We start from the raw sequence: 72,089 nt of genomic DNA on the forward strand, positions 1-72,089 counted from the left end.
ATTCTGTGTATCGGTTTTTGATTTCGACGAACAGTGTTGGCATTGTTACTAAAAATAGAAATGTCTGTAAAATTCATTCCAAATGCTACTCCTCCTACAGTTTTGATCTGATTTCAATATAACTTGGCATATAAGTAGACTACACTAAGATACATAATTCTATATATCGGTTTTTGATTTCGACGAACGGTGTTGGCGTTGTTACTAAAAATAGAAATTTCTGTAAAATTCTTTCAAAATGCTAGTCGTTCTACAGTTTTGGTTTGATTTCAATATAACTTGGCACACAAGCATACTACACTAAGATACATAATTCTGTATATGGGTTTTTGATTTCGACGAACGGTGTTGGCGTTGTTACTAAAAATAGAAATTTCTGTGAAATTCATTCAAAATGCTACTCCTCCTACAGTTTTGGTCTGATTTCAATATAACTTGGCACACAAGTAGACTACACTAAGATACATAATTCTGTGTATCGGTTTTTGATTTCGACGAACGGTGTTGGCGTTGTTATTAAAAATAAAATTTTTGTAAATTCTTTCAAATGCTAGTCCTCCTACAGTTTTGGTTTGATTTCAATATAACTTGGCACACTAAGATACATAATTCTGTGTATGGGATTTTGACTTCAATGAACATTATTACCTTGGTTAATAAAGATATCAATTTCTGTTACTCTCAAAATGCTACTTCAAATACAGTATTAGTCTGATTATAATATAATGTGGCATGCAAGAAGACTAAACAAGAACATAAAGGGACTTATTCAAGGATCATTATTCCCCTTTTTGCTAGTGTAAATTTTCAATTCCCAACTGCTTAAGTACTTTTCTCTTCCTTTGCTATAAGTACAAACCAGAAGAGCTTCAGTCTCGACAGAGAATTCTGGTTATTCCACTATTCATAGTACAGGTCATATCTCAGCTGTGCGTGGTTCAATTCGAACGATTTTTTCAGGGATGGTGCATCATCTTAATATCTCCAGGGGTGTCCCTCACTTTTTCGAAATTTACTTCCGTTTGCGTTTTTGCGATATCATTGTAGCTTTTAAAATTCTTTTATGAAATCCTACTGAGCATATTAAAAAAAATTGAAAAGAAATTGGCACAAAAAGGGAGTTGGGGAGCGTTTGGGGAACATCTGTAACGGTCCCCGTTACAATTAGAACTAGTTAATATCTGTAATTATAACAACATTTTTATTCAATCTTTTATTCCTTTCTTGTGACAAAATAAATGTATTGTTTATCAGTCAATAAAATAATCATATTGTACAACTATCTGCAAATTTCTCAATTTTTTCAAATAACTCTGTGATTGTCATTTTTAATTTCCCAGTGCATTTTTTGCCTTTGGGGAAGTATTTGTCAAGATAAAACAATATATTTACATTTTTCAACTTTCTTTGTCTGTTATAACATTACGAATCAATGTTGAAGCCTATAGGCCATAATTTCATAAATTATGAGTGACACTAAATGGGCATGTCTTATAGCATAACTGAAAAACGGTATTGGCTACGCTGCTTAGTAATACATAGCATGTGCTACATGAAAAACTAGTGGTTTTAAAATGTTGTGTTAAATGCAAAATAAACAATAGTAATAAGGAGTCATTTTTTGAATATTATGAGGTGATAATTTTGGTCGAAGCGTGGTCAAATCTATCATAAAACACTTTGGGCTTTATTGGTATTGACTACGCTCCAACCAATATAATCAACTCATGGTACTCAAAGAATGATTCCTTATTAGGGCCCCGCTTTGCTGGCGCCCTTTAGTGATTAGTCCGTCCTGCCATCCTTCTGTCTGTCCATCCGACATCTCTTGTCTAGACCATATCTTCTCTCCCCTTAGCCCAATCTGGCTCATACTTCACCCACAGAGTGCCTTAGGGTAAAGGGTGTGCAGTGACCTTGAACCATGTTTTTACATGTAAGGTTAAGGTCATAGCAAAATTATATGAAAAATCCTTGTTCGGAGCATATCTTCTCTCCCCTGGTCCGAAGTGGCTCAAACTTCACTCACAGAGTGCCACCAGTCAAACGATTTGCAGTGACATTGAATCATGTTTCCAGGTCAAAGGATAAGGTCTTGTCCAGATCATAACTTCTCTCCCCTTGGCCCAATCTGACTCATACTTCTCTGACAGAGTGACTCTCTATTTGATATCTTTATTTGGTGCATAATTTCTTTCCCTTAAGTCCAGTCAGCCCCAAAATTTACCAGCGGGGTGCCCTATAGTGACCACTCTGTCTGTCCGTTTGTCCATTTTTTCGGACGGACAGGTTCGTCTGTCAATCCGAGATCTCTTGCCAGAACAATATCCTCTCTCCCCTTGGCCAAATCTAACTCATACTTCTAAAAGCGGGGCCCTTTGAGATGGCCACCATCTCGATGATATTTAGTTCCTTAAATAGTATCGGAGGTCACCAAGCTTAAAATATTACAATTCCTAATAACGTTCCTTGTTCTTATCTTTTTATCTTGTTTGATGTCTTTAAACCGTGATACATAATTTTATACAAAGTCTTTTTCTAATAGATCAGTCCACAAAGGCATTTCAGTAAGATACATGTAGTACAAACACAAAGAAAGTAACTGCTTTTGTGATATTGCATTTTGTTGTAAGTGCACATTAACCATGTTAATCTCTGTGACATCAAGATGATCCAGTTTTGGAATAGCAACTCAAACAAGAGGCCCATGGGCCACATCGCTCACCTGAGAAGCTTTGAACATTCCTTTTTTTTTTTTTACCAGATTTCCCCCTTGTAATACATATTGTGACCCCACCTTACCCCACTGATCATAATTTAAAAAATTTGAAATCTATACTACAATAGGATGCTTTGATTCAACATTGTAAATCTTTGATTCCCCATTGTGGTCCACGTCATACCCCAGGGGGTCATGTTTAGAACAATTTAGAATCTACACTACCCCAGGATGCTTCCAAATAAGTTTCAGCTTTTCTGCCCAGTGGTTCTTGAGTAGAAGATTTTCAAAATACAAAAAAAAGAAAATGTAAAACTTTGATTCCCCATTGTGGCCCCGCCCAACCCCCGGGGGGCATGATTTGATTAATTTAGAATCTACACTACCCCAGGATGCTTCCATGTAAGTTTCAGCTTTTTTGGCCAAGTGGTTCTTGAGAAGAAGATTGTTAAAGATTTTTTCTATATATTTCTATGTAAAATTTTGATTCCCCATTGTGGCCCCGCCCTATCCCCGGGGGTCATGATTTTAACAATTTAGAATCTACACTACCCCAGGATGCTTCCACATAAGTTTCAGCTCTAAGGGCCCAGTGGTTCTTGAGAAGAAGATTTTTAATGACCCCACCCTATTTTTGTCTTTTCTTGATTATCTCCCCTTGTGAGGGGACTTGGCCCTTTATTTTCACAATTTAAATTCCCCTTCACCCAAGGATGCTTTGTACCAAGGTTGGTCAAAATTGGCCCTGTGGTTCTTGAAAAGAAGTCGAAAATGTGAAAAGTTTACAGACGGACAGACAGACAGACGGACGGACGACGGACAAAATGTGATCAGAAAAACTCACTTGAGCCTTCGGCTCAGGTGAGCTAAAAACTTTGAATAGCAAAGAAATTTTCCATAAAGGACAAATGTGAGTATTTTGATTATTTGCATTGCAAATAGCAGCTGTACAACACATAAGCATTTTAAGATGATCCGCTTCTGAAGTATTCACATTCAATAATATGAATATTCTTAAAAGGTTCAAGGGCATTTCATGATATCTTATTTCGATTACAATGAATAACGTCAGCCTACCGTAACATCTCTTTTATAATGGGAATTTAAAACGGTCACCTACTTGTGGTGTACCACTACCACTGTATAAATATAGTTAAGGTACACGTACCGTCTCTAGTTTAAAAGATCTAGAACCTAGTGTACATGAAGTTAGCGAAAGATATCAACACCGATGTGTCGATTGTCATTCGTTTTGACATAAGTGCATGTTTTGAAGCAGTATCGACCTTCTACAGTGTAATTTCAGTACTATGTTTTGAAGCAGTATCGATGTTCTACAGTGTAATTTCTGTATATAATATTATAGAATTGAATCTTTATTTCTTGAAAGATATACTTTCATAACTGCAGCGGTGTTGCGCGTTATGAAAATTCGTATGCACACACCGCTGCAGTTTTGAGACTGTATCTTTCAAAAAATCATGATTTATTGCTTATATTAAATTTTTTTAAACTTCTTGCCTCGTCTTCAAATGAATGTACGTGATTTATACCATAAAATTCCTATATCTTATCCTAAGGGTAAGTTCTTATAAATGAAAGAGCCACTGTAACAGCCACAAGCGTGAACTTTGATTTTCGCTCGTGACGTTGCTATTTGTAGCGTTCAACGTTTGTGACGTCATGATAAAACCTTTGAGTAGCCTGTGTGCATTACAGTGTTATATTTGCATATCCATTGTTCTTTTCCACTGTAAGTCCATACGGAGGAACTGCAATTATTTTTCTATAATCGCAATTGCTCTGTCTGCATAATATGACGCCATAAAGGTGTGACGTCGTATACTTTTCCATGACGTTGACTGAAATGTACAATTTTTTTCATTCACATAGATTTGTTAACAGAATCAATGATGTGTTATAACAGTAATTTCTAAAAAAAAATGTTATTATAAGACATGTTTCAATTAAATACGTCAATCTTATGAAGTGTTTGGGCCGTGGGTATCGTCCTGGATAGCTCAGTCGGAAGACATCTGTCTAGTGATGCAGGGATCCAGGGTTCGATTCCCGGTTAAGCCATACATTTTCTCCTTTAATGTTACATATATCATTCTATATAAAAGAAAATGTCAGCTCGACGCCTTTGTGGCCGTTCCGGCCTTTGATTTAATAATACACAATATCCGGATTCAACAAGTTTCAACATTTACATTATTTTTTTTATTGAAATAAGGCTTAATTGACCGGGAAAACTACTGCAACGTATATCATTACACACATACTTTGCATAACCATCGGTTAAAAGCGTACAATTATTTTATTAAAAATCTGACCAGTTTTAACTGTGTAATACACTTTATTTGTCATGTGCATGATCCTGTGCATTAATTATTTTCAGTACTTGTTTATTTCTCCGGAATGATCTCCAATTCCATTGGCAACTGTTGTCATTCAAAATTCTGTGAGGTAAACAAAATTTCAAATTTTGAGTCGATCTCAACTTTTCTGTATCCAAGGAATCTATTGATTTTATCATAAGTTACATAATGAGGTTATTAGATTTTTAGGGGTCAAACGTCCAAAATTTTGATCACCCATATATCATTTGATATTTGACCTTTCATTTGATATCAAGAAAAGGGGGCTTTCCTCTCAAATTAAGGGACTAGAGGGCTCTAAAGTGTATTATCTATAGCTGTTTACTGAGAGATATTTTGTGAAAGGTCATAAAAGCAGATATGTTATCTTACAGTTACGTATCCAAGCAATGTAATGATTTTATCATGTGTTACGTAATAAGAGGTTTTCAGAGGTCAAATGTCCAACTCTTAAACTCCTATATATCAGAAATTAAATATCTTTGGAAATGCAGTATAGTTAAAAAGATGCTCAAAATGATGTACTAAACAATATTCAACCTTCAAAATGTCATTAAACGGCCCCTATAAGGAGATAATGGATTGGTCCATAAAACTTTCTTTCCCATGTATCTCAGAAACGGTAACAAATCCTAGATGTTTTGTGAACTCCTTGTAGAGTGATCCGTTGAACGGAGGTCCATTGTCGGTTTTCACTGTTTTGCTGTTAATTTTGAAAGAATTTCGACTACAGGGTACCTCGAGTAATCATCGACAACGACCATTAGGTAGGATCCGGACGGAAATGGTCCACAGAAATCCATGCTGACCTCAGACCACGGTCGGTTGGGTAGGGGTGACATCTTCAAAGGTGTGTACTTTTGTCCTGGTACTGATGCTTGGCAGGGAACGCATCCTTTACAGAATTCTTCTATTTGCTAATCTATGTTGACAAACCATACCTTTTCTCTGAGTAGCTGTTTAGTTCGGACTATCCCCTGATGACCTTCATGTGCTAATTTGATCACTGTTTGTTGTAATGATCTCGGAATGACCAACCTGTTTTCGATGAGTAAAACGCTGTGGTTTCCGTCACGGTGCAAAGTTAGTTCATTTTGCCTTCGTCTAAAAGATCGAGGTCTTTAGATTCTGGAATTTTTTTCTCGGAAATGATTGCTTCAATTACTTGTTGAAGGATAGGGTCTTTTTGAGTTTCATCACTGATTTCAGCTAAGGTCAATGTTTTTGGTACGGCATTCTCTGTTACGTAATTAACGTATTCCTCGGCGACGTCTGACAGACTGTTGATCTTTGTTGACTTAGACGGATGCCTGGACATGTAATCTGCCGCGATTGTTTTCCCTGGACGGTACTGTAGCCTAAAATGATATGGTTGCAGTTTATGACTTTGTCGTCTTGGGTTAATAATGCACCAAGTCCTACGGGACTTGCATCAACAATCATTGTTGTTTCTTTTGACGGATCAAAATATGCCATAACTTTGTCACTTGTAAGTTCATGTTTCAACATGTCAAATGCTTTTTGTTGATTAGGCTGCCACTCAAACTTCACATTTTGCTTGGCTAGCTCTCGTAAAGGTACAGTAATTGTTGAGTAGTTGGGGATAAATCTTCCTACATAGTTTGTCATCCCTAAGAAACTTCGGACTTCACTTGCATTTGACGGTATTTCAGAGTTCTTTATCGCATTCACTTTTCTCGGGTCTGCGGAAATTCCCTCTGAACTGAATACATATCCATAGAATTCAATTTGCGTTTTGTTGAATTCACATTTTTCTTTGTTTAATGTGAGTTGTTTTTCTTCTAGTTGTTTAAAGACTGCCTCAAGATTTCTGTCATGCTCCTCGCAATTTTGTCCAAACACTATGATGTCATCACTGATGTTTTTAACCCCTTCTAAACCTTCAAGTGTTGTACTAAGCGAGTTCTGGAATACTTCTGCTGCTGAAGAAATTCCAAAGCTTAGTCGTTTATATCGACGTAATTCAATATGGGTTGAGAACGTTGTGATGTTCCAAGAATCTGGGTGTAATTCTAGCTGATGATAGATCCATTGAGATCAAGAATCATGTCATCAATGGTTGGCGTGACATGGCGTTCACTTTGTATTGCTGTGTTGGCTTTTCTCATATCCACGCACAGTCTAATTTCTCCAGGTTTCTTAGGTTTAGGAGCTACGACGATCGGAGAGACCCATGGTGTGGGACCATTAACTTTTTCAATGATGTCGAGTTTCTCTAATTTCTCGAGTTCTTTTTCAACTTGTTTCCGGACATGGAATGGAATTCTTCTGTGTGGTTGTGAAACAGGTTTCACAGATTCATCGACGTGTAGTTTAACTTGATTGTGTGCAAGTTTTCCGATTCCATTGAACACGTTCGGGTACTTTTGACACAAAATATCAATTTAGTCATCACTTAGAGATGCTTTCTGCACAATTTGCAGTTGAACACACATATCATATCCAAGTAAACAACCAGAGTTCCCTTTGACAACATAGACATCCGCAATCTCAATTTTGTCTTTGTTTTCGATTGTTGCTTGGAATTTTCCCATAATATCAAGGGTAGTTTTAGAACCATACGCGAATACACGGGTATCAGCCTTCCGCAATTTCACTTTGTTTTCAAGTTTCTTGAATGTACATTCATCTAAAACGTTGATGCTTGAGCCTGTGTCGACTAGAACATTTACGGGTATCCCGTTGATTTCAACTTTGATACGTGATTGTCTCCTGGTAATGGAATTAATTTGATCCAACCCAAAGAGGTACTGAAAGATTCTGAATCAGAGTCCCTATTACATACCTCTAGCTGTTTCACAGATTTGGGTTTGCGATTTATTGATTTGCTCTTTGATCTGCAGACGGATGCGAAATGGCCTATCTTGTGACATGCATTACATGTCCTACCTTTCGCCGGACCGATCCTTTCAGATGGGGAAACTGTCCACCACAGTTGAAGCATTTCTCCTTTGAGGGTATGTCCGTCCGATCCCTGTTACCACGTTTTCTTTCCAGGAATTTGGGTACATTCCGACGTTTCCTCATTGAATTCACTTCCTCGGCACTTTTGTCGGTCTTCTCAATTTCGCTTGCCTGTTTATCCGATAGTTCAAGTGATCTTGCTAGCTTAAGTAGATCTTCTAGGTTTATGTCGTCCCTCAGTGCTCGTCTTCTTAGTCTTGTTGAGCTGCATCCTTGTATTATCTGTGATTTCACTTCTTTGTCATTGTTGTTAAATTCACAAGTTAACGACAATTGTCTAAGCTTGGTGTGGAACGTGTCAATTGTTTCTCCAAGTTCTTGCTTGGCCTGCCTGAATTTGTACACTTCAAATTCAGTGTTTTTTCTTTGGGGCGAAGTATTCAGTCAACCTTGCTACCGCCGTGTCGTAATCATCACCTGTGTTTGGTAATGTCTCAAAAATCTCATTTACCTCCTCTCCAGCATAGTGGAGTAGCAGAGCTCTCTGTCTGGCTTTGTCGTTCTTTACTCCCATCGCAAGAATGAGATTGTTCAGTCTCAACTTCCATTTCTTCCAGCGTATGTCCGTTGCATTCTCATGCACAGAAAACGGTGGAAAGTTAAGTAATGTCGACATTTTGGATAAACTTTTGCTACAAGTGTACTACACAGTAGAACTAGTATATATCCAATAGATTATTCACAGAATCCTCGTCGCCATTGTAATGTTGTGAGAGAGAGGTAAAGGAACACGTCTGTCTAGTTTACAGACTATTTATTAAGTGACCATCAGATTGAACATAATGTTATACAGTCATATAAAACTTAGGTAATATTTTAAAAGTTTATAATTAATTTTGTTAGACATTAAGTAAGTAAAACAATCTTAATTATAAGATGGAATATAATCCTAGCTTTACACAAAGTTGCATTGATAAGATATGTATATTGGTCAGCCTAAATGGGAATATGGGACCTCCTGGTGGGATAAGTACTTTGACTGCAGCTTCCGCACTTAAAAACCGTAACAAAGACCATCAGACTTTGCAGTTCTTCTAGAATCCCGAAGATGTCAGAGGCCCAACTAAGAGCTGACCGTGAATTGGTATATTTTTGGATTACTTGTTAATTTAAACTGGTGATTTTATGGTTAATAATTGGAGTAGTTTCATTGGTAAATTTAGGTGAAATCTGGATTATACATGGTGCGCTTATAGAATTCTTGAAACATAACCCTTATTAAATAGGAATTAACTCGTTAGTACTGGTGATGTTTTTACACCGAGTTACAGGTGATAAGACCGGATTATAGAAAGCTGTTGGTGGCGTTGATTCACCAGAGCTGTTCTTAAGAAAAGTATTGGTAATAATCGTTGGTGGCGTCGATTCACCACAATTTATTTACCAGAGTTATCATACAAAAACTTCACCAATAGTTTTCTTTAATTATATTAGGGTAATAAATAGTTTAATGGGTGTTTGAATTTATATATTATTCATTTCCTTGTTTTATCAACAATCCCACATCATCTTTATATTTTAATAAACTTCATAGTGTCTTAATTAGTATTTTGGATTTCTTTTGTGAATTCTTCAAACTTAGGAGGTTACACAACATTACGTTTTAGCTCGTTAAATATCCGAACCCAATCTTTGTTGACGTTTCGAGCCGCGTCACAATATTCCCATGCATATGATAATGATTGACAACAGATGAAATTAGTGAGAAGAACTTTACCGTGAGAACTGATAATGTCAGAGAGCAGTGCTTCATTGAAAATAAACATTCTGATGCTGGCATGATAATTGTTAAGTACAGATTGACAGATTTAATTTAGAGTATAAAAATTACAGTTTGAATTACACTTGTACATGTATACGGATGTATGTATTGAATGCATTTAAACTAATATAATTTGTATTGTAGAGTCTCTGAAAGCAAAAATAAAATTAATGAATGCAAAAAAAATAAATACGGTAAGCTTTTCAAATAACTCTAATTTAAGAATCGACTTGATCCTAGGATCAAACAGAATGTGAGTATTACAAACAACAGTTATTGGAATTATTGGAGCCGGGAATATCCATCTTTTGCCATTAGGTCTTTTTTTTAAATTATTATTTTACTTATTTTGTTTTCTAAAGTAAAAGGGGTATTTTGTAAAATTATGTAAAGCAATAATGCATATGAATAAAATTATACCAGACCTTTCAGTTTGATCAGAAGCAAAAAAATAATTAATGATTAATTTTTTCTAAGGAATTGAAATACCGGTAATTTAAATATGTAGCAATTTTTAAATTAATAGAAGAAAATGGATTAGAAAGCTTCTAAATTTTACAACATATCATTCCCCTCAGTTCTTTGATTTTTATATAATAATGCAGGTCATAAAGAGCGACAACTCGTTTGTTTACTCATTCTGTTGGGCGCCCAATAAGATTGTTATTATTATTCTCATCAAACTCTCATCGAATTACTCTGTATTTTCTCTATAAACTCTTCTATTCATAATAAAACAAAAGTCTCACAAAAATTCCTATCATTTCTATTAAAAAAAAATTGCAACAACACCCAAGTCGGTTTAAATACCTACTCAGGACTTAATTACGTTGGTAATCGTATTTTTATATGTACATTTATGCACTTTTACATGGAAGAGCTGCCAAAATATATAAATCCCTAGCTTTCAGAATACGTTTTTTAAGAAATAGAAAATGCATTACTGTTTGTTTATCATAATATTTTCAATAAAATATCAATTAATTATTTTTCTTAATTATTGAATTTCTGTGCATTTCTGTACTTAAATTATCGGTTCATATTAACATTCAACAGGTCAGTCATAATGGATTGTTAATGTTGTATGGTGACATCGCAATTAGACATGCAGATACTAAGGTGCCAGTAAATACTATACGTGTAGACTTTATAAGAACAGAGTGTGCAACTTCTCGTAATGTATTGTTTTACATATATATAACAGTTTCATATTTCAACCGGTGGTTTGAAAATCTATATATCTCATCTTGGTTAGCATTCTCTGATATCTGATAAGCTTGTTAAATATTTTTTAAATATGAGGTTGTGGACTCCTATTTACACTTCTCCGACATCACCGGATCGGTATATGACTGACACGAACAGCAGGTACGTTTAGAAGGAGGCGTCTTACAGGAAATTGGAAATTTGTTTTTATTTTCTTTTCATTTACTTTTAAATAGCACCAGATAACTTATTAGTATGAACTCAACATCCTATTTTCAAAAGAAAAATCGGTTTATCTATTTAAAAAAAAAAGAAAAAAAAAACTTGCAGCTTATCGATTGGTGATGTAAAAAAAAAACCCTTTCCCTCTTTTATAAATTCCATCCGTTAATACTTTTACGATCGAACGATTTTGTTTACTCTTTGAAGTTATATAAGTGAAGTTATCCTACAAAATTCTCCGATTTCCATAGCTGTCCTAGCAAAATGTAAGGCACATAAGAGATATTCATGAAAGCATGATTGGGAGAGAGAGAGAGAGAGAGAGAGAGAGAGAGAGAGAGAGAAAACTATAAATATTGTGTTAAAACAAACGCAGGGTGGGTTTGTTTTCCAGACTCTTAAAAAAAAATCCCCCCCCCCTCTCTCTCTTTCTCTCTCTGCGCGCGTGTGTGAAGGGGGGTGAAGGTGTTAAGGTGAGAGTGTGTGATTAAGGGTGTGTGGAATGGGGGTTCTTACATCTCCTCTGTTTGAAAACATCTTATATATTGTGTGACATGTATGTAGTGTGTACGTATGTAATATGTCCCTTTATAACAGGCTGGGACCAATCGCCCCAGTGAGATATAATTATAGCCCGTTTGGCCTATTTTAGCCGGTTTGGCAAGAATTTTTTTTCTGCAAGCCTGCAGGTTGTTAGATTGATTCCCAAGAAATATACAAACGTGCGAGGGATCCCTCTCTTAAACAGTGTTCATACAGAAAAAACTTGTCAACCACAAGTCATTCCTTTATAAGTATCTTGATGCGGATTTATTATATTAATTGCTAAAATAAAAATTTCCGTTTTTGCAATGTATATTTATATTCCAAGTCGGATATAATATCCCAAACAGGCTATTATATCCGACTTGGAGGATTGATTCCAACCTGTTTAAGCTAGATTAGTAAAGGACCGATTCCTTTCGATGAAGCAAAATGTGTTACAATATGAATGTATTAATTAATAATTGATTATTCTATAACACATAACAATTATTTTATAAGTAAGTGGACTAGTTTCTTCATCAGCTACCGCAAACAGAGATTTTGATTTTACTGAAGTACTTAAAATCAACCAAAATTGAAACTTATCTAATCACAGTAAAAATTGTAAATCACTTTTATTATCAAATCAGTAGAGTCTTTTGTTATTTTTTTCATCGTCTGGAAGTCCCCCAAAATATTTTGTGTACCCTCCTCCTTTCCAAAAAAAAGTATATACATTAATCAAAAAAGAATTTTTTCAACAGTCTAAACAAATTGATACTCAGTATTTACCTCTTTCTTATTTTTTATATTTTATCATAGTTACAATGTCAATTGCTGCAAGATCCCCAAAGAAGCAGCCTAGCAAATGGTCCGAGAAAAAGCGCTGCAACACCCTTGATGTTCTCACACGTCCCGGCGAGGATACATTCTCCAGCATAAAGCGCTTGAGCCAAAGATTCTTGTGGAGCCATATAGTTTATATAAAGGGATCATGGCTCTCCCAAATGAGGACCTCAAGCGCGCTGCCATTCTACAATACTAGTATCAAGTAGCGAGGCAACAAGGTCTTCAGTACTGGATCAAGGAATTCCGAAGGAATTGCCAGTGTGACATGTCAGAGAACTGGATTGATGAAAATCTACCTTCTTTGGCCGGAAAGGAACTACACATATTTAAAAAGTCTGGAGCCGCCTATGCTTCCGAATCATCGCGCGACATACGTCTTGCAACCAATCCAAACATCAAAATTATTCAAGAGAATGCAGCAGACAATGACACAGGAAATTTTTCTATGGGAAAAGCAGCAAGCTCTGTTGTACTAGTTGAGTCCTCAACTCCAGTGGAAAAGATGAAAGTTAGTGATGCTTCACCTGTCTCGATTGCACGGGATTCGCAAAGAATCCACGCCGAGGACAAGATACTAAACTCAAACAAAAGACCACCCTCGAGAATGAAATTGCAAATTTCTCAAAACCTTGAAAGATCAGTGAATTTTAAGAGACATTTTGAAAAACCCTCTTGTCGTTGGTCCTCTTCTAGGGAAACGTATGCTGTTTCACACAGGACTACGCATATGCCAGGTTCTGGAAAAAATATTCCCTCTCAAGACGTTTCCACCAGCAGCAGTGATGTTGTAGCAATAAGAAAGGTCAGATCCAGGAAGAGAAACTTGTCTGTAACAGTAAGTCAACCCTCGACAAAATTAAAGTCTTCTCAGCATTCAGAGTATTGCATGCTTTCAACTTGTTTTTCCTTGGATAAAAAAGTTAGACGTCATTGCACCAAGAGCCACATGCCGTCAATGTTCCAGATGGTTTCAACAGATTCCAATAGTGTTGGTCAGTGTGTCCAAGCATTAAGGTGGCTTATCAGAGCCGCCTTAGGAGAACGAGCTACCTTAGACGATGCAGTGCAAACAGTCAATCGGGCCGGTAAAATTCCACCAACAATATCTCTTAACCCACTGCATTCAGATTTATTTCACCAGGCATGTCAGTTTTTAGAGGTTCAAGAGCCTGAAAATTTCACTCTTCATCCAGTGAATTCTCCAGCTGTATTGTTGTTTTGGAGATGCATCATGGTACTCTTGGACAAATGCATCCAAAGTCAGTAGAAGTATTTTTTTCATTTTAAATCAGTCAGTGAAACATCCATGCCATTTTGCAATCCCATTTCATTCAATACCCCAATTTCGTTGAATATTCAGTCAGACTCAGAGTTGCCATCAGATTTGGAAGAGTATCCTTTGCCAGACGGAAGTACCTCTGATGACATGGAAGTAGCCGAACAGGGTGAATTACCTGCCGTGTTTGATAGCCACTTTCACTTGGATCGTTTAAGTAAGAAAATCTGGGGAGTTAACAAAGGGCATACTGTAGAGGACGTTTTGCACTATAGTGATTCAAACTTTGTGTCGTGCAAGCCAGCCATTCCTGTTAGAGTTGTTGGAGGGATCATTGTCTACAGTGAACCCGAGACATATCCTAATATATCTTTCACTTTGGAAGGACCTTGGAGAGTCGCTGTAGGAGTACATCCAAAACATTACAGATCATTATCTGATGAAAAGATGAGCTTACTGCATCAATTACTTCACCATCCAAAAGTTGTTGCTCTAGGAGAATGCGGGTTGGATAGAAGTGTTTCGCCGTCTGAGTGGTCGCAGCAGGAAGAGGTCTTCGTTAAGATTTTAAGTCTTACCAAGCCCTGCCAACCGCTAGTTTTACATCTTAGAGGGCCGGTGGGCGATGAGTATGGGTCAGATGTAAATGCAAGATGCATAATGTTAATGGAAAGGTATTGTAGCCGTGCACAGTGGATCCACGTCCATTGCTTTAAAGGAAAGGTAGACGTAGTAGAGACCTGGCTAACAAAATTCCCTAACACTTATTTTGGAGTCACAGCGGCTGTCCGCACATTTGACGAAAACCAGATTACTGGTTTGAAGGCAATTCCAAGAAATAAGCTGGTACTGGAGTCTGATGCACCGTACTTTCCATTGGGTAGAGCTAAAGTCAGCACACCAGCATATCTAGGGGAGACTGCTTCGCTCGTTGCTGTTAATTTGGGTATTAGGCCTTCAGAACTCATGCAGGTCACTTTGGAAAACGCCCGGTACCTGTATAGACAGAAAGTTGGATACACACTGTAATATTCATATTAGAGACTGCTTTTGGGGAAAAAATCATACTTTTCATAAAAAAATCTATTTTGGAGTCTTCTTGAATCAGATTTCGTAATTGGAGTCAGATTTCATAATAGGAGTCAGATTTCGTATTTGGAGTCAGATTTCACTAGAATTTAACAAAATTCATATTCGAATCTTTGCAAACAACAAAGGTCTTTCTGAGTAATACATGTATGTTGATATCTCTGATGTGTTATTGTTTTCCTCAGATCAATATAAAAATAAACGGGACTATAGTAATCGATAAATTTTTCAATAAAATTGGGGGTAAATCTGATAACTAACGTTTTTCATTACGTTTCAAATTTTTTTTCTTTGTGTCTTTTTTTCAGTTGCAAATGACTTTTATCTCTTTCATAACACATATGGAATATTTTGCCGATTTTTAAAAGCTATTTTTGGACATATTTTGAGATATACATGTACATGTATTTTATCTATATAATCAATAAAGCCCCCACCTTAACACCAGAACCCCTGACCCTGGGGCCATAAAATTCACAATTTTGGAAGAGGCACTCTTGCTTATCATAACTATGTACTTAGTTCATTTATTTAATACCCAGGAGCAGAGAAGATTTTCAAAGAATAAATGCATTTTGACTAATGATCAATAGGGCACCACTTTAACACCAGAACCCCTGACCCTGGGGCCATAAAATTCTCAATTATGAAAGATGCACTCTTACTCATCATAACTATGTACTTACTTAGATTACTTAATACCCAGGAGCAGAGAAGATTTTCAAAGAAATAATGCATTTTCTCTATATAATCTATATAGCCCCGCCCTAGCACTAGAACCCCTGACCCTGGGGCCATGAATTTCAAAATTTTGGTAGAGAATTTAATGCTCATTACATTCATGCCAACAGTTTGCCTGCTTAATGTCCAGGAGTAAAGAGGACGATTTTTAAAGATTGCAAAAATTTAAGTGGTTTTGGCCCCAACCCTCAGGCCCCAGGGGGGCAGGGGCCATAAAGTTAACAATTTTTGTTCCCTTTTACCCATAGATGCTGTATACAAAATTTGGTTGAAATTGGTTCAGTGGTTTCAGAGAAGAAGCTGAAAATGTTCTATGTTATCACACGACGCAAGACACATGGAGACGGACGAAAACAGATAGCAATAGGTCACCTGAGTTACTTAGGTGACCTAACAAGAGGCCCATGCGCCACATCATTCACCAGAACACTGTAGCTTGGAAAAAAGCAGAAATCAGAATATCATTGAAAAGTTTAAACCCAAAAGTTGCCCCAACAAATCCTTAGAGGGCAGAGGGTATAATTTGAACAAACTTGAATCTACACTAACTAAGGATGTTTGCATATTTCTTTAACTACCTGTGGCTTTCTTGCCCTTTAAATTTGAACTTACACTGTAGCCCCGTCCTACCCCCAGAGGTCATGACTTGAAGAAACTTGAATCTACACTACCTGAGAAGGCTTCCATATAAATATGACTAGTCATGGCTTTGCAATTCTTTAAAAAGAAGATTTTTTAAAAAATTTACTACATATTTCTATGTAAAACTTGGATTCCATGTTGTGGCCCCGCCCTACCCCCAGGGGTCATGATTTGAAGAAACTAGAGTCTACACTACTTAAAGATACTTCCAGATAAATATGACTAATCATGTCTTTGCTATTCTTGAGAAGAAGATTTTTAAAGTTTTTCCCTATTTATTTCTATGTAAAATTTTGATCTGCCATTGAAGCCTCACCCTAACCCCAGGGGTCATGATTTGAACAAATATAAATCTACACTACCTGAGGATGCTTCCATATAAATATAATCATTGATGTCTTTGCTTTTCTTGAGAATAAGATTTTCAAAGCATTTCCCGAGATATTTCTATGTAAAACTTTGATTGGTCATTGTGCCCCGCCCTACCCCCAGGGGTCATAATTTGAACAAAGTTGATTCTACGCTACCTAAGAATGCTTCCCTATAAGTTTCACCTTTTCTGGCACAGTGGTTCTTGAGAAAAAGATTTTTAAAGTATATATTTCTATGTTAAACTTTGAACGGCCATTGAGGCCACACCCTACCCCCCAGGGTCATGATTTGGAAAAAAAACTTGAATTTAGACTACCTGAGAATGCTTTCATATAACTTTCATCTTTCCTGGCACAATGGTTCTTGAGAAGATTTTTTAAAGAATTTATGTTAAACTTTGATTGACCATCATGGACCCACCCTACCCTTGGGGTCATGATTTGAACAAACAGGAATCTACACTACCAGAGGATGCTTCTCTGTAAGTTTCATCTTTCCTGGCAAATTGGTTCTTGAAAAGAAGATTTTTAAACATACCACCAAATTTTCACAATTTCTGAATTATCTTCCCTTAAATAAGGGCGTGGCCCTTCATTTGAACAAACTTGAATCCTCTTCACCTAAGGAAACTTTGTGCTAAGTTTGGTTGAAATTAGCCCAGTTGTTCTTGAGAAGAAGTCAAACATAGGTAATCAGAGATTACAGAGCTCACCTCAACGAATGTTGTCTTTAAGTAAGGCAAATTCACTCAATTAACCAACAAAAAGTGTACATTCCAAACAAAAATGAAAATATTTAAGCAATTTTGATCTGATACTTTGAAATAGACCTACATAAAAAAATTAAACTAGTTCTTTTCATGAAAATGTAATCAAAATCCAGCATCTGAAGTAAATTTCAGAGTTTTCATCTCTTGATGCAACATTTGTGCAAGTTTGGTTTATACAATGTTATATAAGCCTTATAGTTTTTTTTGGTAATAGACCTGCACCCATAACTTTTACCTGGTCTATTATCTGAAAAATGTATGTCGAATTCAGCATCCGAAGCAAGTTCATTAGTGTGCATCCTAAGATGTATCGTCCATGCAAGTTTGTTCATTATAGGGCTCATAGTTAATTGGAAATGAAACATGCATCAAAAACTAATATTTTCACTCATCCACAAAAAGTAGGTCAGATTCAGCATCCGAAGCAAGCCTGGTAGTATGCATCCTTATATGTATCATCCATGCAAGTTTGGTCATTAAAGAACTCAAAGTTACTTGGAAATGAAACCTGCACCAAAAACTTTAACCTGTTCACTCAACCGGAAAATGTAGGTCAGATTAAGCATCCGAAGCAAGCCAGTAGTATGCATCCTTAGATGTATCATCCATCCAAGTTTGGTCAACATAGAGCTTATAATTACTTGGAAATGAAACCTACACAAAAACTTTAACCTGTTCACTCAACCGGAAAATGTAGGTCAGATTCAGCATCCGAAGCAAGTCCGGTAGTATGCATCCTTAGATGTATCATCCATGCAAGTTTGGTCAACATAGGGCTTATTGTTACTTGGAAATGAAACCTGCACCAAAATCTTTAACCTGTTCACTCAACCGGAAAATATAGGTCAGATTCAGCATCCGAAGCAAGCCCGGTAGTATGCATCCTTAGATGTATCATCCATACAAGTTTGGTCAACATAGGGCTTATAGTTACTTGGAAATGAAACCTACACCAAAAACTGCACCAACAATGTTAACCTGCTCCAAAAACATTAACCTGATCATTCCTGTGCTGAAATTGCAGCATCTGAAACTTTGACTGGTACAATGAAACAAACTAGAACCATCTTCCATGCATGTCTAATCAATATAGGAAAAAGAAGTACTTAAAAAGAAAACTGCTCCAAAAAACTTAACCTTAACCTGGGATGCCGACGCCGACACCGACACCGACGCCGACGCCGGCGGTATCACATAAGCTCCCCCCAACTTCGTTGAGGTGAGCTAAAAATGTGAAAAGTTTACAGACAGACAGAAGAACAGACAGATGGACACCGGAAAATAAATGTGATCAGAAAAGTTCACTTGAGCCTTCGGCTCAGGTGAGCTAATAAAACTATTTACTGCATACAGGAAATAAACATGAGGCCAAAATAACCCTGTATACAGTAATATTGTTTTTTGTTTTTTTTTTTTTTAGAAAAATCATTTTAATAATTTTTTTTCAAAATACTCACACTTTTAACTTCCTTCTTTTACAAAAAATTTAAAAATTCAATCCAATGTAAAACACTTATATGCCCCCTCAACAAATTGGAATTTTTCCAAGTCCAAGGAGCATAACTCTGACAAAAAAGCGCGATCTTACCCAAAACGGAACTTAATTGACTTCGATATTCAGCTGATAAATCTGTTTATCAAATTACAGTTAAGTATTTGCAACAAATGTGAAGAAAATGAACGGAAACTCTATGGACCCACAGAACAACTTACTGACTGAGTGACCCACAGACAGCAGCAAAGCAATTTGCACTCTCTTCTTCGAAGGGGGGCATTATTATCCAATTGTAAAAAAAAAAATTAATTATAATGATTATACATTGAATGTGCTCTTTGACATGCAAATCCACTGGCCACTTGAAAATTTATATAACAAGAGGCCCGGGGGCTAAGAGATCAGAACTGAGAGTTTAGTAATGTGGGGGGGGGGCTTGAATTTTAACCCCCCAGGGGATCATGATTTGAACGAACTAGAATCTACACTACCTGAGGATGATTCCATATAAATATTACTAATCATGGCTTTGAAGTACTTGATAAGGATATTTTAAAAGGTTTCCCTATATATTCCTATGTAAAACTTTTAACGGCCATTATGGCCCCTTCCTAGCCCCGGGGTCATGATTTGAACAAACTTGAATCTACACTACCTGAGGATGATTCTATATGAGTTTCACCTTTCCTGGCCTAGGGGTTCTTGTGAAGAAGATTTTTAAAGATTTTTCCTATATTCCTATATAAAACATTGATCAGCCATTATGGCCCCACCCTAGCCCAAAGGGTCATGATTTGAACAAACTTGAATGTACACAACCTGAGGATGATTCCACATGAGTTCCATCTTTCCTGCGCCTATGGATCGTGAGAAGTTTTTTTCTATATATTCCTATGTAAAACTTTGATCGGCCATTTTGGCCTCACCCTAGCCCCGGGGTCATCATTTACACAAATTTTAATCAACACTATCCGAGGATGATTCCAAATGAGTTTCATCTTTCCTGTCCCAGTGGGTCTTGAGAAGAAGATTTTTAAAGATTTTTCCTATATATTCCTATGTAAAAGTTTGATCGGCCATTTTGGCCCCATCCTACCCCCGGGGGTTATGATTTGAACAAACTTGAATCTACACTACCTGAGGATGATTCCACATGAGTTTCATCTTTCCCGGCCAAGTAGTTCTTGAGCAGAAGATTTTTAAAGAATTTTCCTATTTATTTCTATGTAAAACTTTGATCGGCCGTTGTGGCCACACCCTACCCCTGGGGGTCATGATTTGAACAAATTTGAATCCTCACTACCTGAGGATGCTTCCATATAAGTTTCATCTTTCCTGGCAGAGTGGTTCTTGAGAAGAAGATTTTTAAAACATACCATCAAATTTTCACTATTTCTTAATTATCTCCCCTTGAATAAGGGCGTGGCCCTTCATTTGAACAAAGTTGACTCCCCTTCACCTAAGGATACTTTGTGCCAAGTTTCGTTGAAATTGGCCCAGTGGTTCTTGAGAAGAAGTCGAAAATGTGAAAAGTTAATGACAACAACGACGATGACGACAGACAACGGACAAATTTTGATCAGAAAAGCTCACTTGAGCCTTCGGCTCAGGTGAGCTAATAATATATACTTGTCTAGTGGTATATATGTAAAAGAATTAATATTTCTATCATTCACACATCTATTATCAGTGTTTTCCCTAAGAACCGGCTACCGGCCAAATTGACCACTTCAATTGACAAAATTCCCGCTTTGAAATAAAAATTTGTTGTAAGGTCCACAAAGATTTTGTTTATAAACCTCAGCCCCAAGCCTGTTACGACTGATATCTAACCCTTTACTTTGAAATTAAGGGAAAACACTGAATCTATTGACACCCTTGTTATTGTATGGGATTAACTACGCAATAAAATAAATTGCGTAATTTTGGAGGAACATGTACATGTAGGACAGTCTCAGCGTTAACAGTTTTTATATAAAACCAAGCAAATAAAGAGAAATTCATTAAAATTTAATAAGATCAGTACCAGGCCAAGCTCAAGACATTATGAAATTTTATTTTATCTTCTAAAAATTACACACACACACACACACACACACACACACACACACACACACACACACACACACACACACACACACACACACACACACACACACACACACACACACACACACTATCCCATTCCTACTGATTTCAAGAACATCGCCTGGAATACATTTAGATGAGAATGACAATTCGAAGACGACTCAAAGAATGAACTGTAATAGAATCAATATGACTATCAAATAGAAATATGAATCCTAAGAATGAATTGTACCTTTTAATGATTTTATTTCCTCATCTTCTAGTTCTTGAGCATCAATATTTTCATCCTCACTCAAATTTTCAAGGAAGTTGGGCACAAAATCTGGATCCTCTGAGTTAGACCTACCATCTCCATCACATGCAGAATTGTCCTTTCTTGGAATTTTCATACCACTAGGTCCTGGCACCTTTAAATAACAAAAGGTTCATAAGGGTTTTAATGGTAATTTCTGCATAATAAAAACCATGTAAATGATGTAAGGAATGGTAAATATTTATATAATATTATACTTTTATGTAAATTGGTTAAAACTGATAGGTCGAGAAATATTTGTTAAAAAACAATATTACCCGCTGAATAATGAAGCCACGCCCTCCAGCATAGCAACAGTCAACAGTGCTTGATCAGACGGGTGATATATAAAAAGAAATAGCAATTGCGCAGAATTTATGTGCGCACAGTTCACTGGTATAATATGTATTTGTATAAAACATTCAGTATAATATATAACAAATATTGCATGTACAAGGCTTGTCCGGTAAAATTGTGGACAAGTTGTCCAGTGTAAAAAATAAACAACACTGCAGCCCTCTGAAATTTTCACTATTATTTAGCACATATTTTAGGAATAAACATCTCAAATTAATATATGCATAAATAAACAAATTATGAAGATTTTATGTTATGAATCGTTGAAAATAAAACAGCGTAAATTTAATACAAAGATTTCTTCTTGATTGTTTAAACCTTATAAAATAATATTTGGGGATTTGAGAGTTAGTACGCAACACAGGTGTGTAATCAGCTGAGCCGGTCTTCCGAAATTGACGATGTGAAGGTCGATCGATGTATTTCTTACCCGTACGAAGTAACCCAAGCCTAATGTCTTTACATTTTACATCCAATTCCTACATAGGCTTAAACAATAAATTATTGTTTATAATATAATCTAAGGGACTTTGAAATAGTGAAAATTTGATTTGTGTAAATTTAATATATTGATTTAGGTTCGTCCCATATTCTAAAATGTTAGCACGCACTGTATGGCTCAGAAGAGCTCAAAATCTACATTACCCCAGGATCATTGCTTTCACATAAGTTTTAGTTTTTTCTGACCCAGTGGAAACATAAGCACACTCAAATTTTCGAAACCGAGTAAATTTAAGCTGGAAACGTCCATTTTTAATTTCGGGATGTAAAGATTCTCTATCAAAAAAAATGTTTGAAGACCTTTTACAAAGCGTCGCATGGATTTATATCATGTAATGTTATTACAGCATTCTCATTCATACTTTACAAAGTTTGATAGAACCAGAGACGTGTATACATAATGATCCTGATAGCTTCATAAACTTTCTAGGACCCGACCTTGTTATTGAAGCATTTGGTCAATTGCTTGCATTATCACAATGAATAGTGAATCATGCTAATGAAGAGTGTTTTGGCAGCATTTATAATGACTGTGTAATAGGTTTAGGTACATAGAAGTAAGTATCCATAGCAAAAAGAAATGGCATTTTTCCATTTTATCTCCATTCATTCAGCATTTTTTAGCCATTTTTCATTTCAAAACCATTTTTCCTACATTTCTCTATCTTTCAATTTTCATAAACCATTTTCTCAGAACCATTTAAGAACTATTTCTGTTAGAAAATGTATTTTAAATGGTAAAGTTCCAACATTTTCTTTCCATTTATTTGAGTAAATGGAAAAGAAATGCCAGTTTGGTGATCCACCTTGCTTGATGGGGCCATTTTTCCCCCATTTATTTTCTGAGAAATGGAAGACAAGAAAAAAATGGTTAGTCTTTGCCTTTAATATTAAGACAGATTTATCAGTGGTTAATTGATGCCATGTGCCAGGTTTTTATAATGGGGCACTGGATATCAGATTTCTTCCCAAGCTCTGTAGCGACCGCCTTTTCCTGTTTATGTTTGAATATTGGACAAGAGCACTTTGACCTAGCTGGTAGTGAGTTTAGATGGATGGACTATTCTTTAAGGAATACATAGGTTTTAGTGTTTTTTGAAGCTGACAAAACTGTTTATTGATGGTCAAAGCAGAAATAGATAACTTATAATTATTTCTTGGAAGATGATTATTTGTGACTGTTTTCGTGTTTCAAACATTTGCCCAATTGGGAAGTTTAAACGAACGTTACAGCAGAAGAAATGCAACATATTCGTTTTCCATACACTGAAAGAATTAGATGGACATTAGTAAATGGTTTAAGCCTATGTCTTTATAAAAGAATTTTTTTCCGATTGGTGTTAAAAATCTTTTCCCTACTGACTTAGACTATACTTGATTTCCACTACTTTGGTTGAAAATTTATTTCAGGATTTTTTCTCGATTTTTTCATACAATTTATCCCTAATAAAGTAAATGTATTAGTTTTTCAGTTAAGTTGGTAATTTGGGATAGAAACCTCCTTGCTGCATTGTTTGGATCCAATCAACACAGTGTTTGTTTTCGAGTAATAAAAACATAATCCATACATATCTGGAAAAGTGTTCAACGTTTTCAGTGTTTCTAAAAGAGACTCCTCACTTCCATCAAGAATATAACACTATTTCCCTTTAAAAAATGAAACAATTAAAATTAATAAAATGTTATTTAAAATGATTGATATTATAATCGTATATCTTGATACGATTGATTGTTTGATTGTGTATTGTGTTTAACGCCCCTCTCGAGAATATTTCACTTTTATGAAGACGTCAACGGGCTTGAAATGTTGACCTTTACTTGGCACTCAGTGCCAATGCGCAGTGACGGATTTTTATCGTGCCAACACCTGCAGCTGACACGGGGCCTCGTTTTTTAAGGACTCATCCGAAGGACCCACAACTTTCACTTCAAAGTGACAAGCGCGTGGCGAAGAAACAATTGCTACCCGTTTTTTTTTATAGACTTAGGTCAGTCGCGGCCGAGGTACGAACTCACGATCTCTCGATCACGGAGCGAGCGCTCTACCGATTGAGCTACCATGAGCGGTATATCTTGATACGAAGGTACTAAGTATCTAAAACTTATACCAAAAGCAAAAAGAAAACTTTTTTGTCTATATCGTTACTATACGTAGCAAGAACTTTCAAATTTCCTTTAAACTATTTGTGTTGCAAAAAAAAACAAAAAAAAAAAAAACATATGAATTTACTCTTTTCAGTTAATTCTCCTTGTCCAATTATTTTGTAAAAACATTTTGATTATATATACAAGTACACCAAAGTTGATATTAAAAGATGCTTCATTCCTGATTGACAACATGCATGTACAGTACCTGGTCATAAGTGTGTCTTAATTTTATTTTCCACTATTTCAATATTTATATTCAATGTAATTTTCTTTATAAAATCAATTAGAAATCCCCGACGTTCAAATCTCTATAACACATGCGAAACCTTGTCACCGAGCGTTATAATACGCAGTAATAACTATATGCATTTTCAATACTCTAGGATCACCAAAATGTACATTGTTTTAACACATTTTAATAAAAAATATAACCTTGTATAATTAACATTAAAAATACAATAAATGTGCGTTTAAATTTAATTTATAAATTTTTTTCCTTGCAATGTTCGTTTGCGTTATTTAACTTTGCAACGTCACAAATGGCTTTTACGTCTGTAAAGCACACCAGTTTTGAAGGGCGCTTAATTCACGTTAAGTACAGCTATTTGTAAGAACCAGGCAGGGGGTGATTCATGACCACTTCAGATTTTTACAAAATTTTAATATGTTGCTTCATGGACCAAGGGAACATCATTGGACAACATAATTTTTTTGGCCAGCCTTTGTTGCCATGGAAACAATGCACCATGTAAATGCACATGGCAACCAAGCAAAAAATTGAAAAAAATGTGAATTTAGCCATTATTGAACACAGGAACAGAGCTTTTTTGATGATAGTACCATAAATTAATCTTTTTTTCCTGAGAAGTACATACAAAATGAAAAATGATTACCATAAGGATAAAATTATATAGGATTTATTAAAGGTGCTGAATTTCAATTTAACATAGGTCATTTCATAAAATTCACTTTTCACAATATTTCTTCAAATCCAACATATTTTAGAAGCATATTAAGAAAAAAGCCCGCATGTTAAAGAAATCTGATAACATGGGATAGAAAAAGCACATTCTTAATTTTAATAAAATTAAATAAAACCCATGGGTTTTTTTAAAATATTCTGTTACCATGGCAACGAAATGTCACAAAAATTTATTTTTCACAATAATAACCGTTTTTAGGAGCATAGTAAGAAAAAATCCCACATGTTAAAGAAATCTGATAATGTGGAATAGAAAGAGCACTTTCTTAATTTCAATAAAATTGAATAAAACCCATGGGTTTTTAAATAATATTCTGTTACCATGGCAACAAAATGTCACAAAAATTCATTTTTTACAATAATAACCATTTTTAAGAGCATAGTTAGAAAAATCCCACACGGTAAAGAAAACTGAAAGCATGGGATAGAAAGACCACAATCCTTATTCTAATAAAACAAAACAAAACCCATGGGTTTTTCAAAAATATTCTGTAACCATGGCAACAGAATATCACAAAAATTCATTTTTCCAGAAAAAAACAAAATATATCATTTTCAGAGTATGTTGTGGAAAAAATACCACAAGCAAAAATTATTGATAATATAAGATAAAAAATGTTCTCCTAAACCTTGCAAATATTAGATAAAACCAGTGGATTTCTCATAAATTTTTGTAACCATGGTAACAAATTATTCTGGAAATGCTTTTTTAAATAAATTGACTTTACAAAATCTCCATGAAATACAAAATAATTATTGACTAACATACATGTATTATTTTCACAGTTTATTGTAAATGCATGAAAATATATATTTTTTTTAAATATGCTTTTGTGATTTGTATCTGGTTACCATGACAACATCTCCAAAAATATTGTATTTGCCTATACAATTTAGTCAAAGTGATTAGTTTGTATGAAGAAAACTGTATGAGTGGCCATTAGCTAAAATAATGAAAGACACAACATTTTTTTTGTACCTAACTTCTTTAAAACAAATATTTGGTTTCTGTGGTAACTGTGATTAACCATTTATGAGACATGATCTAATTATTTCAATTGTATTTTTAAAGCAATTTTTGACAAATCATCTGTAAATGTACTTTTTGCTGAAATACATAGTTTACAGTAAATAAATCTTGAAAAAATGTCAATATAACATTATAAAGTGTATCAAATGTCAAAAAATCCATGTTCTTGACTAGATAGGCAAACTAAAATTCAAAATTTTATGTTGAAGGGGTGTAATATTAAATATCCTTGGGTGTATCCAGGTCTTGGCTTCAATAAAACCCCTTTTACATTTGGAGGAGCTTAAAAATCAATATCCTTTGTTTCTGTTCCGGATTTCTTTCAAAAAGTTTTAAACTGACAGTGTCTTTATTAGATTTTTTTGGCCATAATTTATAAATGTGCTGTTGAGATTATCTGTATCAACTATACAGGTACATCTATGTGTCCTGGCTGCTAAATTGGTGCTCCAGCTAGATTCCTCTGACATAATGCATTAGTTCATTCATCAATCTGGAAAAAAATATAATTCAAAATGTCATATGTGAACTTTTTTTTATGAAAACAGGCATTCCGTTAAGCAAATTTTTTCTTGTTGCTGTTGAAGGAGGAGAGTAGCTAAGGTTCGTTTTCTCTATGATCATGAATACAAGAAGGCCATGGTCCATAACACTCACCAGAGTAACTGGTCATTCTCTTCTACACCAGATTTTCCTACTTGTAATACCTATTGTGGTTTACGTCTATTCTTAGGAGGAGGGGGACATGATTTAAACAATGTAGAATCTACACTTAATCCCTGGATGCTTTAACACAAAAGTTTCAGCTTTTCTGACCCAGTGGCTCCCTATTTCTTCTCTTTTCTTGATTATCACCCCTTGTAAGGGGTCTTAGCCCTGCCAAGTTTGGTAAAAATTGGCCCTGTGGTTCTTGAGAAAAACCTCAGCTCTACAATTCTTCTCTAAATTTTCAAGTGATGTAACCCCTTCTTTAACCCTCACCCCATCCTTGCCTCAAGTAGTTAGCTGTTATTTGATTCTGAATATTAGTATAACTATTACAGCCTTGCTCATCTGAAAAAGCTTTTTTTTTCAACAACAAAAATTCTGTTTAGATATGCTGCATTTTATAGATTTTAATTTCTAACTTTCTACTGATTTTAGTTTCCAATATTCAAAGAAACATTTGTATGGATTGAACAAAATAATGAAGATGACATACGAGTACAATAATACATCTTTTACTCCTATTTAGCTTCCACATACATGTAACTGCAGTAAAACTTGTTAAGTACAAACACAGGCATTGTGAATTAAAAGAAGTCTTCTTGGATCTCCAACTATATAAATATTACAAAATTACAAATATGGATATAACGAATTATATAACGAAATACTTTTACAGGTCCTAGTTTGTTATAACTGAGTTGTACTGTACATATATGTGTAGATAAATGATTTAACAAGAGACCCAGGGCCACATCACTCACCTGGCTTGGATAAAAATCAAAAATCAGCTTTGTATTGAAAAGCTTAAAAGCATGGTCCTGACCTCTCCCTGTAAGAGAGAGAGAGAGGGGGGTATGATTGAACATAAATGAATCTACACTAAGGATGCTTACAGGGTACTGTGAGTTTTTCCCTACAAGTTTGAACACTTTTATTGTAGCCCCACCCTATACCTGAGGGGAGGGGGGGTCATGATTTGAACAAATCTACACTACAAGAAAATGCTTCCATAAGTATATATAACTTACTGGCTTTTCTGTTCTTTGGAAGAATATTTTTAAAGGATTTTTTCTCTATATTCTTAGTTAAACTTTGATTGGCCTTTGTGGTCCCACCCTATCCCCGGGGTCATGATTTAATCAAACTTGAATCTACACCACCTGAAAATGCTTTCATATAAATATTACCAATCAAGGCTTGCTGTATCCGAGAAGAAGATTTTAAAATATTTTTTTTATGTATTCCAATGTTAAACTCTGATCATCTGTTGTGGCCCCGTCCTACACATGGGGTTCATGATTTGAAAAATTTGAATCTACACTACCCGACAATGGTTCCACATAAGTTTCATATTTCCTGGGCTATTGGTTCCTTAGAAAATATCTGTAATGCTATTAATTTAGTAATTCTCTCCCCTTGAAGAATGACAATGACAGACAAAAGACAAACTTTGATTAGAAAATATCACTTGAGCCTTCAACTCAGGTGAGCTAAAAAACTCAGAGAATCAAGATCAGAAGAAATATATACCTGTTTCAAAGTCTCTGAATGGTAGTGTTCACTATAATTCAGCCCTTAGTCAGAAGGTGATTGATTGATTGTATACTGTTTAACGTCCCTCTCCAGAATATTTCACTATGGAGACGTCACCATTGCCGGTGAAGGGTTGCAAATTTAGGCCTATGCTCGGCACTCAGGGCCTTTGAGCAAGGAGGGATCTTTATCGTGCCACACCTGCTGTGACACTGGGCCTCAGTTTATACGGTCTCATCCGAAGGACTGCCCCATGTTGTAGCCTTTTACGACAAGCAAGGGGGTACTGAGAACCTATTCTAACCCGAATCCCTAGGCCCTTGATTGCTAAACGAAAAGGAATGTTCTTAATAATAATAAAAAACAAGAGGCCCATGGGCCACATCGCTCACCTGAGCACTAAGGGTAGGAAAAAGTAGAAAATGGCTTTTTATTGTACAGTTTAAATCCAAAAGCAGTTCCATGACCAATCATGGATTTGCTATTTTTTAGAAAATGATTTTTAAAGAATTATCCTATATATTTCTATGTAAAACTTTGTTCGGCCATTTTGACCCCGCCCTAGCCCCGGTGGTCATGATTTGAACAAACTTGAATCTACACTACCTGAGCATGCTTCCATATAAATATGATGAATTATGGCATTGTCATTCTTGGGAAGAAGATTTTTAAAGAATTTTCCTGTATATTTCTATGTAAAACTTTGGTCGGCCATTTTGGCTCCGCCCTACCCCCGGGGGGCATGGTTTGAACAAACTTCAATCTACACTACCTGAGCATGCTTCCATTTAAATATGATGAATTATGGCTTTGTCATTCTTGAGAAGAAGATTTTTAAAGAATTTTCCTATATATTTCTATGTAAAACTTTTGTCGGCCATTTTGGCCTCGCCCTACGGTACCCCCGGGGGTCATGATTTGAACAGACTTGAATCTAACTATGTGAGAATGCTTCCATATAAATATGATGAATTATGGCTTTGTCATTCTTGGGAAGAAGATTTTTAAAGAATTTTCCTATATATTTCTATGTAAAACTTTGGTCAGCCATTTTGGCCCCGCCCTACCCCCGGGGGTAATGATTTGAACAAACTTGAATCTACACTACCTGAGGATGTTTCCCCATAAGTTTCAATAAATTATCTTTACTGACACAGTGGTTCTTGAGAAGAAGATTTTTAAAATATGCCACCAAATTTTCATTAATTCCCAATTATCTCCCTTTGAATGAGGACGTGGCCCTTCATTTGAACAAACTTGAATCCCCTTCACCCAAGGATACTCTGTGGCAAGTTTGGTTGAAATTGGCCCAGCGGTTCTTGAGAAGAAGTCGAAAATGTGAAAAGTTTACAGACAGACGGACATCTAAACAGATGGACGCCGGACAAAATGTGATCAGAAAAGCTCACTTGAGCTTTCAGCTCAAGTGAGCAAAAAACTGCAAGTTGTCAACACAAAATACCGAATTATCTAATGATACATAAATAATATAAAGTATATGTAACTTAGTTGAATTGATAATCTTTTCTTGGTGATTCTTTGGTTGTCCTCAATTTTTAAGTTTACACTACCTCAGCTGTGCAGGTGTTGTCAAAGGGGATTTTGAAGTTCAGAACAAGGCTCAGATTGCATCTGAAATGATAACAAATCATGACATTCATCATATGACAAGAGAATGCATACATTTATATAACAATTTAGCTTTTGAATTATTGATAAAAAATATTTATTTACCTCCCCCCTCCCCCATGTACTAGTGATATCATCATGAATTCATACTATTAGTTATAAATTGAAAAAGAGTTCTAGTTTTGTAGGATCAAATTTTATTTTTTAAGTTTTAATCCTAAATTAGATGAAAAAATTGGCAGAAACCCATGCATATTGTATGTGCTCTCATATTTATAAATCTCTATCTTTCTATGTGTGTATATATTTGCTTGTAGGAATATTTGGGAAGCCCCCCTCCCCCTTTCGGATAAGGTTTTTTTGGCTCTAACACCCCCTCCCCCCCCCCCCGTTTCAACTGATAAAACCATAACAGTATTTTATTGGTTGTTTTGCTTGTCAATTAAATTTTGTAGGGCTCCCACCCTTCTATATATATATATATAATTCAAATAAAAGGAAATGCATTTGAAGAATATCATACACATATAAATTTGGAAATATACAGTTTGAAAGGGCACAATTTTACAATTTGATTTAATGAATAAGAAAAATAGTAATTATGGTTTTGCCATAACATCTGAGTTTTTTCAGGGCTTAGTTAAATATTCACTATTTTAAGAAGGACCCATTGGCCAGTCCGTAAACAGTGTTTGAAATAACAGTGCGTCTGACTGCCCGAGACACACAAATTTTGCTGTGGGCTTACCAATTTGCACATATTGATGCCCAACTGGACTTGTTTAAAGTTTTCATTAATTAAAATTTAATAATTTGATTAATCGCTTCCAAATCAACTAATGGTTTCATGAGTAGTACAGGATTTGTGATTAAAGGGAGGGGGGGGGGGAGGGGCGTGGATAACTTTGGGGTCTTGATAGTGATGTTCCATAGTACAGTCATACGTTTAGTCATACCATAGTTTGAATGAAGGGGGTCCAGGGGGCAGAGCCCCAGAAGCTCCTGAGATTTCATGTGTTTAAGAGTAAAATTAGGCAAAAAAATAGTGGTATTGTATGAAAGTATAACATTATTAATATAATATTTTCCTACAGCAAAACATGGACACTATTATATTCATATGGGAGGCCGGGGGGGGGGGGGGGGGGGGGGGGGGGGGGTATCATTTGCTCATTGCTCACAGTACCTCTAGTTTCAAAAATAAATTTTACAAAAGACAATTATTTTCTCAGCTAGGCTGGTAGTTTTTTAGCAGGACTGATAACTTTTACTAGCAGTCAGCCTGTATGTTTGCTATCATTTTTTCTTGACTTTCCCCTTTTTCAATTTGAAAAAAAATAGTCAATATTGTCTTTGTTTAGACATTTGTCTGTGTTATGTATTAAATACCTGATCTAAATATGACATCCATAGAGGCGCCGAGACATAGAAAAAATTATGCTCCATCCAATCTCTGCTGTGGCTTTCACTGCTTCTTGCTATGGCTTCATGTATGCTGAGGTCGAGGATTTCTTCCAGTCGACTGTGTATATTGCAGTACTAAGGGAGTATCGACGGAAAGGAGAGATACTCATCATACTCTAATCCCCAGCAGCGAGCTACTGTTCAAATTCCAGTACAAAATTAAATGTTTTCCCCAAAATTAACTGAATTTAAGTAGTTTTGATGATATTGTTGAACAAGTTAGCCTTTTTCAAAACACTCAAACTCTTAGCATGTTTAGGAAATGAAATTTTGTTTTCGTCAGATAAAATTAAGCAAATTGCAGGCAGTTATTTTTTTTATCCTAGGAATATATTTTTCTAATAAAAAATTTAGACTTACATGCCCCTTGGATGTATGAAAACTGGAAAAACTTCCAAAATGAAGATGAAATCACACACATTTCTTAATCCTCCCCTTCTAAACTGAAGAGTTAAATACACTCTTTCCAACTCCTTTTACTAAAGAGCGCCAAGGGAGATAACTAGAATTTCATGTTTTTACATAATTTAAAATCACAATATCTATTCGTAATTAAAATAACCCATGGGTTTTTTAATTGTTTTTTACTCTTTGATACTAGATGTTCAATATTTTATAATTCACATTCAAGGAGAGTGCGGGCCTTCTTAAAAAATCACCTGCACGTACAGACACCTTTCAATGGATACTGTTGACTGTTTCAGTATATATTGAATTCATTTTTTAATCAACTATGCATGAAATCCATTTATAACTGTGATCAAGTATTTAGTTTGATGTATCTTAATGTAAATATGATAGTTTTTGAAAAATCAATCACTATCATGAATCACTTATTTTCATTTCTGCCTGGTTCTTATAAATAGCTGTACTTAAAGATTACCGAAATAAACCGAAATAAACAATTAAGAAGAGGAAAAATAAGACAATGTAAATATAATCAATGAATTCATATTTTAGGATGTCTTCGGTCCTATAACACACCTGGCCTTGCCTTAAAAATATCATACCACGCTTACATGCGGTATTCAATTTGTTGGCACGGCCGGGTGTTATATAGGACCAAAGACATCCCTAAATATGTTTTCATTTCTTAATTGAAAATGCATTTTTGTTATTTTGCAGTGTTATTTGTTGCTCATTTCTATGACTAAAACATCAGTGAACGTGGACTTCTTCGCAGTTTTTTTTCATATAATTTCCAAATATAGTATCTGTAGGCATTGATAAGAAATCACATGTCAAATGCAAAATAAAAAAAGACTCTTATTTGTTTAAAAATCATAGTAATTTGAGGTTTGAAATTTTTGTTCTGAGGACTTCATAAAATATTCTAAATAGTTAGTCTACCATTTTGTTTAACATTTCAGAACAAGAAAATTTGAACAATTCTACATGATTCAGTGAACACAAAATCGTGAAAATTGAGCACAAATTGACACAGCATTAAGTTTTATAAAAATTAGTTTTTCAACGAAATATATAGTGTAAAAATGTACATGTAATTATGACACATTTATGGCCTGGTACTGTAGGTTTCTTAGAACAGGTCTTCCAACAAACTGTTTGATTCCAAGAATAATAGAGCCCTTTATTTGCAGACCTATTTGCCCATAAGAAGCAGAATGTATATGCAGAAAAAAAGGTATCAAGATATACAAACAACGGTTTTTTATTAACAATATTCATTTTCATTCCAACGATAATTGGAAATAAATCTTTGACCTCAAAATAATAGACACCACAGGAACTGCGACATCTTTTTTCAAATTTGAATGTACTAAAGGAAAACATTCATGGCAACTAAACTTATTCATAAATGTGATGTCATCAAATTTCAATTTACAATTTTCCTGATTAATGCAAACAATACAATCAAGACCTGCAAATGAAGCATATGTCTTCCAGTCGAATTGGTACACAAGAGTATATTCTTAGTACGATTTATTTCTTAAACGAGACAAGATATTGGCAAATATGTTGTTGTTACATGTTCTAATTATCAATAGTTTCGTTTTTAAAGTCTAAATTTCGTAAATTCAATTTTGGTAACAATGACCTTGTCAAAAATACAGTCAAACATTCAGTAGAATATTGACTGACGTTTTTTAAATACAAATTGGTTATTTTACATCACATTGCTTACGGATTTTTTTCGTTTAGGTGATCATGAAAAGCAGTACACGGAAGAATGACCGGTAAACAAGGGATGCTAACTCTTTTATGGCACGTGATTCTACGTCTAATTTTTTTAGAGATAAGTAATTAATCTGCCCATAATTTTGTATTATTTCAATGGATTATATAGTTTGGGAAAGGTTTTTCTTATTTCTTGTTTTCCTGACTCTTTCACTCTATTCAAAATTTCTCTGTAATGACATATATTTACCTTTTAATTGTAATTGTAGTCAAAATATAACGTACCTCGTCGTCTTTTATTTCCCGCGGACAAGTGTGTCTATATGCAGTTTACGCACTTCCTTCATCAATATTCATAGAAAAGCCTAAATGTCTCACTGCAGATCAAACTGAATTGTTATTTAATTACAACGACATATTTAGTAAAATCTATAGGCATTATTATTATTTTGTTTTTACACATCATGTTTTTATAATCATTTACGCAGCACTCTTAAGGCCCACTATAAAGAAATCAATGGAATAAAGACGTGCTTAAAACAGGAACTTTTTAAATCTAAATTTATTTTTTATGGCCTTTTTAATATAACATAACTTCAATAGTGAATTAACATAGTATATTTGCATATCCACTGCTCTCTCCCACTATGAACCTGCAGGCTTCAACTGCGTTCATAGCACTATAGACGCAACTGCTTCTGCTATGAGTGCAATTGCTCTATCACACTCGTGTAGAACAATCTCTGCTACACTTACATACCGTGTTGAGAAGTATATATATGAAATGTTTTTTGAGAGGAATAAAGATAAGTTTTTAATAATATTCTTTGAAAAAAAGGAAATTCAGAATATTTAAAATTGCTGATTCATATCTTTAAAAATTTAATTTTGGTTAATGTATTTAATTGTATAATAAAACTTTTTAAAATTTTAGAGAACGGCTATATTTTTATTTTTTCGTATCATGCATATTTGTACAAAGAACGATAACTCTTCACACTTGGGTAATAACATTCAGAAAGAGAGAATTTAACTAGTATATATCTAGGCCCTACTTCAAGAATGATTTCAGCTATTAAAATTAAATAGAAAAACTAAAAAAAAAAAAATCATAGAAAAGCATTCTGGAGTAATGATCATTATAAAAGCATTCTCATTTTTCATCATAGATTTAAATTATTGATTTTTGTCGGAGGGTTTCAATAACGTTGATCGATGACGTCACAACTGCATCAAAACAAAAATTAAGAGAATGTGATGACGGCGCTGCTTGTATCCAGATAACTGTGTTTGAGAGGGAAATACTTAATAAATTGTTTGTGATTTATTAGAGAAAAGGATCATTGATCAGGTGAAGTGATTTTAAAGCCGTATGTTTTTCATTACTAAAGACAAGAAGCTGCGTCCTTATGTAAGTCAGGATTTCCTCTGATATTCTTGAAAAACTCAAAGAATGCAAATATAAGTAATAAACAACGATTATTCAGTGAACATGGCATTATGAATAGGAATAGCTCTGCTGGCATATTTTCCATGATGCGCTAGCGCGCATCATGGACTATGCCAGCAGAGCAATTGCTATTCATAACGCCATGTTCACTGAATAACGTTGTTTATTTCTTAAATACCCCACACTGTACTAAACTTAGTTTGGTCCCATCAATGGACAGTCACGTGATAAATGCATAATATGCGTACTGAATGGAGGTAATAAACAAAAAGGGCATACCCTAGTTGAAATTTAAAATTTAAGTTACCATTACTTTCTGCATACTTTTACCTTCTACAAAATGCTGCTACTTTGCATAAAATTTGCAGTTTATCAGTTAAAATTTCTAGTAAATATTCCAATGTCGAAATATGTATGAACCTTACAAATTATTTTATATCCTCATTAAGTAACATTCTCGATTTAAAGAAAGTAGCAGCACGTTTCAAGTAAAGGAAACCATACTTCATTTCTATTCAAAAAAATGTTTTATATGCTTTAAGTGTACGCCCTTGCGAAAAGGCAATTTAATAAGCCACCTCGATGTTAAACAAGCCAAACCTGTACATATAAACACGCTAAAATTAATTACTTACATTCTCTCTCTAATCATTGAAGATTTGCACAAAAAAGATTTTACATTGGTATTAATAGCCTATCTTAAATCTATAAATAATATGCTGTTTAATAATAAAAAGCATTTTACATTGTAAAAAAATATACTTTATCTGCCTTTCACAGCACATAAATACGTCATTTTTACCAAAATGACGTCATGTCGACAAGTTTGCTGCGATCAGTGATTTGTTGTAGACTGTTGACTGTAATTCAACTAGCAAGTTTTTAAAGTGCACTAATACGATTTGATGTTGTTTATTATGCTTATACAGATTAAAATTGCAAAATATTTGATTTTCGGGTATTATGAGGAAAACAAAATGTAACTATTTTTGTGTGACGTCACAGTTAACATTTTCCGTATAAATTATGCCTCAACAATGTCTTAACAATGCTGCGTAATCATTTCGTTTCACATAATAAATCGCATTTATTTAGCGTGTATATCTTTTATTATCAATTTTAATTGGAATTTAATCATTCGCATTTTTAAGAAATAAGGTATCATTTTTAAACATCTATCGGGGTATAAATACGTATCATCATATCATCAACACATCATAAAGCCCTTCGGGCTTTATGGAATTTAATCTCGTGACCGACCCGTATTTATACCCCGATAGATGTTTAAAAATGATACCTTATTACATGACTTATTCATACTTTATATATGCCTGGCTGTGACTTTTAACGTGTAAAATGCATTATTTTTCAAACCCAACGGCATGTATGTAATCCACTGAACGCACGTCGACCCATTATGACGTCACTGAGAAATTACGTCAAACGATTATCCATACGCACATTTATGACCTTTTGACCCCATACCTGTATTTACAGTTATAGATACGCTTTTCTTTCAGTAGTGTTATATAAAGGAAAACATTTGCAAAAGTAAATATATTAAGAATGATATTCTAAACACATCTTTTGGATTTTCTGTCATAAAATATTAAATTCAGGATATGTTTCTAATTACATTCAGGCAATATTTACTAAAAATTAAAAATAAAAAAATCATACAATATATTGTATAAATAAAAACAACGCTTGTCATTTTTCCAAATGTATTATTTAATACTCTACAGTGTTAAAATACAATAGGCGTTGAAAAATATACTTTAGTATTCAAAAAGTGATGATCAAACGCAGCAATCGTAAGGTTTCCGATAGAATTTTGCAATGCACTGTGTGTCTTCACTTTTCTGAACTACAAATTCATTGCGTCATAATAGAAGATGAAGTCAAGTCACTGCGAACTTGAGGTGTTTTGATAAGGAAAGTGTTATTCACTTTACGACTTATTTAAAGTTCATGTATATTTTAGAGCGCTTATGCAAAAAGTCACGTGCATTTTTGTATCATTTAAATATTGCATTTCGGATTTGATTCATTTGTATAACATGAGTTGCATGAGTTACGTCAAAATATTCTGAATTCCGAAAAAATGGTCTCATTGTCGACACTGAAATTAAAATATAAAGAATAAAGCTTATTCGAAAAAAAGTAAAAGGACAGTTAATGCTTTTTTTATAAACCGCTTACAACATAAGTTAAAATAAACTTTATTCCTTAGATATTTTACTCAGTTACTCTTGACTGAAATTCAGCTAGTTGAAAATGTTTATGAAAATATACTTTTGAAATGTAATCTGTTTTACACCCGCGGTTCAATATAAAATTTAATATGTGTGTTTAAAAGAGTCAGAGGCAGGCGATTATTCAGGATTAATTTGAGATTTTTTTGTGGAAATCATTAAGAAGAGTTTGTTCTCTAACTGGATCTTGCTTGGGAAAACTTAGTGATTGCTTTGTTTAAATACAGATTGCGATATTGATTGTAAAATACCCTCAAACGTGTGGGTAAAATGAACTTCTCAGGAATATTTTCTACTCAAGTAATGCTAGCACATTTCGGGAATGCAAGGATATGACAAGTTTATTTATAAAACAAAATTTTAATAAAAATTGATTGTGTTATTTGGTTGCGCCAAAGCGATTTATGTAAAACACTTATAAAAAAAATTATAAATGATCGTCACGTAATTAATATAGTCATGTGATTTCTTTACAAACACCGAGAGTATCCTATATCTACGTTGACTGTTCTAAGATACGTAGCTTCTGGATTAAAATCAAAACTGACCTTGAAATGCAATATTATGTTTTAAACTCGTATTAAAGCTTCAGGAAACCTTAACATTGCTGCATAAAGCTGCAATTCCATGCCTTCATATAAGTTCATATTTATTATGTACAAAACTGCAAAGGATGAATTATAAATCGGTATTGAAATGAAATATTTAAGTTTTATCAATCACCTGTTTCAAACATTTATTTTACTATTTTTCCAACAAAAATACCCCATGGCAGTTTCTTGTTGCTTAGTTGAACCCGCAATTGATATCAATGAACAATTTTCCACCGCTATATGGCAGTTTCTTTTGGTGTTAGAATTCAATCCGAAGTCACATTAGAAAAAGATCGTACAAAAAGACTAAACATAAGATATGGCTTTATAAAAGACAAGACAGGAAAGATATTTGGTCAGGAATATAATGCCACATAGTAGCAAAAATTATGTAGTAGCCCATGAGAGCGGTAGGAAACTTTTAATGAATGGTTTTTTTTTTTCTGTTTTTTTTTTTTTTTAAATGAAAAAAAAAATAGGATTACAAAACAGTTTGCGATGACAGCTAAGGACAAAGAGATAAAATCATAAATACATAAACAATCATGCTCTATTCCGCTTACAAACAATATAATCATTGATTTACAATTACAAATATCCTTCCTTAAATGGCGATTCTGAAAAAATGGCCTTCAATTTTTGATGAAGATGGTTACTTCACATGCCCTTCGAGCTTTATAGGTTTTGGTTCTGTGAACAACTTCATGTCATATCCCAATGAAACTCAAAAAAAGTTAACTTGCGTCTTATAATTGAACAAATGACTGTAATATGATAGTATAAGAATAATTACAAAATATAAAGTTTTAGGTTATAGGTTTATAGCTAAGTAGAGACGTTGTTAATCCTCTTTTAATTGTCCTCTTCTTCCAGAGTATATGGAAGTAAAGCTTTGTATTTAGGTTCACTCTTTATAGCTGATATGTCTATCACCTGGGAAAAAATGAATATTTATTGACTTTTTTCTCTAAACAAATTAATGTAGATATACGAGGGGCATTTCAAAATTTCTGAGAACTGTTTAATAAAAAAAATAACCGTTTCACGGAAATTATTGAGTTTGATATCATTGGAAAGATCAGAAAAATACACACATATTGTGACGTCACTTTATAATTTTTATGACGTAATAAGTCCGAAAATGACGTCATAATTCCGTATGCTCACGATACTGGCCATAAAAATGATGTAACAAAAGACAAAATTTGATTAAATTAAAATTTTAAAAACAACTTTTACTCTTTAATCGGGTGCAAGCTATTCTTGGGATCCGAATTTGAATCAATTAGAAAAAAAAGCCAAGAAACAAGTCAGGGGCAACCCAGATAGCAAGCCGACGCTGGGCCGATGTTGGCATGTGGTTGGTGGATCGGCTAAATATCGCGGTTGGCAGAACGATATTGGGCCAACATCGGTCCGACATTGTCATTACAACAGTCCGTGTATTGACATTGTTCCAACATCGGTCCGACATTGTAATTACAACAGTTGGTGCATTGACATTGTACCAACATCGGTCCGACATTGTAATTACAACGGTTGGTGCACTGACATTGTTCCAACGTCGGGCCAACATCAGGCACGTAGCATCGTTCTCAAAAGTGGGGGGGACATAGAATTTTTTTTACTTACCTGAAAAAGTTGACAAGCAAAAGGATGGGGGTGGTGGTGGTCAACTTTTTTCAAGGCCAACTTCCTTTCACTTCCAATTTTTTTTGCTATTTTTCCTTGATTTCACTATAGGCCCAGCCCCCCCCCCCCGTTGCTACGTGCCTGAACATTGTTATTTTTAATGTTGAAGTATGGTCATCTTTGTAATGTTGGGCCGACATTGTTGAACCAATGTTGCTATGTAAACTTATGTTGAAACGTTTAAAAAAATATTTATTTAATTTATTTTTTTTTATTCTTTGTTTATTTATTCATTTCTAGTTATTTAACCCTGACGTAGATTTTCAAAACTATGGAATATAACATAGATTGTTCTCTAAAACTGTCGACTAATAGTACAATTACGTCGGGATCGAAGTCGGGCTCGATAAGCAATTAATTTAAACAACACACCGCGCCGAAATTTAAATTGTTGGTGGGTTACAAGCAGCCATGTTGATGTTGTACAGAAGGAAAGTTCGAAAGAGAGTGTCGCGAAAAGGAGAATCATGACTAGCTTTGGATAGAATTTCTGTTTTGATAGAAGATGAAGACATTTTACGACCCGGTACTGCGGTAGGTACAATGTACAAAATATTTTAACATTTGTCCTTGAATGAATAATTGCTTTTGCTACTGTTCCTTAATCAGGACACTACACATAAAACACCTTGCAGTGAAATCATTTGAGGAAGCGCTATTTCAATTTTGTTGTAAAATTTTAACACTTCTAAACATCTCTCATAAAGAAGGATTTCAACCCCAATTTCCTTGTTTGGGATCGATTCAGGAATTTTAGTGTTCCTCTCTTCAACATTTACAGAGTATGTTGTACAATGTAATAATATATATTATTTATAATATTTTTAAATGCATGTTCAAGATAATTTTCAGCACTTATTTTGATAATTTAATAGTTGCATGCAGTGGACTGTGCCCGAGACAATTCCCTAAGCGCCGGCGAGTTGTCAGCTTGTAAAAATGGTGAGAACCAGCTCATTTTTTTTTTTATTTTAAAGTAACACAAATAACCTAACATTGTTTTTATTAACTTGTATCTTTTAGCATAAGACTATAAAAAATATTGCATCCACTAAAGTAAACAAGAGGTTTATATTCTTAATTTTTAATTTCCTTATCCTAAAAATACATAACAATGGATTCTGACAGGTAATCTAAACAGTGGCGGATTTAAGGGGGGGGCGCAGTGCCGCACCCGGCGCCCCCCTAAAATTGTCAAAGTTAGTGTAACTCACAGTTTCGTCTAGAAAAATGTCTAATTGGTAGACCTCATTTTAACCCTACAAAATCTCTAGAATCCAGGAGCTTCCGGGGGCTTCGCCCCCCTGGGCCCCACTAGGCGGCCCCCAGACCCCTTGCCTAATTTTGCCTAAATTAAAACAATGCAAGATAGTGAATTTCCATTTTACACTATACTGAACTGTCAGGTTGAAATAACCAATTGTCTTTACAGTCTTGTAGAGCCTTACTTTATTATTTGTCATATATTTTTGTTTATATATGCGATAGATATTGATTATAATACACCTTATGGTCATCTTTTCTTTCAGAAATTGTGCCTGCAAAGTTTGAAGTGGCTATGGAAAGGATCAATATTGAATTTTCTGAACCTTCCTCCTTAAAGTGAATCCGTTCGTGACTGACATGACCATTTATTTGGCTACCCTCTAACATAACGCCATATTTTATTTGTTTATTATTGTGAATTTCATGGGATATCAGCGAGGAAGTGATTCAAGCAGATACTTGAGAAATTTCGGATCTTACTTAATTAGGATCTTTGGCATATTCGGTGAAAATAGCATGTGTTGATTTTATGGGATCATTTTTATTCATGTAGTTGTGTAGTTGATATTTTGTACTTAATACATGACTGTGTTTGTCACTCTAGCCTATTCATTAACTTTGTACGTAAACGTACATGGGCAACTGGAAGTTCTTTGTTACTGCAATTGACCTCTCCCAATGTCATTAATTAAGTCAAATACCATATTTTAAAAAAAAGAAATAGTTTGTTTTTTTTACAAAGAATGTCGATCAGTGAGAGTACTTGGAAAAAATGTGCTTACATTGTACATCTATAAGTGTATATGTAATATTATATATTTGTTTCAAAACACATTGTAAAAGAAATGAATATTTAATTTTGAAATATAGATTTGATATATGATAAATTGTGATGTTATCATTATTTCAGTTTTCATTCCTGGGATTTCTTATATTTCCATGGAATTCCATAGATTTCTTAATATCCTTGTACAAAAATATGTTGGGACAACATTGGGCCAACATCAGAATTGTAAATTTTGTATGACATTGGGCCAACGTAGCGCCAACATGTCGGAGCAACGTTGCGCTGATGAGCAAAATTACACTGGCCCAATATAAATTTTCCGACATTGGGCCAACATAACTGACAACAGTGGCCCAACGTTGGACCAACGTCAGAATTATCGTTCTGTGACATTGGGCCAACGTTGCGCCAACATGTCGGCGCAACGTTGCGCCGATGAGCAAAATTACGTTGGCCCAATATCAATTTTCCGACATTGGGCCAACATAACTGACAACACTGGCCCAACGTTGGACCAACGTCAGAATTATCGTTCTATGACATTGGGCCAACGTTGCGCCAACATGTCGGCGCAACGTTGCGCCGATGAGCAAAATTTCATTGGCCCAACATCATTTTCCGACATTGGACCAACGTAACTAACAATGTTGGCCCAACATTGGGCCAACGTAAGCTTGCTTTCTGGGAAGACTTTTGAACATTTAATTTGTAAACGGTAAGAGTGCTGTTACTCAAAATATATTTGGTGAAAACTGCATTAATATTCTTCAGTTTTATATATAAAATGTTTAATTTCATACATTGGAGAGCTTTATATTATAAACGACCGAAAATCCAGTCATATCATGTAACTTAAAATCTTAAATGAATGCCGATGATGGCATAACCGGGCATAAACCGTATAATTAACAAACTATACAATGAAATATGGAATTCTTGATAAACGGTACCATAGTCCTACTCTATTTCTTTGCAAATAAAAATTTTCTTTGAAATATTTTTGCAAATAAGCCTTTGGCAGAACTTTTGAAATTGTCTAATGTGGATAAAAACGCGACTTTTCAGTATGCTAAACATTCTATACTATGACATCATTTTCGCAGATATTACGTCATAAAAATTAAAAAGTGACGTCAAGATATGTGTATATTTTTCTGATCTTTCCAATGATATCAAACTCAATAATTTCCGTGAAATTGTTAATTTTTTATTACACAGTTCTCAGGACTTTTGAAATGTCCCTCGTAAGGTTTAAAGTGTTTTTTTTTAAAGTTTTATAAGGATGTAAATACGGGTTGGCCATGTGATGAAATCAAAGAAAGCTCCAAAGGCAGTATGGTAGTTTGTTTACATGTTCACCCACATATAAATCCTGATAAATGTTTTAAAATAACATTTTATACCATATATTTACATATGAAACTGATTAACAAACTATATTATGTACAAAAATTTCAACCTATAAAATAAATGATCAAACCTCAACAGTATAAATTATATTAAGATCTTATTAACTTTAATTTATATTAACATGGTAAAAAGCATGTGAGGTATTTACACGACTCATAAAATCTACATATATATTGAACTTTTTAGCTCACCTGAGCCGAAGGCTCAAGTGAGCTTTTCTGATCAAAATTTGTCCGATGTCTGTCGTCGTCGTTGTCGTTGTTGTCGTTGTCGTAAACTTTTCAAATTTTCATCTTCTTCTCAAGAACCACTGGGCCAATTTCAACCAAACATGCCACAAAGTACCCATAGGTGAAGAGGATTCAAATTTGTGAAAATGAAGAGCCATAATAATGAATTAAAAATTAATGGCATTTAAAAAAATATTTTCTCAAGAACCATTGGCCAGAACAGATAAAACTCTTGTGGAATCATCCTCAGGTAGTGTACATTTAGGTTTCTTCAAATTATGATCCCCTGGGGGTAGGGTAAGCCGATCAAAGTTTTACATAGGAATATCTGGGAAAAACTTTAACTATCTTCTTTCCAAGATCCACTGGACCAAGAAAGATGAAACTTATGTGAAATTATCCGCAGGAAGAGTAGATTCAAGTTGTTCAAATCGTGACCCCTGGGGGTAGGATAGGGTCAAAATGGACGATCAAACTTTTAGATAGGAATATATAGGGAAAACTTTGTAAATCTTCTTTTCAAGTACTTCAAAGCCATGCTTAGTGATATTCACTACTTAGGTAGTGTAAATTCAAGTTGTTCAAATCATAACCCCCAAAGGTACACAATGGTGGTACATAGAAAATAAAGAAAAAAAAATCCCCAAAACAGAAAAGCTATATTTAGTCATATTGGCATGTAAGCAACCTCAATGAAGATTTAAATTCTATCGCGTAGGGAGGAAACAATGGGGAATCAAATTCAAATTATTAAAATTCAAGTCCTCCTCCACTCTCAGTCAACTTTCAGTTCTGATCTGATATTTGCTTTTTTCTAACCGATTTGCTCAAGTGAGCGATGTGGCCCCTTGGCTTCTTGTTTATTTAAAGACAGCAATATAATTATATATGTATTTTTAAACTGTTTTTACTTTGTTTCATATTGCTTTACCTTAAATCCCATTTGATTATGTAACAAAAAGCTATCATTTTCTTTCACAAATCAATTAAGACCATTATATAAATATATATTGTTTTAAATTCTATATTTGCCAAACAAAATGAGATAAACATTGTTTAATTACACACGGAAAACTAGAAGAATTTTTTTAAATTAGCCCTTCCATACAATTCATCCTTTTGTTATCAATTTGTTTATACCTTCATTGCTTTAATTATTCTGGGTTTACTCTAGCCTTTATTGTCTTTTTTGGATCGATAACATTTAATGTTTTAATATAATCTAATAAAAAAATTCAAGACAGGAAAAATGTGCTTTTCTGATTGGTTTTTACCATTACGTTCATTTGAGATGTAACTCAATATGTAGCACATTATTAAAATCAAGTCCATTCATTCGTTCACGAATTGTATGCAGGTGAAGCATGCACTGTGGCAACGCACTTTGAAACAATTACGCACTTTGAAAATACGTTCAAAGTGCGTTAAAATTGGGAAAATATCAACGCAATTTGAAAAGAAAAATTCAAAGTGCGTTAAGAGCGCACATAAACATTTTTGACCATGGAGGCATTTAACGCACTTCGAAAAAAAAATGTATGAAACAAAGAATTCTAGACTTACATTATAGTAATAGAGAGAATCAATTTTTAATAATTATATCTTTCGAAAACCCTTTTTTTTAATTTACATGTACTCATTTAAACTCATTGAGAACAAGGAGAAGACGAGTAAAATGTCTCTCATCCCAACTCTTTTTTTCTTAAACATTGTACATAGCCGTTGGTAGTAAATTGAAAGTTGACCCCCCTCCCCCCTCCAGGTAAGCCCCAATTTTTAATGCATACATATATTATGTATATCTTTGCAAATCATTTATGTGCCTATATGTAAACCCCCACCCCTATCCTTCCCGGTACTGATGCCTATGCTACACAAAATTATGTTTATTTACATAACTGGTATGACGTTGAACACTTTCAATTAATTCAATTTTACATAAAATGCATGCAAACTGGAAAAAAAAAATTTAGAACAGTAAATCATTTAAGAGAGAAAGAATTTTCAAATTATGGAAAAATCAAAATCGATCATTTTTACATCCTAAAGTGACTTCTTCACAGAAATGTTATCAAACATGTTCAATTATTTATCATACCAAAGATTTGCAAGAATATTGACCAATGCATACACAATTTTTAAAGTGCGTTAATATGGTCGATATTATCGCACTTTGAAAAAAAAAAAATTTTTCAAAGTGCGTTGATTTGGTCCCAAATTTAACGCACTTTAAATTTTTTTTTTCAAAGTGCATAATGTTTCAAAGTGCATTGTAACAATGCACATACATGTATTTTATCATTCCTAAACTTGAAAACGTGATATATTAACCATCAGAACGCTTGTGGTCGGTGATACCTAAAAACAATATTGAAGGCGGAAATAAAGTAACATACCCTTTAGCGCTTCTCTGGAAATGTTAATTCAATCTCTTTCATGTCAACTTGTACTTCCTATTTGTTAAAAAATAAAATCAGCAGTGCAAGCTGTGAAAAGCAAATCTTTTACTATGAAGACAATTAAGCGGTCATGACATGTTAGCTCCTGTTACGCTGCTTTTCATACTCAAATTGAAGAAGGTGACAGTATGTGATTCAAATAGATAAACGAATATGCAAGAAAAAAGGATCATTGAATGAAGTTCATTATACTGACTTTGTTGTTAGATCTACTGCTCTTTTTCTCCAGTATCTGAAAGAGAGTAAATGACTTTATTGCTTTCACATTATAAAAAAATTTTACATAATGGAAAATTTCGAAAAGGAAACATAAGTTTCGCACTTTTTGAAGCTTCTTTGAAATACTTTTCTCCATCTTTTTCATTTCGTCTTGTAACACCTATAAATGAAATGCATTATGGTCAGAAATGTAGGCAATGTAAAACAAGTATTTTGTGCCAACCATTAAAATATATTAATCATAACGAATCATGATCTTTATCTTTCAGTGTTATGCACTCAGTCTTATTAGTTGAGAGAGTTACCTACAAAAGAAAACAGTTCATGATGTCTTCATGATGAGCAGGGTATTAACTGTGTTGATAACTAATATACATGTATCTCTTACCTGTATTCATCGATCAAAAACATACTCAGAATATGTCATTTGCGCTGTTGATATTCCCTATCTTAAGATTATGAAATTATATTTAAAAAATCATCTCATGACACTGACCGGCCCCTTTTCAGAGATTTAGCCGAATTTTAATGGTTATTACTCTTATAATGAATGTTTTAAATTTATTAATAATTCAATCACCATTAAAAAACAAACATATAACAAATGGGAAACATCGAATTTTAAACTAGGAATAAACCTTATTTTGAATCTGTGTAATGTTGTGCGTAACGATTGGAGGAAAAACAGCGCAGAAGAAGTCCTAATGACTGTTGGAAAATATGTCCAATTTTGGATATCAGTGTCAGGAGCAAGACGTTTTATAATACATGAATTACATCAACTACAAAACAAGAAAAATATTGATTTTTTTAATATACTCACTTTGCTGTTGATTTTACTGATATTGTCCTCAAGCGTCTGTAAGGAAAGGAAATCGGCAATTATTGTTTTTTAATCAGTGAGATAAAATATATTGGAGACTAATATAACAAAGAAACATAATTATTGGTAATTGTTTGAGAAGTCCTCCCAAATCGCTTTCATTTTATTGTGATCCCGTGGGGATCCGGGTTAGAATAGGTCCTCAGTACCCCTTGCTTGTCGTAAAAGGCGACTAAATGGGGCGGTCCTTGGGATGAGGCAGTATAAACCGAGGCCCTGTGGCACAGCAGTGGCACGATAAAGATCCCTCCCTGCTCAGTGGCCCTGAGTGCCGAACATAGGCCCAAATTTGCACCCCTTCACCGGCAAAGGTGACGTCTCCATACCAGTGAAATATTCTGGAGGGGGACGTTAAACAGTACACAATCAACCATTTTATTGTGTTGCTTTATATGTGCTTGTTCAGAACTTTTTCATATAATCATTGTATGGTTTGCCAAACACATTTTTTAGCCCGTCTATAAAATAAGACTAATATTTTATATATACGTCAGAAATCGCAATTTTACAAATTTTAATTCAATACAAACTGAATGATATAAAAAATTTAAATTTATAAAAATGCAACATACTTTTTCAAGTTTCTCTGAAATGATTTTAGCCATCTTATTCATCTCATCGTCCGGCACCTGTACGTAGAAATTGAAGTTCTAAGCAGTCCATGCATTGAAAAACAAGACTTTGTACCCATCAATAAATATTTCATGTTCATTACATGTGTATACATATCATTTTTTTTATAATGACAGTCGTAATTGTTTAAAAATTTTCATTTTCAGAGAGAGAGTTCTTCGTACCCATCTCACATCGAGGATAACAACGTTGTTGTCTCTGTTTAAATGATATTAAATAGCAGGATAACACTGAGATAAGAAAAATATTAAGTTAATTACTATGCTGCATTGGCAAAAACTGTCAACACTGTCGACAAAGTGTTGACGTTGTTAGAAAACAACGTTATTACCCAAACGCATCGTATTATATCTTAATATAGATTTTTTTAAGGATTATAAAGCAATCATAGACTGTTAGGTATAAAAATATGACAAGTTTTAGGTCTGAGAAAGGTTGTCAACCAGAAAAAAAACATATTAAATATTTGAATATAGTCTTCAAATTACAGAAATTATTAAACAACAGAAAACAAATAAATATATGTAAATATATCTCTATACTGACTGTGTTGTGAGCTTCACTGCTTGTGTTCTTTAGGATCTAGAATGGAGAAACAATGAAATTAAATACTTTAACAAATTTTATCCGGAGAATTGAAGACAAGAATAAAAATGCAACATACTTCTTCGCACTTTTCTGAAAGGTTTTCCCGGACTTAATTTAAATCTTATCTTGCAACATATAATAGCATTTTTGCCTTTATATTTATACATTTGTGGAATCTCTCCATTATATAAACATACAGAGAGAAAATATCTTCAATTCTGTATGAAGTTTATCAGAGGTCAATTCCTGACCTAAACACACGGCGCAATAATATCTACCGGTACATAAATTATAAAATCACCTGCTCTACTTGCTTTTCATGTATAAAAATGAACAAAATAAGCAAGTAAAATGATAATTATTTTATTAAAATGTAAACAAGTATTTCGCACAGTTTTGGGGCTATCGATTCAAACTGTGCGCATAGAAAAAAACTAGGAGCCAGCGTTTGTTTACATTTTTCTTCACTTTTGTCAGCTGCACAGTCTCTAATGTTCATCCTTATTTTTGGGTAGACCTTTGGTTAAATTTTCATGATAAACTTTGATTATCTTTAAATTTCACTCACGATAAATGTGTAAATCTGTTGAAAAATATTATTGCAATTACTCCATGAACAGCTGCCAAACACCTCGGCGTTTTCATAGTTCACTGTAAAGCTGTCTGCAGTGTCTCCGTATTTATTAGTGTTTTACGATAAGTATGCCTTTAATTACTGAAACCGTAGAATGTTTTTGATCAAATTGCAAATTAACTGGCTTGGATAAGTGTCTCAATCCATTGGATCCATCCATCCCTTTCCGGCGATCGAAATTCCTCCAACTTTTTATCATCAAACTTCGGACGTGTTTCTTGTGTCTTTTCAGCATCGATTATCATTTTTCACGAATAAGAATATTCCTAGACAACAATCTGTTCACTATCACTGATCACAAGTAGCCTTTCACAAAATATTCCCTTCGAAATAGGGTCCTTAGCCTAATGCATTAGAAGCGTAACCGCCATGCAAGCCGATTTACACCTTGCGTCATGTTTCAAAATCTACGACGGACGGTTAGTGCAATAATTTAAATTCGAAAATATTCAATTTTCTTTCTCAAATGTATATACGATAAGTAATAAATGACAAGTTTATAAACTTCAATGGAAATTGAAGTGGGTCGGTACGTAATCAAATCTTTTGAGAAGGCCTTAGGTCTTCACAGGATTTGATCACGTGACCGACCCACTTCAATTCCCATTGAAGTTTATAAAATTGTTATTTGTTTCTTAAATAAAGCACACTTTCCGTTAAAAATGAATTGAAAACTAAAAAAACTGATACAGTTATGTACCTTTTCCTGCTTTTCTGAAAGGGTTTTCTCCATCTCTTTCATATCATCTTGTAATACCTGTATGTAGAAAAAAAATAATCAGTCAATGCATTCGAAGCACGGACTCTTTGCACGTCAACAAAATATTCACGGACATTTTCAAGATCTTTCAGTATTATATAGTATACATATATGGACAATGTAGGTCGATATGTGATTATAAGGACTCATGGCAAGTGATATTGACCGAATTAACAGAAAGTGATATTGACCGAGCCTGCAAGGATAATTTTACCATTAATATTCACCCCTACTAGTGTGTTCGGATCCTTTTATTTTTCGATGTTCTGCGAATTATTCTGGTAGTATCCGAGGAGGTCGAAGTAGCTCTTGGGTCATTTAGCTAGACTTAGCAAGACTACAGCGAGATAGGGAAAATTATTTACAAAAATGTGGCTTGGAAGTGACTAGCATGAGGAAACGGAAGAGTTATGTTGCGTTTCAGTTTCAGTTGTTTTGTATAATATCAGTAGAAATGTACTTCAATCTATCTAAATTTCATTCAAACTTCAATTACATACAAGTATTCTTCATAAACTTTAATTTCTGCACTTATCTATTTAAATTTCTTTTTGACCAACATATTGCATGGGAACTGGGATTATATTTTTGGCGTCAAATTAAACAAAAGGTACCAACATGACTTAAAGCTGAAAACGACTCGTAAATAGGCATACTTCATTTTTGATATTATTTATCTATGATATCAACACCAGGGTTTTCCCTTCGCATTCTTTTAATTACATCTGACTGATTTATTGTCATGGGTATGGGCATGGAATGCAGACCCGTATTCGTGTTGGTGATCTTGCATTACCTTTGTATACATTTTTATCACAGTTACATATATCTGATTTTGTTGTATACTTCACTGACCTGCACAATTATTGTTAGTTTCTTTGGTATCTTACTTTTCTGCATTAGAAGAGGTATTAGTTATTTTGTCGCTACCGAGTGCTGTATAGCATATGTCTGTCTACACCGGTGTCGACTGATAACACTGAAAAGTGACTATCTCAGGTCCTTTAAATAGGGGTCCTAAGATATAGCGAGAGTCCAATAGAAAATTGCGAACGTATTCTTTTTACGAATCGTGTTCAGCTTTATACTGACAAATCAGCTGAATAAGTTGCATTACATAATAGGTTACTGAGGTTACTACAGGAATTTTACGTTTGCCAAAAAATAAAATAAAACAAAACAAACAAAAAAAAAAATCTACAGGCGATCGGAAAGGCACAGTAAACTTTTTTTTTTCTCTTGGATTTTGTAGATCTATGAAAAACAATATTTCCATTTTTTGTATTATTTCAACACTCATAATTACAAACAATTCATTTGTTAATTAATCGTGGAATTCTAGGGTTCTTAAGGCAATACTGTAATTCAAAGATCTGTTCCTGTATTTTTTTGTTGCACCATTGAAGAAAACAATTGTCAGGTAGATTCCCTGACCTGAAAAACGTGTGTTAACAAGTATTTTACTGTTAGTACAAACCCTTTGCTGTTCATGTAAATGTTTATAAGATACTGTTCGTTCTTCTTATCCTACAGTCGCTGTTGTTCTATGGCACAGAATACATTTTTTATGCATTTTCTAGTGAAAAACGTAACAACAACTTACAAACGCGTAGACATTTTTTATGTTTCTTATCTTTGTATTTTCCCCAATAAAAGCTATACTAATCAAAATTTCTAAGTCCCCACGTAAGTTTTTGTTTTACACTGTTTTTATATTAAATAATTCAGACAATATAAATTGAAAACTATACAGGATAAAAAGAAGCAAAATATTTTTTTTTTCACTTAATCTAATTATATTGAAGGACTTAAACACAAAATGCAGAAGAGTGAAGGCACCCTAGAATTAAAAATTCGCAACGTTCAATACTGTTTTTATCCTCCGTGCAATCGAATTAAGATCGAGTCAATTGCTTCTCAAAGAGTTCACAAAATTAAAGTAAAATCTTTATTGAAGGTTATTCCATGTATGGACTAGGTCGTCCACTATATTTCCACCAGATTCTGCTGCTGGAAAAGCGCTCGATCTCTGGTCCATCTTGTCCCGTTCGTGATCTATAGGGTTGAGATGTGGATGACATTGAAGCTTACCGAAATTGTTTGAACCCAATATTAATCCTACAGTACATAAGGTCTTCTTAAACGCATTCCCCACTCTTCCAGTTTGTTTCTAATAATTTGGATAATTAAGGAGAATTGAGTTAATTTTTAATGAGTGCAGAACAATTGCACGTGCAGATAGCTTCCTTCCACAATAGTTAGTAATTCTTATAAACTAGCCCTGTAGATGTGTCTTGAAGTACGTGTATACGCCTTGACCATGGGCACTTCCGGTTCCGGTTTGAGTGAATTTCCGGTTAAACTCTAGGGTGGTTAACTGGTATTTCTTAAAAATGTAGGAATTTTTAATGATTATAAGGAATACAAGTAAGCTTTGTGCATCTTCCTGACGGTATTTTTAACGGTTTTACATAAAATAAACAAATACAAACGAAGGAAATACAACTTTCTTTTACTACCATCAGCTTGGACTATGGCAATTCGCTTGCACATTGTCGTTCGTACATACATGGCATTCTAAACAAGATTTTTTTCTGTTTTTCCTATACAACGAAAGATGGAGAACACATGGCAATTTAAATTAATGGAAGATACACCCGATTACGTATGAAATTCGCACTTCCTGCTTTTTAACAAAAAGGGTCATGGATGAGTAATTACACATTCGATTTCAATTTTTTTTGGCCGTAAAACCCCAGTCACATTTCCAAAAACGACCAACGGCCGACGGGTTTTGAAGCAAAATGGGATTCTTCGGGTGACAGTCGTCAGTTCATCATAATTTTTTGTCGGCCGACCAATTTTATGTCCATCGGTCCAAGTTATAATTAAGTTATAATTTTTCAAGCGTCGGTGGCCGATTTCTTCAAGTGCAGTTATCCGTCGACCAACGTTCGATTATCGTCCAACCATCGGCGGTCAGTTTATTATGTCGGTCGTCCGTCGTTAGACAATAAGGGTGTTGAAAATTTCGGCCGACGGTTAAAATCAAACTGTAGCTCAGAGCTCGATGATCGGGGGACGATTGGCCGACTTGTGAATATTTAACCTATTAAGGATACATAACACAAACAAAATTTTGATGCATAGATTGATATAAATTTTTTGATCGGAGATAACATAAATAATTAATCCGTAAGATATAAAGAAATCTTAAGTATTCTTTGCTGCTTAATGATATGCACCATTTTTCGTTTTTATGCAATTCTATGCAAATTTTGCACATATTTTCAACATTCAGTCACAATTTTATAAGATTCTGCCACTTTGCCTTGCAAACATTACTCACGTCACCTATCTGAATATAGATCTATGAAAAAATATTGCTGACTTCTAAAGAAAAAAAAATTTTGTGTTATTTATTAAAGTCATCGGTTTCCCTCGGAAATAATGTGACTGCTCCCTGTCGCCCGATGATGTGTCGGCCGATCCTGTTCTTTCAGCCGACAAGACCCGAAAAATTTAGTCGCCTGACCATCGGCTTAAATGTGACCTAGGCATAACAGGCAATCATCAAAAAATTAAGTCAAAATTGTGAAGAACTGGTTAATTAATGTTAAGGTTTTTAAATAATTAAGATAATAAAAGTGGTGACTTAGAAATTTTGACAAGTATATTTTTTTAGATTGTTTTTGCAGTCCATTTAATATTAGATAGTAGATTGACATGAACCACGCGTTAAAAGGAAAAAGTAAACATGTAGTTGGTCATTTAACGTTGCTATTCATTCAACGGTTGGTCAATTGTTAGTGAGATCCGCTGTACGCATTAATAACAATAACCATATAAGGTAAACAAAGGTTTGTCCTTGTAAAAGATATCTCACATTTGTGTACCAGCGTTATGGAAAAATATCTCTACTGCGTTCCAATCTTCATCGTAATTTGTCACAAAAGTTAAGGTTAAGTATATTGTAATTTTAACTCCCTCCCCCTTTCTTTTTTTTTAAAATCATGATAATATTTCAGAACGGTTTGAAAACACATGTTTATAAAGAGGGTTGAAATGTCTCTAAAGCAAGTCAATCATGAAGGTCAAAAGGTGAAAATCGTTGGTATCCAAAGGAAGGTCTTGCCATAAGGAATAAACCTATGAAACATGAAAGCCCTAGTATAAACTGTTCAAAATATGACCAAGGTTAAAGTTTCCGAAAAAGAGGGTCAAACTCAAGGTCAAGGTAAAAAAAAAATTATTCCAACTCAAAGGCCTTGTCAAAAGGAATGCACCTGTGAAATATGAAAGCCCTTCTCCTCATTGTGCAAAAGTTATAGCAAATGTTAAAGTTTTTGAAAAAAAAGTGGGTTAAACTCTTCGGTCAAGGTCAAAAATTTTAAAATTTGTTGATATCCATTTAAGGTCTTGTCTCAATAAATTCACATGTGAGGTACGAAAACCCTAACTCCAACTGTTCAAAAGTTATAACCAAAGCTCAAGTGTAGTATTTTTTGGTAAAAACAGGTCAAACACCAAGGTCAAGAAGTCAAATTTGGTGATACTCAAAGAAAGGTCTTGTCGTAAGAAATACACCTGTCAAATATGTCATAGTTTTTCTCCATCAAAAGTTATGGGCGATGTTAAAGATTTGGTGGACAAACAGACAGACAGACAGCCGGACGGACGGATGGACACGACATAAACTATATTCCCCCCAAACTTCGTTTATGGGTCATAAAAAGAAACAGACTATTTGAAAAACCCGTTTACTGTCAATTTTATCTACAAAACTGGTTCTACCTTTTAACCTTTGAATGGGTCAACCTTCTTCACGTGTCTTAAATTTAAATCACAAAAACATCGGTTCGAGTGATATTTGATATACGCTTACGATATGGATTATGAAGTATTACTTCTATTTCTATTAAAAAATAAATCTTACCGTAAGTTTGTCTTTTTCTGGAACACTCATTTCCCTGAAATAAAAAAAAGACAATGATAGATCGCCACATATAACTACAAAAATATTTGAATTACACATAAACATACAAAAATGAATGTGACAGTTTAAAAATGAAGCAGTGAGAGAAATGAAACATCGATACAGCTATCGCTACATCTATTTTTTTTCCCTGTAATTGAGTGAATTAGAATAAATTTGACCAGAAATAAAAGAAAAATCTATCTGAGATTCTGACCTCAATCTGTATTAACAAATTAATTATTGTCTTCAGCTTTTCCAAAAAAAATTAAAAAAGGTTTTTATTGATTGAAAATGTTTGTAAGAAATAATCATGTGTCAAAATTTGTGCGATTAAAGACTGATCATAATTAATCAGTTAAGTTAAAAGTTACCTTAAATAGCAAAAATAAATTACTGTGACATATATTAACAAGAGTATTTCGAAATGCATCGCTTAATGACGTCAAATACAGCTCATATTTCACATTGACAAATTCAACTTTTACACTTCTTGTTATTCTGTTAAAAGACGAAAGAAACAAAATTTAAAACATTATCAATATACTTTTAATATAATAAATATTATCTCGTATCTTTTAGGCCATCTCTTGGACATAAGCTCTATGGAAAAAAATATCTGGTTTAAATCATTATGCTAGGTTAAAGCAAAGAAACCGACGTTAAGAGATTATGTTACAGGAGTACAGTACTTTGAACTTGCTGACAAATAAATGTATAAGTTCGATCATTGTTTTATTGCATGTATGTGTAAAAAAAATCATTTACTGTCAAATCTTCCTTTTCGTGATTTCAAAGCATCTACACGTTAACTTTGAAACTGAGTTTAATAATTTTAATGATTTATTTGTCAAAAGAATCATGAAAAATCAAAATAATGTTTGCACCGTGTTTGATCAAAATCAAACAATGCCTATTGGTAATTTTGTTTATATAACCTTTAGGAAAAAGATAATACGTACTAAACTTTATCTAAGTTAAGATAAACGAATCATATCTTTCTGAAAGTATATAGTTCAAATAGTTACCCCTTTACTCTGAAAGCAGCTGAACCTTCCATCTCCCGCGTCTCCGGAAGTTCAATATCAAAATTTGTGTCATACAAAAACACTGAAAATATAAAAAAAAAATTTAGGTTTTTAAACAATGAATTTAACTCACTATATTAACATTTCTAATATCTTTGTTCGAGATAAAATTCCAAATAGGTCATGTATTTTATTTCTCCATCAATGTACTGCTTCATCGATAGGTGCGGTTAAAATAAACCACCGGCAGGGTCGGATAAATAGAAGCAAGAAGCGGGCTTCCAGCACGAGGATTGGCGGAATCGATGCCATGGGAATAAAAGGAATAACTGTCAGATTTTTTGATTTCATGACGATGATCAATCGATTGGCTTGCGTGATAATTTTATGCATAAATGCCTTCAGCGTTTATGTAAATTATAACGCTAGCCAACTAATTAATCACATCATGAAATCGAAAAATAAGACAGTTATTCCTTAGATGAAAACGCAAAAACAAGTAATGATGATAAATTGTACCGCGAAGACAAAAATAAATTTTGCATATATCGTCGAGTCAATTTAGCATTGATAAGAAGCATCAAACTAAACGCAGCACAATCTCTTTTGCCATTTATAAACTCTAAAATGCATACAAAATTAATGTAATAAATAATCTACAGTACCGACCCGATACAACCAAACAGAAAGAGAACCCGGTTCGCTCTCTTGGTCCGCTTCGGGTTTATTCGGGGTCAGCTAGGGTTGACCCAGAGAAACCCGGAGCGCACCCGAAGCGGATTTCTAGCGGACCCAGAGCGAGCTCCGAAAGCGAACCCCATTTGCAGTAGCTGTCCCAGAAAGCGAACGCCCGTTCGATATTATATAACTGCTGTAAATCAGGTTTCGCGTTTAACAAATCAACGCGTCGACCAATCAACATGTCAATTGGGATAAAAGATCAAATGCATCGCCCAGTCAGCGTGTCGACCAGTTTGTTATTCAATATAAATCTAAACATTGTACTTTTACAAGCAAACCGTGTTTATGTACATTATAAATCTAATTTTGTGTTATTAAAATGAATATGAAAATATTTTTTCATATAAATATATTTTAATTCTCCGGTCATCATGTTATATCTATACATTTATTTTGTTTATTTTATTATTAAAAGCGATAAATATATTATATATATTTTAATTCTCCAGTAAGCATGTTACATGTATATTTATGAATTTATTTTCGTATATTTTTTTACATTTAAAGCCCATTTATTGATAAACATGATAAATATACATTTGGGTAAATTTATCGGTCAATGTGTACTATAATAGTCTGGTCCTGATTTTTAAAAAGAAGGCTGGAAATAACTTCTAACGGCAAATAATTATTATTTGGTCCAGCTTAGTTTTTTAACCTAATTCGAGTACGCTGAATCCGAAAAAATATGCTGGCCTTCATGAAAATGGCGTTAAAGAGGTCAAAATGGCGATTCAAAATGGCGGACATTCAATTTTTCTAATTTTCTCTTAATGCCGTTCAAAATGGGGAAGTAATGAGTGAATATCTTACTGAGTGTAATAAAACCATAAAAAATATAATAAAATGCTAATATCATTAGTTTAACTCAGAAAATTTAGCCGTTTTACACTTAATTCGAATTTTCTCTGATTTTTTTGTCTATTGTTTCTTTATTCTTCTTTGTTCAGGATTTTACATTTGCAAACATCCATACACTGCAGATTTGTATTTTTCCTCTACATCTCACTATTCTACAATTGAATAATGTTGCAGCAGTAAGTTAAAAGTCAAAATGGCGATTCAAAATGGCGGATATTCCTTTTTTCAAATTTAATTCTTAATGTCGTTTACATAGGAGAAAGGATTTTTGAATATCTTATTGAGAGATGTACAACTATGTAAAATTCCAATAGAACACTAGTATCACGATCACTTTAAATCGGAAAATTTAGTCGTTTAAATTTAAGATGTATTATTTAGCTCAAAATGGCAATTCGAATGGCGTTTTATACACTCGATTTCGTAAAATACCCAAACTGCTTAATTCTGATTTGTTTTTCAGAAAATAAATAACAGGTTTTTTCTTTATTCATGAAATAATGTTCAAATATGTAATAAAAATTAATGGATATTTTCATTATTGACTTAGGATTTTTATAAAACGGATTTTTGTTTAATTACTTCTATTATTAAGATAAATCTTTGACAACAATTCCGAAGACATTTCACCTATTATTCTTCATAAATATCATGCTTCTTCATATAAAAAGTTAATAATATCATACAATAATTGCTGTTTTGAGGACAATATGAAAATTAAGCTACCCCAAGAGCACTATTCACCGAGCATTAAGGCGAGTGAACATTGTAGTTCGAGGGTTGCTAAATCATATGAGTTGTTGGAAATTCTTGATCTAATTTTAGTCAAGTGTAGAAAAAAATGTTTATGTTCATGTGGAAGATCTAGTGCAACATAACTTAGTATGATTTGTAAAATGATGAACCACGAGCAATTAGAGGGATAGTAATTGTTACATCATATAAATCTTAATATTTTATGATATCCAAGCATAAACATATTTATTAAGAATTATCAGTATAATATACGTAAACCATAATTTTTTTTGATTGTCCAGCGCTGATTCTGTGTCCCTACATTTGGATTTTGTTATTCTCAGTCAAAAATTCAACTGCATTCTCAAATATTTCATGGTGTGAACGGTCCTCTTCCACCAATTTTGTATTGAACAGTGTATATAAATTAAAAAAAATTGAAATTGACAAAATCTGAAAGAAGAAAATGTTTGTGTTCAGTCCTCCCTCGACTCTTGATACAACTTTACACTATCCTAACGAAGAAGTGTGGATCAAGTTGCCTTGTAAAGTTCTTGGAGTGTTCAAGAAAATTTTGTTGTCATGAGAAATGTTGACTAGATCGAAGTCAAGAATGGCTAAGGCCTATTGGTACGAAAGCTTATAAGTGATAGGAATCACGAGGAATCTTCAGGCGCTATTAAATTGCATAATTTTACAACTTTTCTCACCAAAATATGCACACAATGTGATTCCAGATAATAAAGTTTGAGAATTTTATTGCTTATAGAATGACCTTTCTACCCTAAAAGAAAAACAAATCTATACGCGTCACGAAATAAAGAGCTACATGTCTTAAATATCAGATATTTTTTGAAACACACACCCCTCGATTGAAAAGCGGGAGGGTTTTGAGTAGTCGGTATGTCCGTCCGTCCGTCCGTCTTTTACGCTTTGGGGTACCCGTCTCTTATCTGCAACTCGTCTCATACTACTGAATAAAATTTGATTGATTGATTGTATACTGTTTAACGTCCCTCTCCAGAATATTTCACTGATATGGAGACGTCACCATTGCCGGTGAACGGCTGCAAATTTAGGCCTATGCTTGGCACTTACAGCCTTTGAGCAGGGAGGGATCTTTATCGTGCCACACCTGCTGTGACACGGGGCCTCGGTTTATACGGTCTCATCCGAAGGACCGCCCCATTTAGTCGCCTTTAACGACAAGCAAGGGGGTACTGAGGACCTATTCTAACCCGGATCCCCACGGGGTGAATAAAATTTGATAAACTTTCACAGAATCTTTATTACATATTCCTCTTTTACTTTTTGATCCAACACATATCTTGTGTTTCACATAGCAAAACATCGACACTGTGTATTCATATGGGTGACGGGGGTATCATTAAGTGAGCTAATTGCTCACAGTACCTCTTCTTCTTTTTTCATAAGGTTTTGGAAAACAAAATAGACTTTTAACATTTGAACATAAATGTATTGTTCCTTGAGCGTTGATTTATTGTATATTGTTTAACGCCGAGTCGACCATTTTTTAGCCATGTTTCGGCGGACTATCAGTTTAAATAATCTGTTTTTGAAGGATTTTGGTTTCTCTGGTGGCCCCCTGTGAGCTTACTCTTTTTCAAACTCCAGAGAAAAGATCTTTTACGTGCCAAGTGGGTTGTCAGCCTTGACACAGGACACCGTTTTACTTGAGCGTTGAAAATACCGAAATTCCGAAGACAGAGTGAAACATATAAAATAAAGCTGGAATAGAAGTTGTTAGGGGATAATTCTAAGTTCTTATAAGTGCTAAAAAGCTATAACAAAGTGTTCGATGAAATCGGAATAGAATTTCCTCAGTTATATTTGATGGTGTGCTGAGGGATGTTGAGATAGAAATGCGAGTTGATAAAAACTGGATTCAGGAGTGATTTTAGGTGGACGGGGGCTCAAAGGCTTTGGAACACGGTCAAATACGAGGGGGAAAATTTGGAAACTCTTAAGTCGCGTTTGTTTTAACTATTTCCAAAAAAAAATGAATCTTTTCTGAAATTTTTTTTTGTTCATATTTAATGGAATAATCAATATACTATAATTATATACAAAAAACAAACTGTAATTCATTTTCAAAATTAAGCAGTTTGAGTATTTTGCGAAATTCGAGTGACTATGACGTTATTTTGAGTTTTGAGCTAATTAACACATTATTTTAAATTTAAACCACTAGATTTTCCGTTTTAAAGTGTTCATATTAGTGTTCTATTGAAATTTTACATTAATTAATTGTACTCGCTTGGTAAGATATTCACAAATCATTTTTCCTATGTAAACGACATTAAGAAATAATTTAAAAAAGGAATATCCGCCATTTTGAATCGCCATTTTGACTTTTAACTTACAGCTGCAACATTATTCAATTGTAGAATAGTGAGATGTAAAGGAAAAATACAAATCTGCCGTGTATGGATATTTGCAAATGTAAAATCCTGAACAAAGAAGAATAAAGAAACAATAGACAGAAAAATCAGAGAAAATTCGAATTAAGTGTAAAAACGGCTAAATTTTCTGAGTTAAACTGAAAATGTTAGCATTTTATTATATTTTTTATAGTTTTATTACACTCAGTTAGATATTCACTCATTATTTCCCCATTTTAAACGACATTAAGAGAAAATTAGAAGAATTGGATGTCGACCATTTTGAATCGCCATTTTGACCTCTTAAACGCCATTTTCATGAAGGCCAGCATATTTTTTCGGATTCAGCATACTCGAATTAGGTTAAAAAACTATGCTGAACCAAATAATACTTATTTGCCGTTAGAAGTATTTTTTTCTATAAATCGAACCAGACTATAATGCACTAAAGGAAAAAGAAAGGATAATAAATGATGTTACAATTGTTACTGAATAAAAGAGAAAAGAAATCAAAATGGTCTTGAACTAATTGAATAATTTCATTATTTCAAAATACAGTACAAGAATATGTACCTGACCTTATTCAATTATTTATTTTTCTATTATCTCAATTTACATATTCAATATTAACATATTTAAATTAATCAAAATTTACATCGATCTTCTTTATTGAGAACGAAAGAAATAAACATTTCCTGTATATATTTTGAAAATGAAATAGCTACAGCAGTTTTTCTAGAAAACAATATGAGTACAGGACGGGGAGGGGGATTCATAGAAATTAACAAAAAAATAATCGGGCGTTATCATTACATCTAGTTAATCATGAGAGTTTAGGGTTATGGTTTTTTGTCTAGATTTTTCTTCTTTATATATTTATGTTTAAGAAATATATTATTTAAAGAATCATTTTAAATTTCTATTAATGTGTGCATATGTGAAAAGTGGGAAAGGGGGGGGGGGCGTTGAACCAGTAAAAACCAGTAAAAATTATCTTATCGGGAGGAAATAATTTTTTAATTATCTATTAAATTTGAATAAATTTGGTTTATAACCGTGTTTCCTTTTATTTTGATTAGAATCAAATCTTTTTTTACGCTCCGAAATCCTTATGGTTGCTGTACAAAGTTGTACAAAGTCCAATAAATATGTATTGTTAACCTCGATGTGAAACTGCTATTAATGAAAACTTTAGATATATTTATGTGTATATAAAGATGTTCCCGTCAGTTTCACTAGTACTCCATCCGATACACTGAAAATAAATTCTACATCTCGTCTTCATCTTCTATTTTTTCGCGTTATAAGTAAAGAAAAATGAATATCAAATGGCCCGCTATTAAATTACTTTGAATTTCTCGGAATCAAAATTAGGAAATCAGCATCAATTATTATTATTAATTATAATGTACAGCGGAATTCTCGAAAATTTATCAGCGCACACCATATTGTCAGTGTACATGTATCGATTGCCGCAAAAACATCAATGATCGATTCGACTGCTGTATTGGCAAATACAAGGGGCGCATGAGTGCGAAAAGTAAACCCAGAAAGCGAACAAGCGAACCCGCAGGGGAACCCGGGGTGTGCTTCGGGTTTGCACTGGTGTTAGGTTGGATGAAGGAAATCATCATATGTGGTTCATAAATTTTCTAAGAATATTACTATAGGGAAGGGACAGAACTCTTGACAATTAAGTAAATTTTAGTTTACAGTTTTATACATTTTTTCAACCATGAAGAACATGAAGATAGAAGAAGTGAATTAATCTTGTATAATGACATCTATAGGTGCAATATACCTGTAAACCCTTTAAGCCTAAAAAATGCTAGAGATATTAAAACTCATTTCTGAGTGGAGTTACAGTTCCTTGCCTCACAATATTAAAATCTTACGTAGAGATTATCAAACACACAGCGGTGGATCATAATATTAAAAACAAAATGGCGTCCCCATTTAGATTTTAAAAATCAACACACTTAATCATCTGTAAACCCTCTCAGTATGTATGTTTAAAAAACCACATGACTGGGTAAAAAAAACGTCTTATTTAAAAAAAAAAAAACTATATGTTTCATGTTTTATAATGCAATAAAATACGTCGTTTTGTATGTAAACAGAAAATTGGGGGAATGGTCTAAGATTTCTCAACAAGCTTAAAACAAAGGAAAAAAATAGTTTTCAGAGTGAAAAAAAACAATATAAAATTGCAGAGAGTCTGGGACAAAACCGATGTACAAAGTTTACTGTGAAAAAACATATTGAGAGCGGGGTTCGTTGGAGAGTAAGCAATAAGTGTGCAAGACGAACTATCAATTTTGAGGTGAGTAAAACACATCGTGTAGAACCTCTGAAAGAAATAACTGCTAGAGTCAACCACCCTTACAAAAATACTATAGATAACTATAGTTAACTATATACTATAGTCAACTATAGTTAACTATAGTTTACTATAGTTAACTATAGTAGATCAAAGTGTCAAAGTTTTCGTCAAAGTTTTTCAAAGTGTAAAAGTTTTCGCCAAAGTTTTTCAAAGTGTCAAAGTTTTCGCCAAAGTTTTTCAAAGTGTCAAAGTTTTCATCAAAGTTTTTCAAAGTGTCAAAGTTTTTGCCAAAGTTTTTCAAAGTGTCAATGTTTTCGCCAAAGTTTTTCAAAGTGTCAATGTTTTCGCCAAAGTTTTTCAAAGTGTCAAAGTTTTCGCCAAACTTTTTCAAAGTGTCAAAGTTTTGTCAAAGTTTTTTAAAGTGTCATACTTTTTGCCAAAGTTTTTCAAAGTATCAAAGTTTTTGATAAAGTTTTTCAAAGTTTCAAAGTTTTCGATAAAATTTGTTAAAGTGTTAAAGTTTTCAATAACTTTTTTAAAAGTGACAAAGTCTTTGATGAAGTTTTTTAAAGTGTCAATGTTTTTGTCAAAGTTTTTCAAAGTGTCAAACTTTTCATAAAAGTTTTTCAAAGTGTCAAAGTTTTCGCCAAAGTTTTTCAAAGTGTCAAAGTTTTCGCCAAAGTTTTTTAGAAGTGTTAAAGTATCCAAGTTTTTGATAAAGTTTTTTTAAGTATCAAAGTTGTTGATAAACTTTTTCAAAGTGTCTTACTTTTCGATAAAATCTTTCAAAGTATCAAAGTTTTAGATAAAGTTTTTCAAAGTTTCAAAGTTTTCGGTAAAGTTTCTTAAAGTGTTAAAGTTTTCAATATTTTTTTTCAAAGTGTCAAAGTCTTTGATAAAATTTTTCAAAGTGTCTAGGTTTTCATCAAAGTTTTTCAAAGTGTCAAAGTTTTCATCAAAGTTTTTCAAAGTGTCAAAGTTTTCGCCAAAGTTTTTCAAAGTGTCAATGTTTTCGCCAAAGTTTTTCAAAGTGTCAAAGTTTTCGTCAAAGTTTTTTAAAGTGTCAAAGTTTTTGCCAAAGTTTTTCAAAGTGTCAAAGTTTTTGCCAAAGTTTTTTCGAAGTGTTAAAGTATCCAAGTCTTTTTAAGTATCATAGTTGTTGATAAACTTTTTCAAAGTGTCTAACTTTTCGATAAAACTTTTCAAAGTATCAAAGTTTTTGATAAAGTTTTTCAAAGTTTCAAAGTTTTCGATAAAGTTTGTTAAAGTGTTAAAGTTTTCAATAATTTTTTTCAAAGTGTCAAAGTCTTTGATAAAGATTTTCAAGGTGTTAAAGTTTTCAAAGTGTCAAAATCTTTGATAAAGTTTTTTTGAAGCGTTAAAGTAGCCATGTTTTCGAAAAAGTTTTTCAAAGTATCCATGTTTTAAAAAAGGTTTTTCAAAGTATCCATGTTTTCAATAAAGTTTTTCAAAGTATCCATTTTTTAATAAAGTTTTTTAAAGTGTTAAAGTTTTTAATAAAATTTTTCAAAGTGTCAAAGTCTTCGATAAAGTTTTTCAAAGTTTCAAAGTATCCATGTTTTCGATAAAGTTTTTTGAAGTATCAAAGTTTTCTATCAAGTTTTTCAAAGTGTAAAAGTTTTTGATAAAGTTTTTTAAAGTGTCAAAGTTTTCGCCAAAGTTTTTTAGAAGTGTTAAAGTATCCAAGTTTTTGATAAAGTTTTTTAAGTATCAAAGTTGTTGATAAACTTTTTCAAATTGTCTAACTTTTCGATAAAGTTTTTCAAAGTATCAAAGTTTTAGATAAAGTTTTTCAAAGTTTCAAAGTTTTCAATAAAGTTTTTCAAAGTGTCAAAGTTTTTGATAAAGTTTTTCAAAGTGTTAAAGTTTTCAAAGTGTCAAAGTCTTTGATAAAGTTTTTTTGAAGTGTTAAAGTATCCATGTTTTAAAAAAGTTTTTTCAAAGTTTTCTTGTTTTTAAAAAAGTTTTTCAAAGTATCCATGTTTTCAATAAAGTTTTTCAAAGTATCCATGTTTTCAATAAAGTTTTTTAAAGTGTTAAAGTTTTTGATAAACTTTTTTCAAAGTGTCAAAGAATTCGATAAAGTTTTTCAAAGCTTCAAAGTATCCATGTTTTCGATAAAGTTTTTTGAAGTATCAAAGTTTTCTATCAAGTTTTTCAAAGTGTAAAAGTTTTTGATAAAGTTTTTTAAAGTGTCAAAGTTTTCGCCAAAGTTTTTTAGAAGTGTTAAAGTATCCAAGTTTTTGATAGAGTTTTTTAAGTATCAAAGTTGTTGATAAACTTTTTCAAATTGTCTAACTTTTCGATAAAGTTTTTCAAAGTATCAAAGTTTTAGATAAAGTTTTTCAAAGTTTCAAAGTTTTCGATAAAGTTTTTCAAAGTGTCAAAGTTTTTGATAAAGTTTTTCAAAGTGTTAAAGTTTTCAAAGTGTCAAAGTCTTTGATAAAGTTTTTTTGAAGTGTTAAAGTATCCATGTTTTAAAAAAGTTTTTTCAAAGTTTTCTTGTTTTAAGAAAAGTTTTTCAAAGTATCCATGATTTCAATAAAGTTTTTCAAAGTATCCATGTTTTCAATAAAGTTTTTTAAAGTGTTAAAGTTTTTGATAAACTTTTTTCGAAGTGTCAAAGTATTCGATAAAGTTTTTCAAAGCTTCAAAGTATCCATGTTTTCGATAAAGTTTTTTGAAGTATCAAAGTTTTCTATAAAGTTTTTCAAAGTGTCAAAGTTTTTGATAAAGTTTTTCAAAGTGTCATAGTTTTCGATAAAGTTTTTTAAAGTGTTAAAGTTTTTGTCAAAGTTTTTAAAAGTGTCAAAGTTTTCGCCAAAGTTTTTCAAAGTGTCAAAGTTTCCGCCAAAGTTTTTCAAAGTGTCAAAGTTTTCGCAAAAGTTTTTCAAAGTGTCAATGTTTTCGCCAAAGTTTTTCAAAGTGTCAAAGTCTTCGCCAAAGTTTTTCAAAGTTTCAAAGTTTTCGCCAAAGTTTTTCAAAGTGTCAAAGTTTTTGTCAAAGTTTTCAAAGTGTCAAAGTTAAAACTATAGTTAACTACAGTGTATAGTATTTTTTTGTTAGGGCAGTTTCGTAGAAATACCGTTTCAAAAGTAACTGTGAAAAGATGCTTGTTTCAAAATAAAGACAATTGTTGAGTTGTTAGAAAAAATCATACAAATCTGATCGAGATGTGTACTTAAAAAAAATATGGGCCAGTGGGAGAAGGTTTTGGAAAGTTGATGTCGACTGGAATCGTGTTACTATATTTCATGAATGTACAGTGATACTTGGAAGAAATAGACATTATTTACACATTCTTAATAAAAGTTTACAAAAGAATTGTTGAAGTAAGATACGAAACCATACGATTTGCAAACTGTATTACCTTTCAATCATACTATTTTTGTTTAAAGCAATAATCCTTCTTTCAAAAATGCATAATCCATGTTTCACATCATGATATGTTGGATATCTTATTGTTTAGATTAATCATAAAGATCCATAACACCGGATATTTCTGTATGATTACATCTTAATACATTAGATAACGTTAACTTAAGTTTGTAACTGATTATTATCATTTTCTAATTGACAACACTTCATTTTAAAACATGGACAATATTATTTCAATTCTTTTATTATATTGAAGTTAATCCAACAAATGCAAAGGATATATAGTTTTCCTTTTTTATGAAATTGTTTTAGAAAAAAAAATTAAACTTTTTTGTGTACGAATTGACTCCTCACTTTTTATAAAGTTAAACCATGTGCACTAATTGAATTTTTTGTTTTGTAAACGCACTCCTTTTTGTGTATGAATCGGTTTCAGAACGAATTGACTGGACACGAAAACAACATGAGGTTTCTCGTACTTTGGACATTTAACTGCTGGATAACGCTTTTGCAAATGTAGTGGTGTGTTATTTATAGTTTTCCACGATAAAAGGGTAAAATATGTTTTGAGGTGTGACCGTTTGGGCGAGCGCAGAACTTTGTACCATCAAATTAAAACACTTGAATAATTGATCAGCCATCTCATACATCAAGAGCCCCGTGGGGATCCGGGTTAGAATGGGTCCTAAGTACCCCCTTGCTTGTCGTAAAAGGCGACTAAATGTTGCAGTCCTTCGAATGAGACCGTATAAACCGAAGCCCCGTGTAAAGCAGGTGTGGCACGATAAAGATCCATCCCTGCTTAAAGGCCCTAAGTGCCGAGCATAGGCCTAAATTTGCAACCCTTCACCGGCAACGGTGACGTCTCCATATGAGTGAAATATTCTGAAGAGGGACGTTAATCAGCATACAATCCATCAACCAATCAAACATCAAGCCGCACGAGATAAATGGACTAACTGTGACGTCACATGACGTCACGGAGCTCGTTGGAGCTTACAGGGACTTCCAAGTGCCTGTTTGAAATTATAGACCTAGTCCAGGTTTGGTCAAAAACTCTCCAGAGTTATTTTTTTTCCTTTAAAGATTTCTACCAACCGCATGAAAGCCTTTTCTGTTTTACGTAAATATGTTCTACGGTGCGACCGATGGGACGAGCGCAGTTATTTACTATAAAAAAAACTTACACAGCTTTTACTCGCACTGCCTATCCTCAGAAAAGAAAAGATTTTTTAAAAAATCACTTCCCAGACATCGGGATCGAGATTCCAAACTTTTCGGAAGTTTCCGACAAAATCAAAATACCCGAGCCATTAAAGTGACGAAAGTATGACGTCAAAAAAAGGCCTGTTGACTAAGAACGCAAAGGATAGTTTTGTGACATGAAGATTGCATAAAATCGTTGTTTGTAATTTTTCTTCAAGTAAGTTGTTGCTATGTTTTAGCTTCGATTTTGCTATGCACCGCAAAGGATTATTGTGAATTATGAATGTTTTCACGTGGACACATAAAAATTTCTTGGAACAATGTGCCGATTTCAACCCAAACTTCCTCCGTTCGTACACGTTAGTCCATTTAGCTCGCTGCGCTCGCTATTATTTATTTATTCACGCAAAGGTCAATGGGTAGTAAAGGAATTTTGGGAATGTTTCACAGAGAAATTTGCCTGACGTATGTAAAAATTTAATTCCCCTGTTCTCAGACATTAGTCATTTGAGTTCGCTTCGCGAGCGTCGCCTCGCGACGCTAGCTGCGCTCGCTATATTCGCTTCTTTTGATTACTGTCTATGTAAACGTTGACTTTTGATATAAATGACTTCACTGATTAATAAAAATGTTTCATTTAAACAATGCAAGCTGTAATTGACGGTAACATTTGCTTGACAAAATAGGTATTATCAAATACATATCCATAAAAATAAGGTAGCAACAAAATACAGGTATGAAATCTAGAATGATAAAGTAAGACTTCGTTAAATTCAAGCATGCGTGATGAGCATTTTTCTTCTAGAGAACATTGTCTAATTATCTCTCAGTCACAAAACATACTGAAGATGCTAATTTAATACAAAGACTGGGTCGGTGGCAAGTCAGATAAATTTACCTAGAATGTTATAATTTTATCTGATATTTATATCCGTGCCTCGAATAAACTTCCCCTTTAAAATGTATAAGAAAAAAATACTACTGTAACAAAAATATATGAAATACGAGAATTATCTTGTGGATTCAGTGATATTAATTCAAACCAGACTTCTCGTTTGCTTTGAGCATGCAAGGTCACGTGATCATGAATATTTCAATAAGAGGCGGTTTAACATCCGAATCGGAGAGAAAATAATTTTCACCAAATAATATTTCATAACTTTTTAAACTGATGGAGTGGAATTGTATTATTTGCAGAAAGTATATAACTTATATAACTTGATGAGACACCACATATTTTTATTCTTTAAAAATAAAACACTAATAAAACACTAATGCGGAAGATATATCTTTAAATAGAGACTCTTTTGCAAATGCGAAATATGTAATTTGTTTTAAATTTAAAAAGCCAATCTCGAGAAATTTGCGTTAAATGAAATGAAGCTGTGGTCCCAATATCATAATCTTTTTCATGCTGGTGACCAGGGTCTATCACCCGAGCGTCCATAATTTTTTATAATTTCTTTTTTTATTTTAGACAATTTGCAACAAAATAACATAAAATTTTGAACATACGTTACGTAATAAGGGGTCAGAAGGGGACAAAATGTTAAATCTTTGACTGTTTACATCTTTGATAATCAATATTGAACAAAATATAGTCAGAATAATGTCCATACAATCCAAAAAATATGCACCGTTTGAAATTTTTGAAAATCATCCTCATTCAGGATATTTCTTCATCGAAAAGACATCAGAATATTCTGTGAATAGGTGTTGAACAAATAGCCATCAAAATCACAAGATCCCCCATTTAAAATCAAGAAAAAAGGACTGACCTCTCAAATAAGGGGCTCAGAGATGCTAAAAGTCTTTAATCTTTAATTCTTTAATGATCAATATTTTCTCATATATCACTGATTCATCCTAACGATTTGCAACGAAATAGTATAAAATTTTAATCATACTTTACATGATTAGGGATCACAAGTGGCCCGAATATTCAATCTTTGACGGTTCATATCTCGAAAAGGGGAAACATTCTAATATACAATATTGAACAAAAGATGATCAGAACAAATGTTCAAAATGTTCAAAACAAATTACACCGTTTAAATTTTTGAAAAACAGCCCATATGAGGATTTACAAAAGTAACCCCTTAATAATACCATTCCGAATATCTCTTCAACAAAAAAAATCTGTATATAGGAGTTGAAAGAGTCTTCAAAATCACAAGATCTGTCATTTAAAAATCAAGAAAAAGGAGCTGACCCGTCAAAAAAGGGGCTTGAAGGTGTCAAAAGTTTCATCTTTAACTCTTTAATGAGCAATATTTTGTCACACATTACTGAAGCAAAACTATTCATCGTAACGATTTGCAACAACTTATTATAAAATATTGATCATATGTTACGTAATTAGAGGTCATAAGGGGCCAGAAAGCTAAATCGTTGACGGTTTGTATCTCCAAAAGCGTAAATATCTTGATAAGCAATATTGAACAAAATATGGTCAGAATAATGTTCTAAACACTATGAATACTGTTCAATTTTGTATTATGGCCATATTAAGAACCTGGCCCCTAAATATTTTCATTCATCATATCTCCACAGCGAAAAAAAAAATCTCTGAATAAGTGTTGAAAAAAAATTCTTCAAGATCTTGCATTTTAATCAGGAAAAAAGGGTCGAATCTAAAAAGTAAGGGCTAAGTGGAGCCAAAAGTCTTTCATCTTTCACTCTTTAATGATTGCAATTTTGTAATACATTACTGAAACAAATTTAAAGGTATTCTTTTTAACAATTTGCAACACAATATTTTATAAAAATTATCATATGTTATGTAATTTGGGGTCATAAGTGACCAGAACGTTAAATCTTTTACGCTTTATATCTAGAAAAGGGTGAATATTTTGGACTTGAAGAGGTGGCCCCATAAATATTACCATTCAGGATATCTCTACAACAAAAAGAAATCTCTGAACAGGTGTTCAAGAAGAAGTCTTTGCAATTACGAGCCATTTAATTTGATATCACGACAAATTAGGGGCTGATTTCTAAAATTAGGGGCCCGGATGGGTCAGAAGTCTTTCATCTATAACTCTTTGTTGATCCCGATTTCTTCATACATTTCAGAATCAAAGATGCGCTTTCTTTGATGCTGTTCATATCAGAAAGGGGGAGTATTTAAATAAGCCATATTGAGCAAAAGATGTTCAAGATATTCACGTCTCATCTTAGTGAGAAATTAGTGAGAAATTCAGCGGAAGACCTACTCGTTGCTTGCAATGAGAACCTATCTAGTCATAATTATTATTCCTACCGATTTGTGCACGCGAGTTCTCAGAAACGACTTGGTCGATTTTTATGAAACTTTCAGATCTGATAGGTATTAATATGGACCTTATTAGAAAGGTCTTTCGCCGATGACGTAATGTTCTTTTTTGAAATATTGACGGCTTGTCCTGGAAACTCCTTCTAATCGACTTAAGATATTGATCTAAGATTTTCGGTGAAAGTAAAGGGGGATTGGAGAGTTGCAGGCTAACTAAATCTTTGATGCCTTATATCTCAAATAGGGAGAATATTTTGATAAGCTATATTGAACGAATGATGGTCAGAATAATGTTCTTTACAACATGCATATTACATGATACCAAATAAGAAGCCGATTTCCCAAATTAAGGGCTCAGAGGAGCAAATAGTCTTTCAGCATTAATGTTTTAATGATTAGTATTTGTATATTAATTACTGAAGCAGAAATAATCACTTTAACTTTTTCAACAATATATTATAAATTTTTGATCATATTGTACGTAATGAAGGTTCAAAATGTTCCAGAAAGCTTAATTTTTGACGCTTTGTATCTGAAAAAAGGGGAAAATTTTGACAGGCAATATTTAACAAAAGATGGTTCAGATATTGTTATATATAAATCAACTGAACGAAAACTTTATACAATTTTTTTTATGAATATCACACTCAAAATCACATCTCATCTTATCGAGAAATCAGTCGGAAAACTTCTCGTTGCTTGCAATGACATTCCATCTAGTTTATTTATATTTTCCGTATCTTTCAGTGTGAAAACATTATTTGCTTGAATAAAAATGTTCGTTCAATTTCAGTCATTATATCAAAACATATATTTATCATAATTTATGCAAAAAATGTCTTTGATTAGTAACTTAATCTAAGTTTTGAAGGAAGAGTAGAAGATGTAAGTACAATGGATGTGAAAATATGATTCCTGGAACTTATTCATACCTCTAACAAACATTGGTGTTTGGTTTAATTTAAGCTCCCCTGTGCCATTTTCTTCATCTTCTTGACAACAATAACACAAGAAACCACGACACATTAACCAATAAACTAGATGAGCTATAAAAGCAAGAAGTGCTGGTAGCTGCATATGTGCTGGAAATATGCTTTTCACGCTATATTCTTCCAGAAAATTGGTCTGTAACTGTGTCCAGTATAATTCTGACTGTTCTTTAACTGTGGAGAAAGAATGGCTGCAAAATACATGAAATTTTCTGCATAAGTCTTCCTCATATAGAATTATATTATCCTGTCAATGTAAAAAAAAATAATTTAGTTTCATTAAGAAGATTCAAGAATTCCAAATTCTGACTTATTTCCGTTCCTCGTACTAAACTATGCAGTTATCTTAAAAGAATAATAATTATTGAAAAATGTTGAAAGAATAATGTGGAA

The 72,089-nt window shown here is 33.5% G+C and overlaps 1 protein-coding gene, 1 long non-coding RNA gene and 1 pseudogene across 2 annotated transcripts; 1 reads left to right on the forward strand and 2 right to left on the reverse strand.

Annotated features, from left to right (window-relative positions):
* The first annotated feature begins 12,627 nt into the window (after positions 1-12,627).
* Positions 12,628-14,954, forward strand: LOC134261509 (uncharacterized; annotated as a pseudogene).
* A 15,256-nt stretch (positions 14,955-30,210) lies between these two features.
* On the reverse strand, positions 30,211-32,572 carry LOC134261505 (uncharacterized). The gene is made up of 3 exons (XR_009990828.1): positions 32,126-32,572; positions 31,691-31,902; positions 30,211-30,304 (listed from the first exon to the last, which is right to left on the reverse strand). It is a non-coding gene; the product is annotated as an uncharacterized LOC134261505 (long non-coding RNA).
* A 4,552-nt stretch (positions 32,573-37,124) lies between these two features.
* Positions 37,125-55,844, reverse strand: LOC134261506 (uncharacterized). Its single transcript, XM_062743940.1, has 10 exons — positions 55,767-55,844; positions 54,700-54,733; positions 49,704-49,760; positions 48,328-48,363; positions 47,721-47,777; positions 47,089-47,124; positions 46,369-46,425; positions 46,243-46,278; positions 45,984-46,040; positions 37,125-39,135 (listed from the first exon to the last, which is right to left on the reverse strand). Exons 1-9 carry the CDS (start codon positions 55,796-55,798, stop codon positions 45,987-45,989), a joined length of 399 nt encoding a protein of 132 aa, XP_062599924.1. The 5' UTR covers positions 55,799-55,844; the 3' UTR covers positions 37,125-39,135; positions 45,984-45,986.
* Between the last annotated feature and the right edge of the window lie 16,245 nt (positions 55,845-72,089).

The sequence above is a fragment of the Saccostrea cucullata genome, unplaced genomic scaffold (genome assembly GCF_032062105.1).
Source record: "Saccostrea cucullata isolate Sc308-1 unplaced genomic scaffold, CSIRO_AGI_Scuc_v1 ctg2889, whole genome shotgun sequence".
Classification (NCBI taxonomy): domain Eukaryota; kingdom Metazoa; phylum Mollusca; class Bivalvia; order Ostreida; family Ostreidae; genus Saccostrea; species Saccostrea cuccullata.

Excerpts from the sequence above, each read along its gene's own strand:
- LOC134261506 (XM_062743940.1), bottom strand. The coding sequence starts at position 55,798 with ATGGAAGGTTCAGCTGCTTTCAGAGTAAAGGG. Across the intron at positions 49,761-54,699 it reads CAGAAAAAGACAAACTTACG|GTATTACAAGATGATATGAA; the intron begins GTAAGATTTATT and ends TTCTACATACAG. Across the intron at positions 47,778-48,327 it reads GCAGTGAAGCTCACAACACA|GTGCCGGACGATGAGATGAA; the intron begins GTCAGTATAGAG and ends TTCTACGTACAG.